This window comes from Camelus dromedarius, chromosome 1, assembly GCF_036321535.1.
Source record: "Camelus dromedarius isolate mCamDro1 chromosome 1, mCamDro1.pat, whole genome shotgun sequence".
Classification (NCBI taxonomy): domain Eukaryota; kingdom Metazoa; phylum Chordata; class Mammalia; order Artiodactyla; family Camelidae; genus Camelus; species Camelus dromedarius.
In genome coordinates this window covers 69,563,773-69,635,861 of record NC_087436.1, presented here as the reverse complement: position 1 = coordinate 69,635,861, position 72,089 = coordinate 69,563,773, and the positions used below count along the sequence as shown (strand labels likewise).

Here is a 72,089-nt window from a genome sequence, read left to right as displayed (position 1 = left end):
TATTACTGAAGATATGTAAGACTTTCACATTTATTAAACTAACAGAAGACATATAATAAAGAAGCCCCATGTAGCTGCATTTAGGTTGTATAATAATGGATTTTACCAAAAATCACTTCACCTGTTTTAAATACTGAATTTTGGTAATGGTACAGGGTCTTGTGTAATTATATCTATCAAAATATACATTGATTTTCTGTACTCAGTAAACTTTGTTTTCGTTTTTCAAACTCAGTAACTTAGAAGATTTTAGAATTATGCCAATGAGAGACATAGGACACCTAGAATTTGGTGGACAAGAGGAGATTTTGAAAGGTTAGCAGCAGAAGACAGTGACTGGATTGTGTGGATTTTTAAGGGGTGTAATGCTACGGGAGGTCCTAGGTAACAAAGTTATTCAGTTCTTGGTGGGATTGGTGAAGTAATACCACCTATGTGGTCAGAGAAAGACTGGGTAAGTGCCTAATCTGAAATTTCACCATTTTGCTTAATTCCAAGCCTATAGTCATCATTTCTCCCTTTGCGTCTAAATTTCTCTATTTTTGTTCTAGAACTAAGGAGTAAGGGGCTTTTCAAGCATCAGATGTTTTTGGTTCTTGTTTATAAACCCCTGAAACCAGCTATGGCTATCTTAAGCAAAAGGTTACTGGAAAGGAGGATTCAGAATTAAAGAATTTAAAAGGCAGCTCTGAATGGTAGACAACAGAAGAACGAGGGCAGCTCGCAGGAGTAGTCTGAACCCTACACAGTGGCTGGGCAAAAATAGCTAAACTGGTCTTCCCTTTGAGGTTACTCAGTAAAGATTCACAATCCCAGGAAAGAGGGTCTGATTGTCCAGCTTGGATCATGTTGGCTTATAGCCAGAGCATGTAGAACTAGGATCTGGTTCACTGAGCTTCCATGCTGGAAAATCAGGTCTGTGCACATGCCCTCACCCTAAGACTACACACAACAGAGGAAAGAAAGCGCTCCAAAAGGAATTCAGAGAACTACTTAAAAGCAGAAATTCGAAGATTTGCACAATGTTAATCCTACTCAAACGTGGATGGAAATTTTCTTAATTAACTGTTCTAACAAATGAAATAATCAGTAGCTCCATAATCTGTCAGTCATTAATATTTAATGCATTGTAGCAAGTCAGGATGTACAGGCTATGGCTAGAATTATATTTGCCAGTAAAAGGGGTAACAAGCACATAAGAGAGTTTTGATGTAGCTAATATACATCTACGTATTATTTATAATCTGGTAATCATAGCACATTTTTCATTTACTTGTTTATTTTCTTGCTTTTCCATTAGAATGTGAACAAAATCTTTTTTATCTTAACCTTAGTGCCTAGCACCATGCTTAGGGATGTATGTGTCTGATACAGAAGTCAGTATAGCTCCCTAAATAGATAGGAACTGAGTAACAAGTTCTCTGAATTTTATTTTCTGAGTTCTACAATAATACTGTACATATAGTTAATTAACTTGAAACTCCAAGTGCCCTTCAATCATACCTGTTTTTATAACTTTCTGGCTTTTGTTCACATAAGAAACATTGGCCAGGAAGAGTCTGATTTGAAAAGAAAAAAAGAAAACTGTGGCTTCTTCTCAAATCAATGAAAATAAATCACTTAAACAGTGTTTATATACCACATTCACCATGGAAGGCCATGGAAAGTATTTTTATCCTTATAACTGTGAAAGTAGTTAGTGTTAAGATAGGGTTTTCTCCAAACTCCAAGGTTGATTCAGAAACTACAACATTTGGAGACTTGAAATTTTTGACACTAGAAGGGCCTTCTTTATTGGCAGTGAGGGTTATCCTACTTCAAAGATCCTGCATATAATAAATTATAAAAATCGAGTGACAATCAGTAGTTTTCCAACAGTTTTGAGACTGTTACATATATTTTTCCTTGTAGTACTCAATTAATAAATCTGAATCTGCATTTTGCAAAACTAAATACTACTTTGCAAAATGTTACCCGGTAAAGGGGAAAAAAAAATCCATGGTCAAATACATTTGGTAAGTGTTGGTTAAAGATCCTCAAAACCTTTTTTTTTTTTTTAACTCTGGGAGTTTTGAGAGCATTTAATTCGCTGATATATTTTATAACTTTCCAGGAGAAAGATTACAGAATGTAATATTGCAAATTCATTTTTGGTTAGGAACTCTTTCTTTTTAGACCTATCAATTTCATCTCCTTCAAAACGTTGGGAAATACTAGTACAAATAATTTGGAAGAGGTCTTGCTGGTACAACTCAGATTTTGTTTTTTAATTGTTTACTTCGATTATCAAATACTCTCACCTTCTGTTGCTTCAAGTTCCACACAATCTTCATCTTTTATAGTGACTTCATCTTATATAATGACATATAGTGGTATATGTGGTCCATTTCTAGGTCGACAAATGATTTTCCACTGGCTATTCTGAAGTACAATGATGAATCCCAGTAGAGGGGAAAAGTTTTCATTAACAAGCTGAAAGTTACCAAGGCAAAGTACTTTTTGGCCATGTTATAATACAAATGTGGTATAAACCACAGAGCAAGAGCTCTTACAATTTGTCAGTCATGATACAGAACTTCACCATTCCAGGATCTAGTGTAGACTACAGGCTATCTTATCGCATAGCTGAGAAAATTATAATTCTGATGGTAATAAAAATAAACCAGTAATTGTTCGATAGATGGCAATTACTATGCAGACTCAACTAATATATTATTTTCAAATGAATGAAACAAACACATGAATACAAGACCAGTTAAAATACTGAGAGCAAAACCTTTGAGAATAGAGATCAAAAAAAGTATTTATGATAAAATTAATAGCTTACAGAGATTTAATATTCCAGTACTTATATTGGGTCCCTTGAGTTGAGTATTCAGAATACTATTCTGGCTGTAATAGTATAATAGCTATGGAATTTTGTATAATATTATTACAGTAATAGAATTGTTCATGTAATATAGCAACAAAATCATGTTGCATAAGCAAAAGGAGTTGATGAGAGGTTACTAATGCACTTAGTAGAATATTCTTTAACTCTTAAAATAAATCTGGCAAAATCTGGCAAATATTGCAGAGATGATTCTAATCCTCTTTACAGAAGTGATATCCATAAACTCACACAATAAAAAACATTGTACATTGATGATACCTTCCCTAGAAAAAAACTCTGTGACCTACCAGAGGCACCTGGGTTGTCAAGACAAGTTTAAGAAATTTATATTTTCCACAAGTTGTGAGTTCATTAATTTAAAAAATGTGGAATTTAGTTAATAATTTTCCAATGTCTTGAAATTGGGAAAATCTTATGAAAACCAAAAGACCAAAAGCATAAGTGTCTAGGTTAACTGGCAAGCCTCTATTGCTTCCTTCGTCACGTAGAAAACAAAGAAAAAATATATATATTTATTTATTTATCTATCTCCTCTTTTAGAAATATGTTTTAGCAGTACCAGAATAGGTTTTTCTAATCTAGTCCAGACGTTTTCATTCAGTTGGTAGTTTGTGTGCTTTTTTTTTTTTTTTTATCAAAGCAGCAATGGCAGAAGCTTCATTAAAGTTTTGGATGGTGAGAAGCTGAAAACCATGTTGTTGACACATATCCTGGGGAGGGAAAGTAGAAAAGTTAATCCTGATTTTTTTGTATAAACATGTACATTATGCTGAATTAAAATAAAACAATTCCATCTCCAACTCTTAGTGTCATAAGTAAGTGGTTTGAAAGAACCAGAGCACAAGGGGGAGGACTAAAATTCTAAGCAAAATCATAGATTCATACCTGTACCTGATCCCAGTTCATTCTATGGTGAAAATAGGTAAAGCAAATGGGTAAGTAATATAATGAATCACAAGGGCACACAGAACCATTCTGAGGAAAACTAGAAGCCTTGATGAGAAGCCATAACAGAAAAACCAAAGATATTTTCATCTTAGATGTCTTCCTGAAAACCTATGGGAGAAAGGAGAGCATGTGGTCAGAGACAAAAAAAAATTAACTCAACATTGAAGTACACTAATTTAATGTAACTTTTTTTTAAAGTTAAGGCAGATTGTTTGGTTTGTTATTCCATTTTCTATCCAAGGCAGTTGGGGTAGCTAGTCAGTGGCAATGTGGGGAAGCAAAGGTCAGTCTGATCCTCAAGTCTACTAGGACAAAGATAGAACAGGTACTAATCCAAAAAGAGAATGTTGCCTTTGAGAGTCTAGACAATATACAGAATATTAAGTTCAAAAGTTGGAACTAAGGCAATGGGATAGGTGGGAAGTTACGTGGGATGCTGTGGATGGACAAGTTATTGTTCCAGGTTAGTTGTTCAGACACAATTGACACAACTCCATGTTCCACATGAGGCAGTGGAACTTTTGTATCTTGCTTCTTTTATCTTCCCAAATTTCCACTTGGTTGGTTACATGGTACGTGGTGCATTGTGTCCAAACATCTTACTATTACGCATTCACATAAGGAGTGAAACTGAAATTATCCTTCCAACCAAGTCTTACAATACTTTCCTTAACATAACCTGTGCTTCATTCAACTAGCTGACTGCTTTTTTTCAAACTTACCTTCAGTTTACTCACCTCTCTGCTTTGTGACTCTTTCCCAAATTACAAAATATATTTACCTTTATGTGAAAGAAACATAATGCAAAAAAAAAAAAAAATGAGATCTGGAATAAAACAGACCTCAGTTCAGCATCAAACTCCATATACTGGTATTGCCAGGCAGGACAGAAAAAGTTGTCTTTGATATAAAATAAGATGCAGATGTTTCTTCATTATTTTGTCATTCCTAAAAATGTGTTTAATTCTGTTCATTTTTTTCAATATCTTAGCAAAATATTGACTGGTAAAGTTTAGATTGAGAGGTGTTGAACAGTTCTACAAAACTGTATAAAAGAATGTGAAGGGTGAATAAAATGTTTACCTGCTAGTTGATTTTTGATTTCCATTGGGCACCTTGAGACAAAAACATGGGGGCCTAAAAAGTCCTTGACCTTTTTTGGCCAATAAATAAAATCTTGATAGTTAAAAAATATGAAACATGATTACCAAATAGTAATTTAGAGACTCAGATAATACAAAGGTTACTGTGCATTACACTGATATGCTGTACTTTATGGGTATTCTTATTTTAAGAAGTCAAGTTTATTTTTCTCTTTTTGATTTCTGCTTCCTCCAGTGGTTGAAAGTTAATGTTTGGATGTGAACAAGCTCAGAAGTACATTAATTGCTTTATGATCTCTAAACATGTCAAGTCCATGGATATTCTTTATAAAACGATGTGAATATCCACTTCTGAACTTGTTCACATCCAAACACTAACTTTCAAGCAAGCCAGAAAGAGAAAGAAAAGTACCATATGATATCATTCATATGTGGAATCTAAGAAAAAGACACAAATGAACTTATTTACAAAACAGAAACAGACTCACAGACATAGAGAACAGACTTATGGTTACCAGGGGAGGGAGGGATAAACTGAGAGTTCGAAACTTGCACCTCTTGGGGAGCGAAGGAAACGTTAGGTATCTTGACTGTGGTGGTGGTTTCATAGGTGTGTGTATCTATCAAAATCCATCAAATCGTACATCTGAAATACGTGGTTTACTGTACATAAATTATATCTCAATAAAGTTGTTTTAAAATGATGTAAGTTTTATTGAAAAAGGCTAAAATAAATAGTAGTGAAAATATGTTTTTGGCATAAAATTATGAATTTGAAGTAATTAGAAGGATTAAAATGACACAGTAAGAAAGTGAGATGTCACAGATAAAGTGCTTGGAAAATAAATACAATTTACTTCTTAGAAATGTTCTGAACTCATTGTCAATTATTTAAAGGTAGACTTAGAACAAGGAAATTCTTTGCTAGGCATATTTTAGTGACACACTTTCTCCACTGTCAGTATCTTTCTTCAGCCAAAATTACATGGATAAATGTGAAAAAGAACAAACTATTCTTTGAATCTATATCACCTATAACATAGATTAACCATATTTTAATCTAAAGGAGGACTGTAGTTACTTCACACTTGCCCTTTAAGCTTGGAATTTCATAACACTGAAGAGAAAAAGACTAGAAAAAGACCTAATCAAATTATGTAGCCTAAAAAAATTTTACACCACCTAATAGAATTAAAAGTTCTATTGCTGATCTGCTAATATCGACATAGCAGTTCTCACAGTTAAAAATATAACTTGACAAACTTGGTTAATACTTATCCTTCTCAGAATCTAAGGCTAAGCTAGGCTCAGGAAAAAACAAACATTTAATTCTTTAGTATTTGGAAAAGAAGTAGAGACAGAAAAAAATTATTATTATAACAGATAATGATAAAGATGATAATTATGACCTATTATGTGAATATGAGCATGGATCAGCTGTTGCAGATGAGATAAAAAAGAGACCTCCACTTCAAAAAGTTAATTCTAAAAGTGGTAGTTACATTTATATTATAAGACAAATATAGTTAACTATGGTTGAAATGTCTAATTAGCAACCCCAGATCACACCTCACCAGTAAATGGCTGACAAGGGACCAAAGCCGCTGTTGAGGACCCTAGGAATCTCAATTCGAAATCAGTTTCACCAGACTTTTGCTTTTTAGCTTAGTTTTTCCATCGTATAATGTATTTTTGTCCTGATCTTGTCGTGTGGCCCATGGGGTTCAAATTTATTCTTTCCCTTTGCTGTTCAGATAACAGTTGAACTGTGCCTTGGCCCCCCGAATTCAAATGATGATCCAAAACCTTCCTTGACGCCTTGAGCTTTCATCCTCAAATTCTCCTCCTGCAACTACCTGTTTGCAGATCAGATATTTGGTTTGGTGAGTAGCTAAATGGTGATGGCATTCCTGAATAAGCTTTCCTCTGCCTTTGAGCTAGAACCCAAAACTATGGGAGACGGGAGTAGAAGGAGAGGAAATTCAATATGTGAGAGGGCATGGGAGTTTAGAAGAAAAGAGTGTCAAGAGTAGGAGGCATAGTTCAAAATTTGTAGATACTGACAGGCATATGCAGAATAGATGAACAAGATTGTATTGTATAGCACAGGGGAATAGATACAAGGTCTTGTCGTAGCTCACAGCGAAAAAAAAATGTGACAATGAATATATGTAATCTCATGTATAACTGAAAATTTGTACTCTACATTGAAATTTGACACAACATTGTAAAATGACTATAACTCAATAAAAAATGTTAAAAAAAAAAAGTAGGAGTCATAGGGAAGAAGGAGAAGGAGGGAGATAGGGATGATGGGAAGATAAACGGAGCATCTGGCTTACTCGGCACACGTTATAATATCTGAGATGACCAACTGATGTCACAAAGGCTGAATACTTTATTTGGTCTGAAACATTTAAATAATTTATTTATAATTTGGTAATTCTAGCTTCTCTTAATAAATCAGATAACTTGATAGCACTGGGCTGTGTTCCCATAGGCAAGTGTTGAGTTATGAATACCTGCTTTATACATAGTATGGACTTTCATTTAACACGATTACCACCAAACCCTTTTAATTTACATCTGAACTGATCCATTCATTTCTTTTGCTATTAACTGCATGACTTCATAGGAATTTGTGTCTGGACAAAATCCATTTGCTGAAGTGCCATTTGTCCATTTATTCAACAATACTGGTGAATAATCTACTGTGTGCAAAATAGTATACTAGCTGATACAGATTATGCAAAGATACTTTACAATGTGCTCCTTGGCTTTAGGGAGACTAGAGTGTAGAAAGGGAGATAAATGAGCACAGTACCAGCTGTAATAAAAGCAGAAAATGATAAGCATTCCAAGAAATGTTATCATTCTATAGAATAGAGAGAATATAATTCCAGTTAAGATATCAAGGAAAGACTGATGGACAGGGTAGAGTCAGAACAAGAACCTGGTTGAGAGTTTGATGGGCATGTAGATATGTATTTATGGAATTATGTTCAGGAGGTGAATTTTATTATCTCTAATTAAAACTGTCCATATTAGGCATTAGATTCAAATTATCTAGATTTACATATGTATGTATATATTTGTATATAAATGTGTGTATATATGCATGTGTGTGTGTCATATTTATGACATATTTGTATGGTCTATAGAGACATAGAGATTATATTGATATTAATCACTTGTCCTTGTACATAAATTCCATCAAAATTTTTATTAGGAAAATGTTCAAGATTTTTAATAATTACATTGTACCATCTTCCATGCACCTAAAAAAACAGCATTAGACTTTTTAAATTTTAATAATAGTTAATGTTTATTGAATGATTATAAAGTTTTAAGAACTTTACATAAATTATGCCTTTTAATCTTTACAAACACCCTATGAAATTATATCTCATTTACACATATGGATTCTGAGTTTAAGAGCAGTTAAACAGTTTGCCTGTGGTAAGATGATAAGTGACAGAGCCAAGATCTGAACCCCGACAGGCAGCCTCAGAGCTGACACTACACTGATATACAATAATTATATTTGCAATGCAATTTATTTTATCGATGGGAAAAAGGAAACATTCAAGCACAGGATCATCACAACTTGACTAGCCAAAGACACACATACTTTTCTCATCTGATTTCTTGAGCATTCTTCCTAGAAATGAGTAACACTCCTGGCTCCCATCCTCACACACACACACACACACACACACACACACACACACACACACAGCCCCTGCTGAATTCTCTGGTGACTGTGCTGAAAAAACATAATAGAGTTTGAAATGTTCTGGGATTTATCCTGTCAAACGTTAAATTATTTACTTGCAATAAGAGGAATTACATCTTAATACAACATAATGATGTGGTAAATGAATGGGAATTTAAGAAGGAAAATTATCAATGAAAGCAAAACTGTAACCTTTATAATATTATTCTTAACAATGAATGTCACCAGTAACCAAGGGTCTAGGCCAAAGTGTCATCTTAGATGTGTCACTTTTCAGTAACCTCTACAATCAATTACATACAAGTTCCACCAAATCTACCCTTTTAGTCTCTCACAAGTCAACTTCCTCCCTCCTCCTCCCAATGTAATCTTCACACAATCTCCATCCTTCTCCATTTGCTGGAACAACCTGATTGGACTTGACTTTTCCACACTGCATCTTCAGAGATATTGCTAATCTTATATATGAAAATGTTGCTCCCCTGGCTAAAACTTTAAACTTTCCATAACCTCTACGTCTAGTTAAGTGCCTCTCCTCTGTATTCTAAGCCCCTACTTCCTATCTTATCACAACACTTAGCTCACCATATTGGTCATTTACTTATTTTTTCCAGGAATGTAAGTTCCTGAAAGGGAGGAAGTGTGCATTGCCTAACATAATTAGTGGCAAATAATTACTGACTGAATACATGAATGAGAGATACAAATTAAAGAATATAACATCTAAATATCACTTCAAATGCTTTAAAAGAGATAAGAAAATATGTATACTTTGACCCTAGATCAATTTGCCCCTGGGAAACACAAGTTTGTTTTCTATATCTGTGATTCTGTTTCTTTTTTGTAAATAAGTCCATTTGTTTCTCTCTCTCTCTCTTTTAGATTCTACATATAAGTGATATCATATTGTATTTGCCTTTCTCTCTCTGGCTCACTGCACTTAGTATGACAATCTTCAGTTCCATCCATGTTGCTGCAAGTGGCATTATTTTATTTTTTTTTTAGGCTGAGTAGTATTTCACTGTATATGTACCACATCTTCCTCGCATCATAAACTTAATCACTGAGGGCTCTGACCTCTTTCTCAAAATCCTCTTCTTGCTTCCAAGTTCTATCAAGAGATAGTTCAACGTTTTTACATGGTTCATCCAAAGTCCTAGGCATTGATTTTCTATGGTGGTCCTATTGGCATTATGAAAGGACTTTTAATTTAATTTAATTTAATTTTACTTGAGTCTGTTTCATTTATTTCAGGATATTGGGGATTCTTGACTTGCCCCTAAATACAAGTAGCAACCCCTCCCCATTCTTGTAAATAATCAAAACCAGTTCTACAAGTTACTTCCTGCTCCTCAAATGGGGAGAGTTAAGAGCTTCATCCAATCTAGTCAAGAGTCACTGCTTCAATCCACCCACCTCCTTGTTCCCATTTCAACTTCACTTCTACAGCCTATCTGTAAGGTTTACCTCAGTGTTGATTAATTACCTAGAATTCCTCCATTTCTAAAAAGCTAAATTTGAATATATTCAGTTTTTGTCTCAGTGTCCTAAGCTTCTATTAGCTATCTTATTTGGCTATTTCTACAACTATAGTTGTACTTTAAGGGACATCTGCTTCAAAAACACCAATATTTTTCCTTATTTCTATTAACTTCTTTCCAAATGACTTAGAATCCATGGTCCATTCAGCCATTCTATTGCCAACATTTTGAACTTCCTAGCTCCACTATCCTTTCAAGCCAAATTGTTAATATCCCAGTTCTCAATCTGCACTGTCCAAAAGAAGCCCCTAGCCACATGTGGTTATTTAAAAATTAAATTTTAAGTAAGTAAAATGAAGTGCTATTAAAAATGTAGTTCCTCTGTTGCTCTAGCCACATTTTTTTTTCTAAAGACACCTGTGTCATATGACCCACACAGGCTTGTCTCTTAAGCTTCGTATCTATCTATGAAATGTACACTCTACTTCTCTGCCTACACCGACTCATTCAAGAAGTAAGAATTATGTGTGTTCACCATTTGCCAACCACAGACTAGGTTCTGGAAACCCAAAGATGAATTAAAATCAGACCTAGTCTTGTCTTCACGAAACCTGAAGCTTGGTGAATCAGGAGACACTAGCGTAATTGCGCACACATATGCAAAAGTGTAACTTTGACAAATACAACAATGGAGAGGCACGCAGTGTGTGGGGGCCTGTGAAGGAGGTGTTTGATGTAGACAGGTCAGTAAAAGCTGTTTGCCCAAGAGCTGGTTTGGAAAGCCACAGTCAATGGAATGAGAAAGAGTTGAAATGGGTATTGGAGAAAATTTCTAGTGAAAAATAGAATGAATATTCAGAGCCTTTCAAAAGAGGATCAAGATGCAATTGCAGGACAAAAGGACCCAGTGTTTGTTGGAGTGGAGGAGAATGAATGGGGGGATGGGCAGGGGAAAGGTGATACGTGATACTGGAAAGGTAGAAGCCAGGTCATTTGGGGATTTGTAGGCCAATTAAGGATTTGGTCTTAATTCTGAGAACAAAAGGAAACTATTGAAAGGTTTTAAGTAGTAGGAATAGTGGGAGGTGACAAGATCAGATTTATGTACTAAAAAGCTCATGCTGGCTTCAGAGTGCAGAGCAGATTGCAGTAGGGGAAGAGAGAAAGAGGGGAGACCGGCTCAGAGCCTCTGAGGTCATACAAATAAGAGATGATAGTGTTTAAATAAGAGGGTTGGTGGCGACGAAAAAAACTGGACAGATTAAGAGACTTTAGAAAGGAATTTATGTATTGAGCTTTGTGATAATTTGGATATAGAGGGTAAGGGAAATAACACATGTGTGAATGTTAGTGCCTTTCACTGAGATGAAGAACCCTAAGGAGAAAGTCAGAAAACTCAGCTGCAGTACATCTAAAAGGAACACGTTACCTTCTGCCTGAGCCTAGCTCTTGTCTCCCTAGATCATTCCTTCGATGACTTAGTCCAGCTACCTGCATACCATCCTCAACTGCTCTATGTCTTTTCCCGGCAGCCAGTGTAGCATTAAATGTTTTTCAGTCCACTCACCAAATGTCCCATTTCTAGGTAAGCCACCATCAGCTTACTGGAACAGTCTAGCCACTTCACCCCCTCTCTGCCTCTGATGCTGTTCCTGTCCAACCTGTGCTTCACACTTCAGTCCAAGCGATCTCTCAAAAATTCAAAGCTAATCTTAATATCTGTCTTATTGAAACCCTTTTTTCCCTTGGCTTCTCATTGCTTATATGATCATAGTTAGTAACCTAAACTCACCACTAAATCCCTGCAAGATATGAGCATTGCTGACTCCTTTGGCCTCACCTCTCGCCACCTCCCTCCCCATCCTTTGCTCAAGGATAAAGCCCCAACAGACTTTGCTTGGCTTCAAGAATGCGTGAGGCTCTTATTCTTCCAGTCCTCTGCATGTGATTTCCTTCACCTGGAATGTTCTCATTTCGTACTGCTCCACTCCACCCTTCTCTTCCTGGGCTACCCCTGCCTCAGCACCTCTTCTCTACTGTTTGTTAGGTGATCCTGCTCTGAGGACTTCTGGACGGTGTTTAATTTTCATGTGATCTGCCTTGTATTTTCTCAGCACCATATTTTAGTTGCCTATTTATATTCTTGTCTTCCCTCTTGACTATGAATTCACTGAGGGCAAGGATAGACATTGTTGTGTAATCAGCAACTTGCAGTACTGGCAATATGCTTGGCCATAAATTGATCATTTTTAATTGATTTGAAATTGAATTAGCTATTCATCCCTAATCCCAGAGCCTTGACATAAACACAAAGGAACTAACAAGGACATACAGGTAGATAACAAATTTATTTGTGCATTTTGATGTCGAGTACCTAATGGTTTTAAATGTCTAGGACCTGATCCACTGATGGTAGAAATGTCTAGACAAATGAAGTTAGTTATGCTATTTTTCAACAAAGATAAAATAATTTATATGATAAACTCATGTATTCATTGTAGAACTTGTAACTAATGTATTTTGCTGTAATCTTTAAATGATCAACAGGTTCTCTTTCAGGAAATTTTTAAAAAATGTATTTGACATTATTTTAATCCAGGTACAGAGTCCTAACCTGCCTAACTAAAGAAAGATAATTTATTAAGGATCTATCTAGTTTTTCTCTTTTATTTTGCAGCGTCATCTGAGCATATTATGTAGCTCTTTGATGCCACCTAGTGATCAAAGGTGACATTTTTTCCTGAAAAGAAAGGGATTGAAATTAAAATGGATCTATTGTCTCTTCTCAAACCTATGGGGTAGAGAGGGAATTAAGTCTCCCCTGGTTGTTCGTGAGAGAGAGAGAGAGAAGAAGAAGAAGGAAGAGAGGGAGAAGGGGAGAAGTCAGAGGGGGAGTAGGGGAAAGGAGGCTAGGTGGTACTTTGTAATTGTCCCTAGTCCATTCATTAACATCCCTTTGCTACCACGAATCTTCCCCAGACACAAAATTCAAATATTTTCATTTGGAATGGTCAGAAAATACCTAACCTAGAAAGCAAAACTTTGAATTTCCTTAAGATTTGAAATACGTCTCACAAAGGTGTTTGGAGTTAAAATAAATCTTGAAGTCTAGTTTTCCTTTTAGCTTTCAAAGTTTCTTGTCTGCTCCTTCCTTTAAAAATCCTTAGGTTTTACCTCCTCCTACTGGAGCTGAAGAGAATATCACTTTTAACACCATCAGGAATTAAAAACATGAACAAACAGTCTTTCTTTGAATATTTAATACACCTCTCCTCTAAAACCATTGAACCTGATATTTGTTTTCTATAAAGTCACAAATTCCCTGATGAATTTTTAAAGTCTATAGTATTATTTAATGCATATTAAATTATTAAGTTTCTTAATGTGGTAGTATTCCAAAATCATTAAATAAATGTAATCAAAACAATGATGTTGATCTCTTTATAGTTATTATTGATTAAATCATATTTGTCAAGACTATCTCCATTTTATCCATTTTTAAAATTTTTTGGCAAAAAAGATGTCTCATCACTTAAATAACTTGTTCTAATTTCCCATATTGTATATATGTGTGATATTTTTATCTTAGTTTATCTCACTTGGGTTTTCCCAACTTTAATCTTTATTTCAAAGAAAAAACTTGTATGACTGCTTTTCTTTTCTGAGAATTCTTTCATTTTCTACTTTTTTTGTAATATTGAGTTCTGTATAATTTGAGTTTATTCTGAAATATTATTCTTTTTTCTAACTGTTAAGTTGAATTAACATCCCAGTATTTATTTTAGCAGTGTTTTAATTTTAGAATAGTTTTATATTTACAGAAAAATTGTAAAGTTAGTTGAATTTCCATGTATCTCACACTCAATTTTCTCTATTACATCTTACATTACGACAGTGCATTTTGTTACAATGAATTAATTAGTGTTGATATATTAATATTAACTAAAGTCCATACTTGATTCAGCTATCCTTAGTTCTTGCTTAATGTCCTTTTTTTGTTCCAAGATTCTCTGTAAGATACCATGAGAACATTCAGTTCTTATGTCTCCCAGGCTCCTCTTGGCTGTGACAGTTTTTCTTTTTTCATGACCTTCCTTAATTATTATTTTGAAAAATAACTGTCCAGTATTTTGTAGAATGTTCCTCAGTTGGGATTTGTCTGATGTTTGTCTCATCATTAGACTGGAGTCATGGGTTTTGGGGAGGAAGACCGCAGAGGCAGAGTGTCATTTCCGTTTCAGCATATCCAATTGTGTGTATCCCTGTTTATGTTAAATGTATTAAAAACGATATGTGCTTTGGTTCTCATGCCCTCCTGAGTTTCTGATTCAGTATGACTGGGGTGGACTAGCAACTTTCCAGGTGATGCTGATGCTGCTGGTCTGGGGACCACACTCTAAGAACCACCACTGCAAAGGAAGAGAATAGGAGAGGTGGGTAGTGACTGGCCCACGAAGGATGGTGACTTTTACTTTTTATCCAGTGTATCTCAACAAGCCTGACTTAAACAAACAAACAAGAGGGAATTTTAACACATTATTTAGAAAAGAATTAGCATGGATTTTGGGATGACCATTCTGGCTCTCACCTCCTAGGTGAAGGATGTTGGCTGCATTCCCTATCACCTTTGTGCTCCTGTTTCTTTATATGCAAAATGTAAATGATAATTTTGCTGACTTTATCATTTTCTGAGGATTACCATTGTACTTGGCACATAGTAACAGTCAATCTAGGTTAGATATTAATGTAATACAGTGGTACACTTTTATAAAAAGGAAAAAATTAGTTCTGGGAATTTCCTAGTAAACCCCCCAAACAGAATAAATTTGATTCCTTTTTTTCAAGGTCAACCAGGGTTAGTGAAATGACAGATCAGAGTATTAACAATGGCTCTATTGTTAATAGAATGAGATGTGAAAAAATGTAAATAAGATTCTATTTATAACTAAGTTGTGTTTATGGAATTGAATATGCCTGAAATTGCAAACGGTTTTACTTAAACCTGTTCTTTACTGAGCAATATAATGTTTATACATGATGTAAACATTCACAAATAACTTCAGCTGTGACATTGATGGAAAATATATCCTCTTTTTTTTCAGTGGAGGGACTGGGGATTGAACCCAGGACATCGTGCACACTAAGCATGTGCTCTACCACTGAGCTCTACCCTCCCCCCTGAAAACTGTATTCTGATCATGCCTCAAATGGATGGATATTATGGCCCAATTATTTCTTCTCCTTAAGTTATCAGCTAATATGATCTTTGGAATGAGTTAGACCAGCAAGTCTCAAATTTAACATGCTTCAGAATCATCTAGAGAGCTAATTAATATATAGATTATGGACTCCAATTTCAGAGTTTATGATTCAGGGGATTTGAGGTACTGTCCAACAATCTGTGTTTTTAAAATTTGTAGACGATATAGATGCTGCAGGTCTGGGGTATCACATTGTGAGACCCATATGGTTACAACTCTGTAGGAAGACTCTGTTAGAAACCCGCAGTGTCCTATAATCCTTTACTATTGAAGGGATGTCCTCTAAGGTATGGAGTCTTTGACTAAGATACTGTATTGAAAAGTTGTAAAGACTCATCTTTCTACTCACCTATTTCCCATCTCCCTCCGGGAGAAAAGCTGCAAGGTAACCATCCTGACCCTGTGTGATGCCATATATACGGTATGTGCTCCTCAGAGCTAAAGGTAACCACCTCTCTTGCCCAGGGCCTTCTCTCACCATTGCCCCAGTGAAAGCCCTTCATAAAAGGCTGCCAGAGACCCCATCTCCCTTCTCCCTGAACCTATAGTCACGTTACAAATTAGTGAGAGTGAGGCCTTTCTGCCTCCTCCCCCAGATTTCTCTATTCTACCCTGAAATTGGTGCCAGAGCCAAAAATTGGTGCCAGAGCCATTTCAAATGTCAAGCTGAACATTCAACTTTTTGTGTAAAAGCTGTAACACTCCCCTGAACCTCCCCACTGCCTGAGGTTATGCACAGACCACTTAGCTTTGTGCCTTTCTCCACTAGACATTGCAGCTTTGTTTTTCATTATACTAAGCCTAGTTGTACAAAGTTCTCTTTATGCCCTGGTCTGTTGTTGCCACTGCTCCTTTGTTTACACTGCTTCACTACCTGGGATGCTGTTTCCCCCTCATCCTACATTAATTGGTGAGAGTCTTGGACTCTGATACTTGACTCAGAGCTCATCTCCTGCGTAATTTCTAACTCGCCAGGTAGAAGTCATCTGACCTTGTGCATAGTTTGACCATAAATCTATACCACTGTGTTTTACTTACTTAATTACATGTCTGACTACCTATTCTGAAAGGAATGTGAACACAAGGTCTTAGCTGCAAGGTGGATTTCCTTCGGAAAATATTCACGTTTCTCCACATTTATAATCCTGCGACTCTGTGTATCTATACCGATTGACCTTTTACGCAACTTTGAGTATGTTGATGTTTTGTTTGTTAGGTCGTTAGATAAGTGGGGGCACCGGGCAGACAGGTGGAGGAGAGGGAGGATGGTCTGGAATATGGCATTATGTCTACCTCCAGCATAAAGGGACGTTACTTCTAAATAAATGCCAGCAAGAAACTGGTTAGAACCTGACATCCATGACTGTGTGGTAGCAGAAAGGACTTAACCAGACATGTCCCGATGTTCATCGTATTATAATTAACATTGCAGCTTAGCCTTCATCCCCGTGGGATTTTCTGTGTACACCATGGGTAAGGACATGTGCGAAGAGGCCAAACGTGACTAAGCATTCCAGGGACAAGAGCCGTCAATCAATCAAGAGACCACCTCTGATCAAGGATGTAAGAGAAAGGGGAGACAAAACCCGCAGCTTTTCCTCCCTTGGGTCAGCCTGCCTCCTGCTCTTAAGGGTGTACTTTTCTTTTCTTTTTAAATAAACCTTTAAAAATTTTTCTTTACACAACACACTGTCTCCCAACTGTAAACTTGTCTTTTGGGTATGACAAGGACCGGGGTCTTTACCTTTTGGATAACATTTATTTTTCCAGAAATGGCAAAATTGAGGCTGAGCTGGGAACTTTCCTTGACCTTACAGCCTGACCCCTTCAGCAGGCTGAATTCGAGAATCGCTGACTTGCCCTGTGCTGAGTCACTGCCGCTCTGAAGTTAATCTGCCCGAGGTAAAATTCCGACACATCATTCACCAGGGTTTTAGTTAAATTCTTCTCCCAGAACCAGTCTGTTGGTTATAATGTTGCACAATGCTCTCCACCCTTTACTCTGATGCCCACAGGGCTCTCTGCTCTGAATTTTCTCCTTGACTACTCATCTTCAATGCCCTACACCTGTGTCTGTGCTCATGCCACGGACTTATACGATTCTTCTACGCACATTGTTTTTTATTTCACTGTGGGGGAAAAAACATTTCTGTGAGATGCTACTGTGCTTATGTAGAGAGCAATTAATTTTCTACCTACTCAACATTAGAGGTAGTTTGACTGACCTCTGCTTTTGGATCTCACAGAGTCCACACCATGAATTGTAATTTCCCCTTCTGATTCAGATCTATGTCTTAATATGGAAAGAAAGGTTAAATTTACAGAAAACACTTATCAGCAAGTAGAACGAAGAAAGTCCTTGCAGATATCCTAGTTTGTTTCTAAATATATTTATGAAAGTTTCTTACTGAGATGTGGTAAAATTTGTTTTGTGTTTTTACTGCTTGTGACTATAATGGCTCTTTCAAAAGGTAACTATTATGTTCCTGTTTATCTTTTCATTTCCTGAGCATTGCATTCTTTCATGTTTATCTTTCCGGGATACTAATTTGAGTTTTCAAATATCTAGATATATATTCAGTTTAATCTTAACAATGTCTAACATTTCATGTCTTCTTGACCTTTGCACTAATCTCCCCCCAAATCTCTCTACTTTATCTTCTAAGTAGTTTATTCTACATTGCATATTTTATTTTAATCTAGTTTTATCTAATCACTAGAGAATTTTTAATGTCAATGATCATGTGATCCTTATCTAAAAATAGTAATTCTTTTTCAAAGCAGTCTAAAATGGCTGTAACATCCTAATGAACAATTATGGACATATGAATTATTCATCTTTTAAAGTTTTCTTGAGTTTTCTGCATAGACCACTTTCTTCAGGTGTTAATGCTTCTTTTTGTAATTTTGATGCCACTCTATCATGCTTTTGGATGTTTATATTAGACTATGATGCACTATATTGCATATCATTAGTCCATAAAGTCTATTGAACAGTATTCTGGTGGTAATGTTGTACAATTAACAGCTAGAGAGTGTGACATGCATCCACTGTGCTTTTCTATAGTGTGTGTAGCTAGCTTCTGTTTGTCAAAGTCAGTGCATTTGCCCCAGTGGTCCTAAGTTACCTGGGTGGCACTTCTCCATCTATAATATTTGTTCTAGAAATTTCTGTTGTCAGAACTCCCATTTTAGCTAGCTTCACTCCCAGTTTTTGCCTGGGAGAAAACTTCAATGTCAGAAGTGGAAAGTCAGAGCAGCTATTCTGCCTCCCACTGATTAAATGGACAGCTGCTCCCACAGGCACTTCCTTCTGCTGGCTTCTGCCAACTCTGGTCCCGAGGTAATTCTGTTCTACTGAGACAACTCAGTGTCTTTGAAGACTCTGCATCTTTAAAGACTCTTCCTCTCTTGGGTTCTGGACCAAGATGGTGGAGTAAGAAGACCCTGAGTTCACCTCCTCCCACAGACACATTAAAACTACAACTACAAAAAGAATCACTGTCTCTGAGAATGACCCAAAGACTAGCAAAACAGATTTTTTTAAAACTAAGGGTATAAAGAAGAGGCCACGTCAAGCCGTGTAGAAGGGGCAGAGATGTAGTTTAGTCAGAACTCACGCTGCCCCCAATGCCGGCGATATCCCAGCCCATGAAGGGGAGAGATAGCACAACCGTGAGGTCTCCCTTGAGGAAGAACTGCATCAGGAAAATGAGCCACCGTAATGTCTGGCTTTGAAAACCAACAGGACTTACACCTGGTAGAGCCAAAAGGGCTGTGGAAAACCAGGACTCCACTCTTGAAGGGTTTACACACAAACTCACTCACTCTGAGTCCCAGTGCAGAGGCACCAGCATGAAAAGTGCATGGGTCATACAAGAAGGAGATTCATTGAATAATTTTAGTGCATGGGCCCGATGGGAAGGGATCTGGTGGAATTTTCTCTGAGGATAGAAGAACTAGCAGGTATCATTTTTTAAAACTGTCCTTCCACCTAGTTGTTCTGGCACTTGAGTGTCATTTCTATGACTATCAACCCAGATAACACCATGTTCCCCAGCCCTGAGGACCCACACTGCCAACTCATCCACTCTGGCCAGTCCCTCCAGACTGGATTCTGCCCCACCCCACCTGGTGGCCCGCCCTGGCTGGCACAAATGCTCCTCCCCAAAGGCTCCTGCTCCAGAGGGCCAGGCCCACTCTACCTGGCAGGCAGCCTCAGCCAGCACCAGTAATTAGGAGATAAACCAAGATATAATTTCTTTTTGGAATTCTGTGGTGTCCCGTAGACCTAGTTAATTTTTTTTCCTTATGGTAAGGCACCTTAGATTCTGCAAAACAGTCCCTAATTGCACTCGCCCACAGTTTCCATCAAATACATGGAATGTTGTCTGTTCTCTTGCACCAGCAACACCACAGTGAATAATTTCTGTATAGGGGTCTTCCCCTTTCACTTGAATTCTAGGTGTCCTACCTGGCAGGAAGGTAAGTTCAGTAACTGCTCTCCTATCCGCAGTGGATCCAGTTATTAATCTGTGCAGTGGAAACCCCCAGCTTTGCAGTAGTTAACGTTTTACTCTAAATTGCATTCTGCTATAGGAAAAGGTTTCAGTCATGATTGTACCATTCTCTTTGTAAAACCCTGGGTCCTGCTTTTTGGGGAACAGCTCACAATGCCGAAAACACTGGCAGGGAGTGCAGCCAGTAGATCCTATGGCATCACAGGAGGAGCTGTCATCAGGGAGTGGCACCTGCTAAGGCACAAACCAAGACTATGGTTACAAATTGCTTATTGCCCAGTAGCCTGTGCTGTAGCACCTCACTGGCTGCTGGTTCTCCCTACAATGTGTCCGTGTCTTTGATGTGTTGAAGAAACCCAGTCTTTCTGAATTTTGAAATCCTGCATTCCAAATGTTTTTGATTGCTTTCTTGGTTGCTGTTATGTTAACTTGTTCTTTTATCCCCCATATATCCTGGAGACTGGAAGTTAGATCTAAAGGTTATATTAAATTCAAGCTGATTATTTTTTAAGACTACTTCATACAAAATTTTATATTTCACATTGCATCACATCAGAAGACAACTAATGTCTGGTTCTCTCACATTTGGTGATACCAATTGATCAGCAGGTTTGGGGGATGACAGACTATTCTGTTTACATAATGGTGCTGTTTTCCTCTGGAAAAAAAATCTTGGCGTTGACTTAGGTGGATTTGAGTAATATTGGTTTTTCTTATTCCATCATTCATACTGCATTTATTTTGAAAAATTTCCTGTAGAGACAAACATTCCCTCATGCACTGGGTCTTTAGAGACTCTGAAATCCAGCTTAAGACAGGATACATGAAAAGGACCAAAGGTGTTCTTTCTGAAGTGCTCAGAACAATTTGGTAGAAATTGAGATCAAAGGCTAGAAGAGGACATAAGAGATTATTTGACTTAGCTATCAGTTTTAAAACCATTAAGATTTAAAATCAAAGTCAAATTAATTCTGTCATCCTATACTGTTTATAACAAGTTACACATTTCAAGATAATGTGAACTTGGACTGAGTGCCAATCGGATAAGAGAAAAAGGAGGGTGTATAGGGGGTAATGGGAGGAGTTTGAACAATTAGAATCTTGGTATTTTCTGAACTAGCTTGAGATGACAACTAAGAAATCTTCTAATTTTCTTTTTTGGTAAACATTTTCTTCTTTACGGAGCATTCTTTCTCCATATTTCCACAAGTTTACATATCTATTTACATATATTTTGTGTCCTTATGAGGTCCCCAATTGTCTTAATTCCTCTGTTTCTTTTCCTTCTTTTGAAGTGTCCTAAGCGCAGAACATGTGGTTTCTCCACTTTTGCAATCTGTCTTCTCCAGTAATTACTCACAGATATTTACTACTAAATTAAGTAAAATCTCCTGAGTCAAGCCAAAAAGGCCATTCACAATAAACAATCAATTATCTCGCAAACTTTATCTCCTACTCAGTATTTAGTAGTTTGTATTCTATGACACTCTACTGATAATTGCTTTAGGACAATGCCCTTGATTTTTTAACTTCCTTTGAGAATATTTGGTCCTGTCCAAAATGTCCATAAAGCATTTTAGTCCATAAGCATTTGGTCCATAAGACATTTGGTCCATGCCAAAAGGTCCTTGAAATTTGCTTCTATCCAAGACATCTATGACCATATTTGGTCCATGCCACATGGTTTTGGACAAACCCAAATGTCTGCTAACCTTTAATTTCTGCATTTGTTCATACTGCTGTCTTTGGCTGTTATTACCTTTCCATTCTCCTTGCCTGCTAAAATTCTACACATCTTTCAAGGTCATTTCAAGTTTATTATTTCACAGTAGCTTTTTCATGTCTTATTCTTATGACTCCCAGAGCCCTGTTTCATATTTCCTTTCTTATTTTATGTTCTTTCATATAGCAAAATATTTATAGAGTTCACAGATGTATTCATTCATTCATACATTTTTCAATTATAGAATAAAATACAATGCTAGGGGAAGTGAAGTTTGAATGTATCATGGATTCTTTGTTGAACATGGAATGGCTTATAAAATATTCTTTAAGCATTCTTTTCAAAACTCTAAATAAAATAGACCCCATAAGCAATCAGGCTACAAACTATTAGCTAAGTTATTTTGTTTTCCTTTTGATGTATTATGGTGCCTGACACAACCATGTAAAACTTTGCAGGGAGAAGAATGATCATGGCACTTTCCCCTGCTCTACGAGGATATCCAAGAGACGATGATAATCCCTAAAATGAAAGAAAAGAGACAGGAACCTGCAGAGGATTTTCAAAAAGGAATACTAGCAACTAAATGCAATTTGTACGACTTTGTGAAGCAGTGGATTCTGAAGCTGGAGCTAATAGAAAATTATTAGGGAAGTGGTAGCTCTTCAATGAATGGAGTCACTAGTTTGATGATAAACACAAGAGAAAAAACGTTTTAGGAATTAAAACATATATTACACATTAAAATTTAATCACATGTCTAAAGGATTCAAATTTCTACAGACACAGGCTGGCAGATCAAGTCTTCCAATGGAAATTGAAACCAGTTGCATGCATTATGCATTATGCTGCCTCATCGTATATTGAACATTGAAGCTGTCTTCTTCTAAGAGTCCTCAAGCAGAACCAAGCTTTTCATATTTTTCCTGTGACTGGGTGGATTCTGTTAACCTGTAAAATTTGTGCCAGGGAAGTTTCCCTGGTGGTTAATGAGGGGTGAGGCAATAGATATGAAAAGTAGGTTCTGATCCACCACTCCACCTGCTGAGCAATTCAATAATCGTTCTTGTAAAAGTGGTTTGCTAACAGACACCATGTAGTTTTTAGGCTGTTTTTGCCCATGGCATTTCTTAGTTCACTATGGGAATAGAGTAAAAATGAATGCAATTATTTATTGTAGGATATACAGCCTGATATTATTACAGGAATTCCACTATAGGAAGTCTTAGATAAATGCTTTTAGTTTAATATTCAGATCATCTCAAATTAGATTATTAACCATCTGCAAACTCAGAAAATAACCTCATTTCAACATATTTGCCTTCAGAACTATCTGGAATTTTTGCTGTACAGCTTACAAACTGTGACTTGGGTGTCTTGTGTCTCTTATGATATAAATCCTCTGGGCCAGGTAATTTTATTATTCCCACTTTATGGATATGGTCATCTAAGCTTAGAGAGGCCTGGTGAACAATTGCTATTAGGATTACATGAGATAATCAATGCCTGGCCCATAGTAAGTGTTTGCTCAATTTTGCTGTTATTAAAATTATCTGTGCCATGTTGCACTATTTTATGCATATAAATTGTGGCATATTTTATCTGGCTTACTCTTCATCTACCTCAGCATGATATTTGATAATAGTGAAAAAGGGTATGTTATAGAAATGCATATTTATTTCTACTAATGAAAAATTTATAAGTTAGAAATATAACCAAATGTATATTGGCTTATTGTAAAATACTTATACAAGCATTCTTTGGAGATACTGCAGATTTGGTTCTATACCATCCCCAAAAGACAAAGACCACAATAAAATGAATCACAATAATTTTTTGTTTTCCCATTGCATATGAAAGTTATGTTTATGCCAAACTGTTGTCTATTAAGTGTGCAGTAGCATTATGTCTAGAAAAATAATGCATATGCCATAATTAAAAAATACTTTATTGCTAAAATATGCCCAAACAACGACAATAGTAGAACATCACCAATCACATTTCACCATAACAAAGACAGTTGACCCTTGAACAACACAGGGCTTAGGGGCGTTGACTCTCCATGCAGTTGAAAATCTAAGTGTAGCTTCACAGTTGGTCCTCAGTATCTGTGGTTCTCCATCCGTGGATTCAACCAATCTTGGATAATGTAGTTCCGTAGCATGAATTTACTGAGAAACATCAGCATATAAATGGGCCCTCTCAGTTCAAACCCATGTTGTTCAAGGGTCAACTGTATAATAATAATGAAAAAGTTTGAAATATTGCAAGAATTACCAAAATGTGACACAGAGACACAAATTGAGCAAATGCTGTTGGAAAAATCACATTAGTAGATTTGCTTAATGCAGCCTTACCACAAACTTTCAATTTGTAAAAAATACAATATCTGCAAAGCACAACAAAGTGAAGCATGATGAAAATGAGATAATGCCCTTATTAGTTTGTGAGTTTATCTAAAGACATTTGCTCAGGGTTGAGTAATGAGTAACTTGTCAGAGAATATCAGAGTCTCTGTGTGAATATACTAGCTGAAGACTATATCACAATGGGAAAAATTACAAATTACATCAACTCTAAAAAACTGATTTCTGAAAACACAACAAAACACAATAAAAAGTGTATATGTATTACATATAGACGTTACATATGTTTCCTAATCACAATAAATATGGTTGCTAGCAAACAAATGCTTTGATACAGTGTTGTCTTAATTCAAACAACATCCAGCACATACAGTCCCCATATTGACTCCAAAACACCTACATGTAATTCCAGTGTTTATCAGTTTTATTTGGAGGATATGACAAGATTTTTTCAAAGCATTATTTTGCTAACAGAATTGTCTTAATTTGGGGGGATATAATATCAATATTCTTTAAGTAAACATGAGCCAAAAATGCACACATTCTAACATATATTGTATAGTATTATTTATTACATATGTAATATAATGTATAATAATATATAATCAATATAGGGACTGTATATGTATATAGAAAAAATATATATAGAGAGAGAGGCATTCAAGAAATTTGAGTTTTGAAAATCAAAATGGCTTTCACTAGGAAAGCATGAACCAAGAAGAAGCTATTTTGTGGAGCATTCCTGTCTACACAGTATATTTTAAAGCAAGTTGTGTTCCCAATATGTGTTATCATTTGTATAATTTTTTTGAATCTAAAAAGTACTTAAGAATTTCATTTCAAAATCCTCTTTACTCTCACCTTAAAAATGTTGACTTTTATAGTTAAAACTTTTTACTATTGTTACAGAATTTTAATACTCTTACATTTATGGTAATATACAAATACAGGCAAAGTCTTTACTGTGACTTGAGGTTATCTTTAATTTCTATTGGTGACAGTTATTTATATTGCTAAAGCTATTTTGACCTGTTGCTACTTTCCTAATAAAGAACAGTGCTAAATTTAATCTAGAGGTCAAAAAAGTAAATAGTTTGTTTTTTCCTCATTTGGGTTCACAGACTCCCTAAATTCTATTCACAGACCCCAGGTTAAGAACTTCTGAAGAAATGTTTCCTTTTATTACCGCAAAGGAACAGAACAAGGGGAGTCATGTTTCATCATTTCATCTTGGGTTATAGCACATTGGCCTGAAAGTCACATGGCCCCTCTTCTCTCCAAAGTGGCCAAGAAATGCAGTCTTCTAAATGTCCAGGAAGAGAAGAAACACCAGATATTAGGAAGTACGTGTATAGTCCATGTAATCTCTCACTCAGAATACCCAGACAGTTCCCTCTGTTCAATAGCTCCCCTAGGCTTTTAGCATCTTTACCTACAAATATGCAAAATAAGTTGTTAAAAATAGTTGTATTAAATAAAAGTCAATGACAAATCATTCAGTTCTTTATTTTCTAATTAAATTAATGTTTAATACCTAATAAAGTTAGACACCTAGGTAGACGTTATAGGAAAAATTTTATTCCTGTAATCTTTTACTCAATTATTTTGAGTAATTATTTACTCAAAATATTAACATGTGAAATATATAAGCATCAAAATAAATATCATTTATGATTTGATTCAAAAGTATTTATTGGTTGACTATTATGTGCTAAGCAGTTACCAAGGAAACTGCTATGAATAATAAATACTCTGCTTTCATGAAGCCTACATTTTATTCTGGTGGAAGGAAAGAGAAAACCGAACAGAACAAATATTCTTACAAATGTGTAATATGCCATGTGGAGATAAATCCTGTGAATAACCATAATGAAGAGTAAAGGGCTAAAGTTTAGGCAAAATTGCTATATTTGATATAAATTGATCTAGAAATACCTATGAAAGTGATACTTGAGCAAAAATACTGAATGAAAGCTATACTTCATGAAGAACTGAATAAACCATTTATAGAGTGTAGAGTGTTATCTCTATGCTGGAATCTCTCCTAAAAATCAAACGTTCACTATGCATCTCCATGTAGATGTCTAATTGACCTCTCAGAATGAGTGAGTCCAAAAGTGAACTCCTATCTTCCCTTTCCTGAAGCTTGTATCTCAACTGAATGAATTCCAAATAAAAATTCTTTGATTTGCTCAGCCCCCAAACCTCAGAATCATCCTTTACTCTCCTCTCTCACTTACCATACCCAAATCCTCTCAGCTCGATGGCTACTTCTTACCAATCCCATCACTTCCATTTTCAACCAAATCAGCTTGTTCCATTGCAAAAACTCCTGCCAACTAATGAATGTCCCTCACCCTCTGACTCTACCAGGCTTAGGTCATTAGCCACTGGGGTTCCTGACCTGTTACACAACCTGAAAGGAGTTCTGGGTGGAGATCAGGAATGAGGCACTCCAGGCTCTGGGAAAACTGCCAGAAGAGACCATCAGATAGTTAGATATTTTCAGGAGAAAGTTTTATGAACCCAAATTCTTGCATCTTCTCATACCTTGAAAAGCACTAAAGTAATTACCAGAGACATTTTCTTCTTGTGACTAGCAGCGTCCTTCTATGGAGATGTGTGTACACAATTCACCAAAATCACGTATACACTGACCTCCCTCCACCTCTCTGGAGCAGTTTCCTCAGGGTTATCCAACAGGCTGTCTCCCAGGCTACAGTCCTCAGAAAGCCCCAAATAAAACTGAACTCACAGCTCTTGCATTGTGTGTGTATTCTTTTCAGTGGACACTACCAACTATTCTTTCTGCTTCAATTCTTGCCCCCACTTCCTACCTCACCCTTATTTTCAATGTAGTCTCCAGGGTAGATCTTTTAAAATAGAACCCAGATTGCTCAGTCCTCTGCTCAGATCTCTGTGATGAGTTCTCCCAGAAAAATGGAAGATGTTACAGAGGGCTGCAAACCCCTCTGTAATCCATAATCCCCATCTCCCTTACCTCACCTCCTCCTGCTTGTCCCCTTTTCTCCTCCAGCCGTACTAATCTCCTTGCTATTCCCCCAATACACTGGGCACATCCTTGCCTTGGCATGTTTGTCCATGCTGTGCCTTCTTTCTGGAATGCTCCTCCCCAAAACATCTTCATGGCTCGCTCACTTTCTCATTCAGATCTCTGTTCAAATGCTACCTACACAGAAAGTACTTTCCTGGCACCATATATAAAATAAACTACTCCCCACCTTAACATCTTGCTTTACTTTTTAGACATTAATGCTAGTTACTATTCAATATTCTAAATGTTTCACTTATTTATTTTGTCTATTGTCTGCTTCATCTCAACAGATTGTGGGAATTTAGGTCTGCTTTTATCTCCTGCTGTACTTTGGTGCCTACCAGGCCCTCAGTAGATATGTGTAAAACAAATAAAGTAAAAATAATGTCTTTCACTCTCCGTTCTGAAAATGATGGGATTTAAAATAACACCTGGGAAACAGCCACCTTCAGCCCTGGCACAAAACTGTACCTCTCAGTGAAACTGAGTATCGGTGCTGTGGTAAGTTTTTAATGCCTGTATTTGCTCATATTATCTGAAAGTAAATATAAAATTTCTGGAGCAGAGTTCAGAGATATTATTGCTTACAATGATAACCTTACTAGTTCCCTTTTGCCCAATTCTTTCACCTTCTGAAGAAATGTGATCACTGGACAGACATCTGCAAGAACAAAGGCAGTTTTTGTATTACAGGTGTGAAACCCTAAGACATAAATATGAGTTTATTTACATGCTGCCCTCCTCTGGTCCAGAGAGAGAAAGGGAGTTAATTCCCTTAATTTAAACAAATTACAATTGGAAAATGAAGGAGTGTTTCAAGGGTCGCATCCTTTGGAACGTAAATAAATGTCTCCAGGAGGGAAATATCTCCTGTGCCTCCAGTTTTACAAGCCCAGGAAAATTTCCTGGATTCCATATTTTATTCCTCTTTGCAATGTTAACACACACTTCCCAGGGAGTAAATCTCAGTCGTCTTTTAACTGCCAAGGCTTGTTTGTTAACCTAGGTCCCAGATTTCTTTGTTCAGAAAGGCTTAACCTTACAAAAATATAAAAACATGTTCTCTACGGTCTTGCCATCTGGTTATCTTTTTAATCTCTACTCTTTTCTTCTACTGAGCATTTTTATTCTTTCTTCCCAACAAGTTGTTTTTAACTTCCCAAGTAATACACTAATACACACACACACATACACACAATCCTACACCATCACATTTTAGAAATTCAGACAATTACATGAAGCAAAGTCACTCTTTGGTACGGCCCAATTTCACATCTTTTTTTCAGAGATCTTTCCAAATCAATTTGCAGCATTTTGCCTGTATGTATACACATACTAAGATATGTATACATATATTAAGAAATATAGAATTATATTTGTGAATTTAACATTAAGGAGATCATATTCTCTGAACTGTTTTTTCCTGAGTTTTTGTCACTCAAGAATGTCTTAGAGATAATTTCATATCAATATATGCACATTATTATTTTTAAGTTATAGAGTGGTTAGATGTCTTATATCTGCTCTTCTCTCTAATTAGAATATTTCTTCCCTTCCATTTTGCCCTTTTGAGAAAGCTGACTTTTCCTTTAAAGCCTAGCTCAAATATTATCTCTTGTATGAAGCCTTCGCTCATCATTTGAGCTATGTTAATATCTGTTCTAATAGTCTGCCAGGCTGGGAGGAAAAGAGGAGTAACCTCTGGATTAAAGGAACTGAACCATGTGTAGGGTTGGTCCTCCTGGAGGGGTGCTCATTAATTAAACTACAAGATTCAGCAGAGCATGACAAATTGGAGTGTAATTGTGGGCAGTATTCATTCCTATGGGAGAAAAGGGTGTTAGTGGTAATATTTATGAATCAGTGGGTAGGAGGGGGAAGGTTGGGATTTGAGGTTCTAGATCTTTTCCTTTTTTGAAATAAGATTTTCCCCATTAACTGGAGTGGCCAAGGACAGCATCTGATCCTAAAGGAGATAGAATTGGGACACATGTCAGGATCTCTTCCAATGTGTCTGAAGTTTAGCACAGAATTCCATTCCCACTGTAGTGACCGTGGAAGGAGTGGTTTCATGTGGATTAGCACACTTGTGAAATTAATGGAAAGGGATATAATAACACAGTGAACTTTCTTGAGGAACAATCTTAACATAAGAAAAATAACTTAAAATTCTTCTCTTCTACCAAGCTCCAACAGCTTTGGTTCAAGAACTGTTGGGAATGACGCTGCAGACAAAAACTTGTCTGAAATTGATCAGGGATGGGGAAAGTGCAGGCACTTAACTCTTCCTCTCAGTACTTCCTTTGTAGTTTACCACTATCTTTAATGACACTTTCTGTTAATTACGATAGTGTGAGCTCCTTGAAGATCAGATTTGCCTGTGATCAAAGTATGTATGTTCAGTGACGAATATTATGTCTGGCACTTAGTTGATGTAAAGAAATTGTTTCTCAAATTAATTCTTATATGATTAACTATTTGAATTGCTTCAAAAAATGGGACTTAAAAATTCACTCACTCTTACAGAGCTTCAGAAAATAACAGAAAATTAATGGAACTATCTTTAAACTTTCTGATCATCTTTGATTTTTGCTGCACTCCAAGCCAGAAATCCAAATATGAAATAATGTCAGACAGTAAACCTAGCTGCAGATCTTGATATGAGCCACTAGAGAGAAACGTGATCCTGTACTGATATTAGCACAAGATTCTTTCCTTGACGAAACTTCAGTCAGGCTCCTCTGAGCCCTCTGCTCAACTAGGCCTGCTCTTGGGCTCTATCTTAATGCTTGTAGAGCCTAGTTTTGGCAAGAATCCTACTAAGTTAGTTTAGCCCGAATAGTGCATGCTCAATATCTAATCACCCTCAATATAGGACCAAACTACTCTATTTAGGTAATATCTGATCACCATGACCTACCTTCAGCAAAAATCTTGTTAGGTCAGTTTAGCAAAGAACAACACCTCTCACTCTTACTAATTTTCCATTTATTGACACCATGACCCCTCCAATTTGCCCCTCGACTGTAAATCCCCACCTCTCCTTGCTGTATTCAGAGCTGAGCCAAATCACTCTCCCCTATGCACAACTCCTCTGCAATAATTCCTATACAAATTGCAGTAATCCTGAATAAAGTCTGCTTAGCATCTTTAAGAAGTGTCATGAATATTTTTTTAACACTAGCATAATCTAAAGCTTCAGAAAATTCTGGCGTTGGTCGGGTGGTGTACAGTTGTCTACAGTACATTATTTTACTTCTTTATATAGAAATATACTTTATAAATAAAAAACTCAAATAATTAAAGGATATAGCTTTTACCCTCAAAGAGCTGATGTTTATATAATGAATAAGTGAAATTTTCTTTTTATATTGATATTGCATCAATTTTGCTCAAACCCTTCCCAGATAATGAGACTTAAGTAAGAAACTTAAATATCTAAAGTTTGAAAGGACTTATATTTATTTATTTATATACCTTCTTTTTCTACAATATATTTGAGGTTACTCTAAAATAAATAAATAAATACATACGTACATACATACACAAACCACAATAGAAGGAAAATTTATTAAATGAGTGATTATTTCTAGGAAGTATATTTGATACTTAATTTTTGTTTCATCTATTAAAATATTTTGGTTGTCTTTTTTTTTTTTTTTTTGGATAATGGCTATGTATGTCTTTTTTAATTAAAATGTAAATATGGGGAAAATACTTAAGACATTTGGTGTCAACTTGTTTGCTTGAGCTGAGATTGGCCAAATCTGATAGTGAAGAAGTGAAAAGAAGAAAGCAGGAAGAGTACTTACTAGTGACCACATAGTAACCGGCATCAAAACTCTACCTTCTGAAGGTGAAAGGCTCACTATGAAATGCAACTCCACGTAAGAGCTTGCAGTTAATCACGGAATCACCTAATAGAAGAAGTATGAAGAAAATCAACTACTCACAAAACCAGCAATAACAGCAAGGACGACAAGAATAGCAACAAAGATGAAATACCCTTCCCCATAAAGCTGGATTCATGGAGGCTTGTATCAAAAAAAAAAAAAAAAATCATGAAACCTACAGAAGGATGCAGACTAAGACTTGAGTAGTTGAAAGTCTATGATTTTGCACAGACACAAAAGTGATGAAAAATACAGGGTTTGTTTTAGATTTTAATTAGACATGCTGATTCGAAAGAAGGTCACATAGAAAAGTCAATAAGAATAGCGCACTTAAGCTCCTGCAAGGTGGCCTCTCCTCCAGCTCTCACTGGGTTCTAGCAACACCCTTTTTCCTCGGCTCTTCAGGCCAAGAGTGAGGATACCTTCCTTCTGAAGCCAGTCTCTGGGTGCCTCATTATTCCTTATTAGTTCAGTTCCCTTAATCTTGCCTGCATCTTTGAAATCCTGTTAAACTCGATTTAGTCAAATCCTCTTGAGTAGAAATATATTCTTGCTTGGCTACAATTCAGTGTTTTGAGTGATTATGTTGTAAAACAAAACTTGCCAGCCCAAAATGTGTCTCTTTGGATTGAGGGTTATTTTGGACTGATTGCTTTTAAGAATCAAAAGATTCTGGATGTCTTTCTTTTTACCTCTCCCTTAACTGCTTAAAAGATTTTAGATAAAAGGCCTGGTCCAGGAGGAGCCCTCTCACCACAGATAACCTACAAAGAACTTGGGCTACTGTACAGGGAAACTCAGCAGGGCCTGGAGACCAAAGTCCACTCTGGGTCCCACTGTCTCTGTGTGACACTGCAAACATTTGTTTACCAAATATTTGCTTTTCAAACTCCATGTAAAGTGCCTTCCTCCCCTTTGACGTCCACAACTCTACCCCCTTCTCTTTCTCTCAGATGGCATATAAGCCACAATTGCCCAACCTGTCCTTGGGCCTCATGGTCTTACAGAACCCCCATACATATGTAGTTAAATTTGGTTTTTCTTCTGTTAATATCTCACATCATTTAAATCTTAGCTTAGTCAGAAGAATCTAGAAGGGTAGAGGAAAATGCTTTCCTTCCCCAATAATTATAAATTGACTTTTGACATTAGACATTTTTCAAATGAGAAAGAAACATGCATTGATGAGTTTATGATGGATGAGAACAAATCAAACTATTGAGGGAATATTTAGATTTAGTAATAATTGAATATGTCTTGATTTCCATGTAAGTTAATTAATTTCTGAAGTAGTACAGGATGTAACTTACACTGGTGTCATCAATAAAATCCACTCCTTACGTGGATGCACGGATCATCCAGACAATCTCTCCTTTTCATTTAATCTTATTCTGATCCAATTTTCAATGTTCCCCTTTTAAAAATAAAAAGAGAATAAATAATTGAAGAAGTTTATGTTACGGAAATATACAGCTTCTGAAACTAGACACACAGTTCCCATGAGTGTAATCTCGGATCCTAAGGATAGGGGCGTACAGAAAGGCACTTGAGACCAAAGGGAAAAGCTGCCAAGGATTTACCTTCTTCTCACACCTGCCTTTTTCTTCTCTCCCTGTGTGGCTTCCTCTACTCCTCAATTTGCAATGCAAATAGAATTTGCTGTTCTGGTGCCCTAATGGACTTTTTTTTTTTCTTTTGAGAGACCCCACTCAAAATCCTGTAGAACCTCTAGGTTCTAAGCCTGTAGAGTTCAGAACATCACTTTCAGCTGGCAATGTATCCTGAAAGAGGTTTATTATTTCCAGAAATTGTGATAATCTTTTTGAATATATGATTTCATAGAATGTTCCAGAAATCCTATGAAGAATTTATTTATAAAAACCTCATGTATAGATAAAGTTCAGGAGGCTTGAATAAATTGCTCCAAGTCACAATGATTAAGTGACAGAACTTGTATTTAAATTCAGGTGTGCCCCAAGTTGGAGGTCTAAGCCACTCCATCAAACTCCTGTATGGTGGCTTGGCTCAGTGAAATTATTCTATGAGAAGACAAAATAAATCCATCTAATTACATAGCTCTTTGATTGCTTGCCTTAATCCAAAAGATAAGCTTTTGATAAACGGAGAACTCAAAGTTGCTATCTCTGGCAAGCTAAATTTGATTTATTCTTCCCTACTTGAACCAGATGTGGCAGCAAGCATGGGGCAGAGGAAGCAGTATGTTCTAACAAGCCAGGAAAGAGAACCAAGAGCTCTTCCTGTTCCCTCGCATCTCTGCACCCACTCGTTTGTTCAGCCAACGTCCATTTCACACATATTAAAATCACGTGTGATATTTTGCAGTTTACAAAGATTTTAGTATTTGCCCCATTTCATATAGTAAGAGGAGATAAGTGTTATTATCTTTTCTGCTAAGAAACACTATTTAAAATAATTCCCCTGCATTGCTCAGTTCATAACAAGTAGACCAGGCAGCCTCACTACCAGGTCTGTTCTCAGTCGTTACTGTGTGTTGCTAGGGAGGGCACCATGAACTTAAAGGGAACGATAACTACATTTGATTTCTCATCTCCATGTATTTACAATTATGTGATGTGGCCGATAATACTGAACCTTACCTGTTGTCTTCCGGAAAAGGGCTTACTCCTAAGCAACACCCTTCCTTCTTCATACAACTGGGGTAAGAATCACAGATGCCCCCTTTACTGGTGACACAGACCCTCCAAATTTTGATTCTTTGCCTCGTAAATGATTAGCTGAACAAAGTGCTTGTTGACTAACCTTTGTTTCTCTCCTTTCCCTGGGACCCTGAACTTTGTTCTATCTGAATTGATAAACAATTGTTTTGGTTTTTTTCTTATTGCAGTAACATTGGTTTATAGCATTATGTAAGTCTTATGTGCACAATGTTATGTTTCTACTTCTGGATACCCTACAGCATGCTCATCCCTCAAAATTTAGTTTCCATCCATCACCATACAATTGATTCCCTCTCACCCATTTTGCTCTCTCCCCTGCCCCTTCCCCTTTGATAACCATCACTCTGTTCTCTGTATCTATGTGTTTGCTTTTTTGGTTTGGCTTGTTCATTTATTTTTTTATTTTTTGTATTCCACATATGAATTAAATCATACAGTATTTATTCTTCTCCCTCTGACTTATTTCACTTGGCAGAATATCCTTCAGGTCCATCTATGTTGTTGGAAATGGCAACATTTCATCTTTTTTATGGCTGAGTAGTGACAACCCCTTTTTAACAGCCCATCCTGAGAACAGGCTGGCCTCAGGGTGAAACATCCTCTGATCTATCCCACCACATCACACTGCATCCCACTTCTCCACTCATGATTCTTTCCAGCCTTGCTGACTTCTCTGCACAAAAGAAAAGCCCTTTCCCCTAACTGTCCCACCCCTAGCTTTACTGAGGTATAACTGACAAACAAAAATTGTATATATTTAAGTCGTGCAATGTGATGATTTGATATAAAGATACATTGTGAAATGATTACCTAATTAACACATCTAATTAACAAACTAATTAACATGTCTATATCTCATACAGTTAACTTTGTGTGTGTAGTGAGAATACCGAAGAGCTACTCATCTACTATCTTAGCAAATTGCAAGTGTACAATATAGTCTTATTAACTATAGTCACCATGCTGTACATTAGATCTCCAGAAATTATTGATCTTATAACTGGAAGTGTGTACCCTTTGACCAACATTTCCTCATTTCCCCTACCCCCTACCCGCCCAGGTCTACTCTCTGCTTCTACGAGTTTGACTTTAGATTCCATATATAAGTGTGAGATCTTACAATATATATCTTATGTATATCTAACACTTAAGAAGCTTGCAGATCTATCACTCAGAACATTTTCTCTATTGTAATGGTTCTTGCAACCCCCTGACATCCTGCAATAATTCATTCAAATAAAATTTCTTCCAAGTTCAGATGTATTTGCTTGTTTGCTTGTTTTTAGAGATTAAATCTGACAGTCTAGAAGGGACATTCTCTATATCACTGCCAGAGTAAATGTTCATTTGAAACAGTAATTCAGTATTGGATATTTCCATGTTCTTAGTTTTAGGTATTGTCTAATTCTCTGCATAATATCAACCTTAATTTCTAAAGCCTTTTACAGCTCTCTTCATTTTTAATTACATATGCCTTATGTCCTAGATAAAACAAGACAATTTTGTTGTACTATAAAATCATATTGTTTTCTTAAATCTGTGCAAATGCTCATAACTCTTAGATTACTTTTGTGTCCTCTCTAATATTTTTTTAAATGCAATGTACCTCCCTTATATTAATCTGTATCACATCTATCATGGCATATGTTAATTTGACCATTATTTATTTCATCGGATTGATTCATTTGGACTTTATTTTCCTGGACTTCTTCATTTTTAGTTGGCATTTATTAAAAGAACAGACAACTGAAAAACATCAGTGACCTATAATAAGAAAACTTAATTTTTGCTCATGCCACTTGAGAGCTACAACTCAGTTGTGGTGTAGCTGAGCTCTACTGAACTTCATTTGTCTTCTGATTCAAGGACTGAAGATGAAGCAGGAGGTATTATCTGGTACATTATGTTCTCACGGTGGAGGATAACAACAAGAGTGACAGCCAAAGCACACAAAGGCATTCCAAACTTTTGCTCAGACATGGCCTGTGTCATGTCTGCTCATGTTCTATTGGACAAAGGAATTACATCATGGTAAGCTGTAAGGTTACTGGAGTAGAGAACCACACTTCACCTTCAGGTAACAAGGGCAGTGCACTTGTTTCCCAGCAGCCATAGCAAAGTCCCACAAACTTAAACTTAAAACAACAGAAATGTATTCTCTCATAGTTCTGGAGGCTTGAAGTCCAAAATCAAGATGTCAGCAGGGCCATGCTTCCTTTGAGACTGTGGATGGAAGCCTTCTTTACTTCTTCCTAGCTTTGATGATGTCTGTCACTCCTTGGTGTGTTCCTTGGATTGTAGGGGCGTAACTCCAATCTCTACCTCCATCTTCACAAGGAGTTTTTCCTTTTCTTTACATTGTCATCTTATAAGGGCATCATTATGTTGGATAAAGCATCCACTATACTACAGTAAGATCTTCTCTTAACTAATTACACCTGCAATGGCCTTATTTCCAAACTAGGTCACATTCTGAGGCACCAGCGGCTAAGACTTTAACATATATTTTAAGAGGACACAATTCAACTTATAACAAGCAGAAAGGGGACACATTATCATAAACAAATTGTAAATCCAACACCATTTTTCTTCCTTTCTCTCTGTCCATAACTTTTCAAGAATGTAGACTATAAAAGTTCCCTCAGAAGTTAAGGGAGGAGAGGAATTGGAGCAAGATTCAAGATGGAATTTTTTCTTAGGAGATGGCTGAAGTGGTAGAAAGTGGACTGACTACAGAGTGGAGATCAGAGCAGAAACCCACAGTCACAGTGGACCGGCACAGGGGCAAGGTACTTCTGCGGTCTCAGAGCTTCTGGAGCTGCCCAGCTCACCGGTCCCCTGGTGTAACTGACTCTAACAGGGATTCCTGGGGGCATTTTGGACATGGATGTCACACCTGAGTATGCACAGAGGCAGAAGCCCTTAGGGTAGGTTAGAATAATTCTGTTGATGTCTTACCTCTTTTAGAATTGAAAAGAGATAATCTATGTAAAGGACTTAGCATAGTTTCTGGAATGCAATAAGCCCTCATGAAACAGATAATTTTAGCAGTTTTACAAATCAGGTGAGAGACTGTTTCTTATGACAAAACCTACCTTATATCCCAGGTTTCTCGCTTTTTTTTTCACATCTTAATCTTTATCTGAGTACCTTAAGTTCCTCTTATATAGAAGTCAGACTTGTTTTTTTTTTTTTTTTCTGTGTCTCTGGGAATTAGTCCTGCTCCTAAGTATGAGCTCCAGGCTTGTAGCAACACCTCTATCATCTGCTTGGCTCTTTCTGACCCTGTCTGTCTGCCAGATGTCAGTGACCCTATCGGTCTGCCAAATATCTGACTGACCCTTATAATACCACAAATTCCCCTGTGCTCCAGTTCCTGGCTCCTAACACCCACCTGTCTATTACCTACTAATCCATGTTCCCTCAGTTCCATTGTCCAGGCACTTTCTATCTGTTCTATGATTTTTTTTTAATCAAAAAATCTAATTCAAGTCTAAATCATTTTAAAGATGAAGAATATGACTTCTGGAAAGGGTCCATGATTAGCTCAAGTTCTCTCACTCTCTCTTTACCATGAAACTTCTTTTTGTAGTTGGTTTCCAATATCAAAGGTGTGTCCTTCCACCTGCTGACCGTGTCTCGGGACACAGTTGTAGGACATGCTTTCATAGGATGAACGTGAAGATCACAAATAATGACATACAAACTGAGTGGCACATAGAGGGTATTCAGTACATTTCACTGTGTAACTCCTGCTGTCATTGCTGCTGCTGCTGCAGACGTGTGAGTCAAGAAAGAGCCCAGTTATAACATACAGGTTAACACTGGGCCAGTAATAAGGCTGACTTACTACAAAGTAAGTACACTACTAATATTTTTTAAAATAAATTTTAATTTGCCAAGGATCGGGAGTAGAATGCTCAGGAAGGGATGACATGAGGAAACTTGAACCTGCACTTTGGTATCTTTGAGAATTAGACCCATTGAGGAGGAAAGGAATCAAAACAATACAAGGAACATACGATTTCACAATCTTCCTGGCAGCTGATACCTGCTTAAACTCAAGGGAAAGAATCCCAACAAAATAAATAAACCCACAAAAAATAGGACTATAATGTGAAGATTTCAGAAGTATTTACAAAATTATCATCACTGTTTTTTAATATATATCAATACTAGACTAATTTTGTGATGACCCATGTAGTAAAAGTATGAATTAGAGTCTATTTTATATGTAGTTTATTACTTTCAAATGTACAAGTTTGTTAAAAATCATTGGATAAGGCTAATTTAGAATTAACAGTGCAATTTATAAGCCAACAACTACTGCTGTGGGCTTTAAAGCTAACTCTATCAATTGGATAGCAGGTATATAGCTGATAGGAAGAAAAATCAAAAGGTAAACTAGTAAATTTGACATTGAAAAAACCTGAATTCAAAAAGATTTTTTCTTACTAAGCTTAAACAAAGATGCTGAGCTTTGTAAATCATTTTTAAAAATTCCTGATGTTCGAAGTAGCAGTCATTACAAAGTAACTATGTGCTCAAGTGACTGTTAACTGAAAAGTTAGTGATTATCTTTCTTTTCTGATGTGACTCTCAAGGACTTTTCATGAATGAGAAAAGACTGTAGTCACTTTACTTTTTCAGGCTCACAGAATATTAAAAAGTGAAGTTACACAGATGCATTAAAGTGTTATCAGATTCCTGGTTTCAGCTCTGATATATAAAGAGCATGTAAATAGTCACTCACATCCTTACAAGAAAAACTGAGCTGGAAATCAGCAATGCTTCTTAGGTCCATCAGAAAGATGAGATCGCAGCCAAACCGCAGTCCCCAGCACCAGGGAGACGGGAGAATACATAGAATGAGACCCAATGAGAGTGGAAGCTGGTGGAGCCAGTAGCTGGTAGGAAAAATTACACGGTAACTGATGAAATGTTGGAAGCTGAGTGTGGATTAGTTAAAGAGTTAAAAACTCATGAGCGCCCAGTTAGAGAAAATCCCCGTGCTTTTATGAGTTTTATCTCCAAGAGCGTCATCAGATTATGACGGTGAAGAAAAAATGGTGAAAAATTCCCTGGGTTCAGGCTGGTGGAGGGGAAAAATAATCACTTAAAAATAAACCTATATTCAATACCTTGTAATAATCTATAATGAAAAAGAATATGAAAATGAATATATGTATGTATGTGTGACTGAAACATAATGCTGTACACCAGAAACTGACACATTATAAACTGACTGTACTTCAATTAAAAACAAAACAAAACAAAACAAAAAAACCTAGATTGTTCTTCACAATAGGGGCCTAGTCACTAAGAAGAAACATTTTACTAGAAACTCATCTGACGTCAGGGAAGGGAAGTACCCAACTATAGCCCCCTTTGGCCTTTGTGTCTCATAAAAGGGGAGGAAAAAAACAATAGAGGAGAACAAAGTGTGGGCACTAGAGGAAATTGAAGTCTGCGACACTACAGCAAACATTAAACACAGCCTAACTCTTAGTCAGGTAATGTCCCAAACTCTGACAATACCAAATGCTAGTGAGGAGAAACAGGAAGTCTCATTCATTGCTGGTGGGAAGGCAAAATGGTACAGCGACTGTGACACTTCTTACAAAGCTAAAACACAGTCTTCACCATTCTATCTGGCAGTCACACTCCTAAGTATTTCCCAAATGAGGTGCAGTCTTATGTCCACACAAAAACCTGCACATGAATGTTAACAGCAGCTTTATTAATAATTGTGAAAACTGGAAGCAGCCAAGATGTCCTTCAATAGGTGAATGGATAAGCAAATTCTGGTACCTTCAGACAACAGGATATCATTCAGCAATAAAAATAAACGAGCTGTCAAACCACCAAAAGACATGGAGGGAATTTGAATGTATGCCTTTAAGTCAAAGAAGGCGATCTGAAAAGGCTATTTATACTATCTGACTCCAACCATATGGCACTCTGGAAACGACAAAACTATAGATTTAGTAAAGAGATCGGTGATTGTCAGGAGTTCACAGGAGGGGAGGTGAAGTGAACAAGTGGATCACAAGGGATATTTAGAGGGGTGAAACTCTTCCATAAGATGCTATAATGGTGGATGCATGAGCTTAAGCATTTGTCAACACTCATAGAAATGTACAAGGCAAAAAATATGAACCTTAATCTAAACTATGAACTTTATTTAATACAAACATATCAATACTGGTTCTTCAGTTATAACAAATACACCATACTAATGCAAGATGATAATAAATAGGGGAAAACAAACAGGGGAGAAGAGTTATATCAGACCTCTCTGTACTATTTGCTCATTATTTTGTGAACCCAAAACTGTTCTGAAAAATAAAGTCTACTACTAATAGTAACAATAAAAAAACCACACTGTCACACTGCCACTTATTTTTTCACTAAGTATTGAAATCTCGTCATTTATAAGACAGATGCTAGGACCTTCAGACTGGATCTATAAGAAGTAAGTGTGTGATACAGAAGGAAAAGGAAAAGCCCAATGGTCACAAATAAGGAAAAAAACATTGTCTTGGAAATATTTTGTCACATAGGCATACCAGTGCCACATTTGTTTCCAGTGTTTTTGTTTGTTTCTTTGTTTGTCTTCAGTTTTGGAGGGAGGAAGTAATCAGGTTTTTATTTACTTATTCTTTTTTCTTTACAGAGGTACTGGGGATTGAATCCAGGACCTCATGCATGCTAGGTATGCAGTCTACTGCTGAGCTATACCCTCCCCCTGTTTCCAGTGTTTTGGAGTACAACAGTGGTATGCTATCAGATCTGCTTAACATTTGAGAATCAAGATAAACATTTTTAAAAATAGTCACTTATCTGGAATTTTTTTTTTCCTAGATCAAGTGTACAAAGGAGGAAAGGTCAGAACATGGACTCAACCATTTTCTAACTTGTTCTGTGCTCATTGTTCATAGGGAAGGATGATGGTTAAAGTGGCCATTTTGCCTATTGCTTCATTTCTATCAGCAAGTGAATTCTTACCCTTTGAAAGATGATTTTTTAGGCTAAATGTATTTTTCACTTTTGTGGCTGTCAGCATCATGTGATTTAGAAGCATTTGTAACATCATGGCAGCCAGTTGCTTACATGTGAAAGACGAGAGATGGTCTTGTAATAGGATAGGACAAATCTGACTCCATATTAGATCTGTTCCTTTGACTCTAACCCTGTGCTCTGTTTTCTGTGCTTAATCATGCTGGCTCTGCACCTTTTACAAAAGAATGCTGTCTATAGCCTGAAATATACAGGATAGCCCATTCTCAAGGCTCTGACCTTTAAGGTTATAACACTTTTCCATCCATATAAAGATAAAAAGTTGCAGAACAGAGAATAACATTTGTTAGAGGTTTACAGGGACACCATGACCTGACCTAGATGGACAGCTGCAAGAACAAGGGATTTCAACACCAAGAAGTTTGTAACAACCAACCACACCCAATGCCCTTTTTAGTATAAACTTCTACTAGAATTTTAGTCTAAATTCTGACTTGGGTAAGATGGTTCTCTAGGACATTAGTCCCCCATCTTCTCAATCTGTTGGCTTTCTGAATAAAGTCATTATTCCTTGCCTGAACAATTCATCTCCTGATTTAATGACCTGGTGTGTAGCAAGCAGAACAAGTTTGGACTCAGTAATTGCCTGAAGGTTAAATATTTCAGATTAGCCTATGCTTGTATTTTGACTTTTTGGATGAAAGAATATTTTTGATAAACAATAAAGGAAACCTCACAGATCCTTATCATTAAATAATAATAATTTAAAATTTAAGCTAAACTATACAACAGCGTTAAAATTTGTGATCCATATTAAAATTGTATATTTAACGATTCAGTCTTTTTAACACACACTTTATTTAACTAAAATAAATATAAAAATAAAATGACCAACTACATAAAACCAAATAATATAAAATCTAAAAAATAAGCCCCTGGTTAAGCTTGCTCTACCTTGATTTTCTTTCATGAAAATCACCACTTCTCAGAAATCATCCAACTGTTCTTTTTTACTTTGGGTAGGGCTGGATATTAATGCATTCTGTGATTGAAAACTATAGTTCTTTTAACTTTTTTTTTTCTTGAACATATCAACCACTTTCATGCAGTTAATATGTATTCAGTTCCCAGCCTGCCACTTGTCACACAGTGAGCTAATTACAGAACAGCACCTTGTTTTAAATCTATACACAGTCTAATGAGGAAGCAGTAAAACTGAATCACAGCACTAAGGAATAAAGGGTTTCAAAGGTCACTTGGAGAAATAGTCAGTCTTGTAAGAGTCGGGAAAGGCCTTTCAAAGAAAGTGCAATCAAATTAGAATTGAGAGACAAAGGAGAACTAATCAGGTTATGAACTACCTGGGTTGGAGGTATTGATGAGGTGGGTAGGGTGGGAGCAAAGGAGAATTTCCTCAGCTGAAGACAGGGTAGGGACAGAAACAAGAAAGGAAAAAAAAAATGGTGAAAATTCATTAGTTCCGCAAATCCTCAGCTTTTTTTTAAAATAAAAGTCTAGTTGATATACAATATTATATAAGTTACAGATATACAGTGACTCATAATTTTAAGGATTATATTCCATTTATAGTTATTGTAAAATATTGGCCATATTCCCTGTATAAATATATCCTTGTAGCTTATTTTATACCTAGTAGTTTGTACCTCTTAATCCTCTACCCTTATCTTGCCCCTCCCCCATCCCCTTTCCCCACTGGTAACCACTAGTTTGTTCTCTAGATATGTGAGTCTGCTTTTTTGTTATATTCCCTAGTTTGTTGTAATTTTTAGATTCCACATATAAGTGATATCATACAGTATTTGTCTTTCTCTGTCTGACTTATTTCACTTAGCGCAATGCACTCTGTGTTCATTTTTCTCATTCTCTTGTCTAAATTCCAATGGTACCAATGGTTAATTGTACCTGAAAATTCCACACTATACAGTTAAGCACATGCTTGGGAATGTTGCCGAAAAATCAGCCCCTGTCCCCGACGAGCCAAATAACTCAGAGACAAGGTCTTAGAGCATAGAAAAAAAGAGACAGCTTTATTGCTTTGCCGGGCAAAGGGGACTCACAGAAGGCTAGTGCCTTCAAAGCTGTGAACCCGTCACAATCAATAAGAGTCTCTGGTGGAACTTTCTCCTAAATCTTGATGAGTCAGTTTGGTGTCATGGGACCATCTGGTAGCCTGGAAGGTTATCAGCCTGTGACCTTCTTTATCTGGTCAGACTCATCTGATGCTATGGGGGAACTCTGAAGGGTCTGGTCATTCTCCTGAGGTTATCATTCGGTGACTGTTTTTCTGAAGAATAATTCCAAAGCCAAACATGACTAAAATTTTTAGTTGTCAGAGCAAAGTAAAAACAGCCAAGTCAACAACCTTAGCTTTAACAATGGGCCTGGGGCTGGGAGCAGTGTCCAGTCAGTCATGTTTGTGGACCATTTTAAAAGCAAGCAGTAAGCACATAGCCAAGAATTTGTTGGCCTAAGTGCAGCCATTTTATTATTTCTCCTTTAGGAGCAGAGAGAAGTGAGATTTTTATAATAATAATCCAAAGGTGAGGGATGTTTATATTCTTTCCTTAGCTGTTACCTGGCTTTGATTTTTCAGGAATTTAACAGTTAAAGGCAAACATTTTAAACAGAAGATATTTTCCAAGTGACTTGTCAGGAACAAGCAAGTATTGTAAAGCCGTCTTTGACAGGTCTCCTGTAAACTAAGCTAGGACTCCTGAGCCAGGGTCCTTGCTGCCCTCCTGTTGCTCCTCTGTCATTTTCTTCTCTCCTCTTACTCCCCTAGTGAGTTATTCTTTTGAAAATCAACCCTATGCATTACACTCCTCATCAATGAAGGAGTAAGAGACTGGCTCATCCCAGCCCTCTTATGTCTCGCTCCATCTTACTTGCATTTTTTCCCCTTATCTTTGCGTTCACTTCCTCTCCCTCCTTCTCCTCAACATACTGATGGCTATTGGCAAACTTAGAAATTTGATCATTAACCAAGAATGACAAATAGCAGGAGGATTTCTACAGCACTATATTGATAAACATGACGTGGTGGGTCTAGCTGCATCTGCAGGTATCAATCCATATTTGTGTTACTCTGGTGCACCATGAACTCCAGAAAGCCAAGCCCCACGAAGTAATCTCCGCCTCCTTCTCTGGCATTCAGAATAAAAGCTCACCAGAAACATTACAAATGCACAGTAGTTCTCATCCTTTTTCTTGCAGCTTGAAACCTGAGTGAGGATCTGAAGGAAACTGAATTGGATCACCCAGCGTCTTTCACAGGATCACCTGGACAGGTTGTATCCTTATTATCATTGCTGACATGAATATTTAGATTTTAGATACAGGAAATATAGAATGTAAATTATATATTACAAAGCTGTAAAGAGAGAATAAAGTTTTTAATCAATATTTTAGTTACTTAATAATGTGAAGTATGTAAAGCCTTTTAAAATCACTTGTTTATCATTAAAAATAATATCTTGCATTTGTATCATGCTTTGCTGTTTAAAGGGTTTTAACATAAAACTACAGTATCTTAGATACTTTGTAATTTCTGCACGTTGGACATGCTCTCCATTTTACTGATAAGAAAACAAAGCAAGCAGAGTAGAAACAGAGTGTGGACTGATTTCTGATTACGTCTGTGAAATATGTTAGAAGCAGTGGATTACTATCAGAGCCCTGCACATATTACTGTTACTTTTAAGTGAGAGACACCAGACAAATAAGAGCAGAACTCCAAGTCCTTGGTAAGTCGCTGGCAGGTAGACCACCTGCAGAGTCGCACACATCTTGTCTAGGAGTCCTCAGTGGAAACTGGAAAATCCAGAGAGATTTGCTCTAACAATCAAGTAATTGAACTTATTGATGGTTTTTGAGCATCTGCTTTGTGACACAGTGCTGGGGTTCCAGATAGAACAATGTATGAATGGATTTTCTCCACTTTCAGCCAGTCTGCTCAAATCCAGGTCAGTGCAAGAAGATGAGGCCTCAGTGAGCCCTTCGCCTGGTGTCCAGCACTTCACACTGCGCCTGGGGGCAAGTCAAGCACTCCCACAGGGAGTGCTTGCTGGGTGAAAGGCAGACAGGGGAGTGGAGAAGGGGAGGATGGAGAAAGCGAGAAAGAAAAAGGGGGAAGAGAGAACTAACCAGGAGGAAGAAAAGAAGAAAAAAAATTTCTCCCTTTAATTGAATTTATGAATTACAGGTTTAATCATTTTTGTTGGCATTCTGAAAACAATAACCTACACACTCAGTTAGGAAGTGAAACTGACAGTTGTTAACTGAAATATGTCTTTGAGAAAGAAGAAAGCAGCTGGAGGTGAATCTATCCATTGGGATATGAGATAATTAACTAAAAGAAGTTAAACAAACAAAAAAAGACTTTATTATTTGCCACCTAGTTTAAATCTGGGGTTAAAATTGACCATGAAGAGTCAGCCATAAGTCAGCCAACTGTTTAATAATGAATCAGCTACTGCCGGTTGACTATAAGGCAATTCTTACAAACTTGGCAGAACACCAAGCTGTTCATGTGAATAAACGAATCAACAGGCAGGGCAAGGGTTGCTTCTCATACACGTTTTTGTCTGCAGATTGTATGAACAATAAGCTTCTGTGCAAACCATAAAAAAAGTTAAAGACTACTAGCAATATAAGATGGGAAAAACTCCTGACACCTTCAATCTGAAAATCAATAATAAGTTACTAGCTATACATGAGTCAGGAGAAAATCCTCTTGATGGGCAAAACTGATCAAAGTGATTAAAATAACCAAAAACATATGGAACATGAAAACATGAAAAATTATAAAATATCTATGAAATACAGATTTTAAAAATATGTATTCAATTATGAAAGATTATAACAAATAATTTCCAGTACTGATGATGCAGTGAGAAAATAGGCAATTTCAGATACTGTGCAAACTTTTACTGTAACTCTTTTAGTGATTTGTTAAAAGCAGTAACCAGTATGTTACACGTATATACCTTTTATTTTGGCAAATTCATTGTCACTGCAAAGGTAAGTGTGAAAAGATATGACATTTGTTGCAGTACTAGTTACACTGGAAAAAACAGAAAAACAGGAATTCCCAACAATAAAGAAGTATATTGTCTCTCTTATATCCATAGTATAGATTGCTATGTGTCGTTTATAAAAACAAAAATAGAATTTATGTATCAACACTAAATATATTCACGTCATATAGATTGGTATAAAATATAATACAAATGAAACTGTATACATAAGCATATAGATTTTACATATATTTAAGTATTTGGAAGCATAAATGCAACACTATTAGGAATGGTCATTTCTTGAGAATGGAATACTCTCTTTGAGCACTTTCATTTTCTCTATATTGCTTAAATTTTTCAACAATCATTTGTTTAAAATGAGTATATTTATACATACATGCTTACATGAATGCATGAATGTATGCATATTTATCATTCCTTGTGTAAGACGAGCATGGGTCCATCCTTAAGAAGTCTCCTTCAGGACAAACTTAACCTAATTGATAATGATGTTCGCTTTTTGATAGAATCTTATGACATATAAGTGAGATTTTAAAATAAAACTTTTCAGGTCTAGCACTAAGTGTCTATTGAATAACAACCATTTCCTTTCCTCTGGTGTAGAAAGAGGAGATAGGCCTTTTCACAAGAAGTCCAGTTGGAGGGCTATTTTCATGTTCAGTCAATAGTAGCTGAACTTCCAAACTAGGCCAGTGATCATAAAGTTAGAAGAGAGAATAAAGTGATGGAGATGGAATCAATGGGACTGAGTGAGGGAGAGTTGCAACATCTGGAAGTTTTCACCTCTAATGTGCAGCTTGAAGTATAGTGCAGAAAACACTATAGAAGTTTTCAGTGTAAGTCAATGGTCTAATTACTTGATTTGTAAGAGATATCTGTGTAAGACTTTATCATCAAATATTTCATCCTTTGTGTTAATGCATTTGTTAGAGTATCTACTAATTTAATTTCTTCTTTATAGTGCATTTCTCATGCCTTGGGATTCTTTGCATTAAAGGAAACTCATTTGGTGGCTAAAAGAACTATTGCCCCCAAGACACTCCTATTATTCTACAAACTTTCTGGAAAAGACAGTAAAAGCCAAAGCAGCCACAAATGCACGAGTGTGTAACAACTCATCAGGCAGCATTCTGGGCAAGGGTGGATACAAGAGTGATCCAGTAAGGCAGCTATCAAAGAGGGACAGCATTTGTCGAGATGTTGTATCACAAATTCAGAATGAGGAAAGTCTGGGGGCCGGGGGGAGGAGGCAGTGAAAGAAGTTGAAAACCAATAAAGGAAAGTTTGCTTAATTAAAAATTCTAAGACTAACCCTGAACATGAAATGAGTTGCCATAGGACCAGGAGATGAATTATCAATGATAATCACCTTGTTCAACCTTATAATTTTCATACAGGTCACTTGGTGGGAGTGTCTACTTCTTTACCGATTAAGTGAGAGAGAAAAAAACAGGTAATGCTAGGGGTCACAGAGGAAGCTTCTGTACCCTCAAGAATCTGTGTCTTAGACGTATCCATTACACTGTCATGAATTTCACCTTCTTTCTAATATACTCACCAAGCACTTGAATTTTATCATTAAATGAAACATACCCAGGAACTAAAGAAGCTCTGACTTTGATATCTGGCAATAGCTATCCAATGGCACTATCAATCTTTATTGTTATTTAATGTATACAGAATTAATTGAAGTGATTCTTTGCCAAAATATTGCTGCATTTCCTGAATCTCTTAGTCTTTTTATATGCCCCACCAGTTTTGACAGAGAAATCAAAGGCTCTGTTGTTTACAATGATCATGGAATTTTTTATGTACAAATATTATACATAAGTATGCTAATATAAATGTATCACATTTTGTACATATTTTTAAGACATTTTACTTAATTATGCTTTATACTTCTTATTCTTCTGTATATTATAATGATCTCAATAATAAGGTTAGAAACTCTTAAAGTACCAACACTATGTTTTTGTGTTTGTTTTTTTTTTTGTCAGGGAGGGAGGTAATTAGATTTATCTATTTATTTATTTAGTTAGTTAATGAAGTACTGGGGATTGAACCCAAGACCTTGTGCATGCTAGGCATGCACCATGCACTTTACTGCTGAGCTATACCCACTCCCCCAAGACTATGTTACATACTTCTCCAGTATGTCTTTACCCGACATGCTCAACAGCTAAGGAATCCCAGAAACCCCAGAGAAGCTCAGTGTACAGGGCTGTTATTAATGCTAAAACATTATAAAGTACATATGAAGTGGACAACTTTCCTTTCTTCTTTCAGTGTGCCATTTTATGATGAATTCTTCCAAACCTGCCTATGCAGATTACTTTGGCAGACTCCGTGGAATGCCACTGTATAAAGAATTTATCCAAAATTGGCATAATGTGGAGACATTTGAGGCAAGACCTGACGACCTTGTCATTGTTACTTATCCCAAATCTGGTAAGTCTCTTCATTATGTCAAAGTTGTTCCCTTTTTCACCTAGAAATGACAGATGCACCTTGGCTGTCAAATATTAAGCTGTTCACTTCTCCTGCACTCACTCGATATAATAAGTGAGGCCAGATGTAACAGTTTTGATATAGACATAGAAAACGTGGAGCATTACAGATCTACTTTAAGACCACAGTCCGTACCTACAACCTGAGCAGCACGTTGACAAATGGGCATTGCTGGCCACTTTAGAAAATTATATAGTATAGATGGATGAATACAGACCATAACTAAAATTTAAAACTATTCACTGTATTTACCCTATGTCATTATTATCATTGTTGTATAAACAAAATATAAGCCATTGTCACAGATTAAAAAAAAAAACACTTTTTCAGCTAACCAGATCCTCTTTTTTTTAAGTTTATCTCTAAACTCTATTTTGAAGCAACATCCTTTCCCCTTGAAATTAGATCAACTATTCGTCATAGTTCCATAGTCTTACAATCACAGGCCTTTAAAATTCGAAAGATCTGGCCCTGACTTCTCTGTATGGTTGTTCCAATTAACACTTGAATATGTCAAACACTAATGTATGTCTTTGACTACTCTGACTCTAAAGTGTTCCTCCACTTTTCTTCCGTGTCTGAATTAATGCCAGCACAAAACCAGTCATCTGAAGAGGACACCTGAGAACTACTCCAGAGTCAGTTTCCCTTCTTCTTCACCCCGTGTACTCAGTCAGTCTGGAGGTTCTGCACACTCAGTCTCTTGGATAATGCCCTACAGTCAGACTCTCACAGGTCTCTTGTCCTTCTTACTGAGCCCTCACTCTGTTGTTTTATTTATTCTGCCACTAGAGGGATTCTTCAAAAACAGAACCTTGATAATCTTGCTTTCTTGCTTAATGGATGTCAACACCATTTAAAACCCTATAGAAAACAACTAGAACTCCAGTATGAACTGCAAGCCTTTTTTTGCTTGGCGTCTGCTTGCCTCTGAGGCCTCATCTCCACCCATCCCTTTAGGTAGGCTCTGATTAGGCTTTATAATCTGTATCCAAGTCTTTTCCTCATCACTTTACTATTTGTGAGTATCTGACTGTTAAATCAAAAAAAAAAAAAAAAAAGAGTGCTTCTGGTAGAACCATTCCCTACCTTACAAAACTGGTGAGTTTATACCAATAATTTGTTAAGATTATGCTCAATTATCATGATCTCTTGAGGGCATTTCTTGTGGAAACAGCACAGCAGCAACACACAAAGTCCCTCCTTTGTGGTCCTTTAAATCCATGTGCCCCTGTGTTACAACACCTTAAGGAAAAAGAAGTGCTGTCATTATGGAGCATTGTTTCTGACTCTTCAGAAGGTCTTTGACCATTGTAGGACAAGGACAAGATTTATTCTCTTCAATATACTCTGAACTAGGACTCAACCTGAGGCATAAGAAGCTATCCAGAAAATTTGTGGTTGAAAGCATGCTTGAGTGTGTCATCTGTTTATCAAAGCTCCTTACTTTTCAGATGTAAAATTTTAGATCCAAAACTGTTTCCAGCTTGCACAATTCATCATGGACAAATTCAGACTTCTAGCACAGGTGTATCTTACTATAATGTTCATCCTTATTTTTTGAGGCTACATTTGGATCTTATAAGATTAAATAAAGTAAATATTTCTTGAGTCCTCTGACTATTCTGACACCTTTCAAGTAATACTGCATTGATAATTTCTTACTTTATCCAACTATAAATCCATCATTTCTTGCATCATCAGCCACACATGGTCAGTGGGAGACTCAGATTTGTTTAATTTTTTGCAGGCACAACATGGATTAGTGAAATTGTATGCATGATTTATACCGAAGGTGATGTGGAAAAGTGCAAGAAAGATGCCATTTTTAATCGAGTTCCTTACCTGGAAAGCAAAACCGAAAATGTGATCGATGGTAATGCTCAGTTAATTTTAAAAGCTATATACATATATTTTAATGTGTGGATGTAAATGGTGCAAGAAAAAGGCTGCAAGCAAAAGTGAGACAATTAGTATTATGTCTTCTACATAGGAAAGAGTGTAAACTGAAATTTAAATCTTGATCGAGTTTATGGTATAGTTCTCACATTCGTTCAGCAGAACCTAGTAATATGTGAGCATTTCTGTCTCTATGGGATACTTAAAACACTAGGAAAATAGCCATAAATTTTTCAAGGATATATGCAAAAAGATATCTATCACAGATTCTTTTAATGTCATATAACATTAGAAACAGTATAAATATTAACCAACAAAAGAAGTTAAAAGTAGTATAATAACACTATGAGATCATTAAACATGTTATGATGTCATGTGTTTTTTGACATTGCAATGTCAGTATAATATATTGAGAAAAATGTAATTGGAAGATAGGAAAAATTTCCTCTGTGTGTATGGCATTTGGATGGCTGTGAGGCTGGGCATATAGGTATATTTATATGAAAGGCTGCTTACCAAAATGTTAATAACGATTTTTCAAAGTGCTGAAATTTTATTTGATCTATTTTTTTCTCTATAATTTTCTTTAGCTAAACTTCTGTCACAGTGAGTATGTGTTATTATTATGACCACAATAAAGAATATATAGTTACTTCTATGTTTTAAAATCTACAAAAATCCATATAAACATTTGTAATTTTCAAAGTTGTCTAACTTTTGTTTTTTTGTTTTTGTATAAATTAGGAGTACAGCAATTAAAACAGATGGCATCTCCCAGAATAGTGAAGTCTCATCTGCCACTTGAGCTTCTTCCAGCCTCATTTTGGGAAAAGAACTGTAAGGTAAACAGAGTCAAGTGTTCCCAGAACTTCATCTAATTCAAAGAAATTTTAGAATGATGAAGTTAGGTAACATCTTAACTGTGTCTTTTTAAAAATATATAATAAATTTAAAATTTTTTAAAATTTTTATTGAGGGGAGGTAATTAGGTAGGTTTGTTTGTTTGTTTTGCTTATAATGGAGGTACTGGGGATTGAAACCAGGTACCAGTGCATGCTGAACATGAGATCTACCACTGAGCTACACCCTTCCCTCCAACTGTGTCTCATACACACTTGTGTATTTACTCCTTCACTAGTGGGGGGGTGTGTAGTTCAAGTAGTAGAGTGCCTGCTTAGCATGCATAGGTCGTGGGTTCAATCCCTACTACTTCCTCTAAGAATAAATAAGTGAGTAAATCTAATTACCTTTCCCCACCAAAAAAAAAAAAAAAAAAAAAAAAAAAATTCCTTCACTGAATCTATAGGCATTTTAAAAATGTGGATCATAGTCAGTATTGTCTAGATTTTAGTTCCAACTCCAGAGGTGATTCTCTCTAAGCTTCAGTTTCCTTATCTGTAAAAGAATAATAATAGAATTCCTCATAGACTTATTTAGAGATTAACTGAAATAATGCTTGTAAAGTGCTTAACATAGCACCTAGCATATTATAAATAATATATGGTAGATACTTTTGTATTTGTTATTAGTGATTGTATTGAATATACTCTTTTTTGCAAACTATTATGCTTGGCATTGTGAAGCATGCAAATGAACTAGACAAGGATAAATAAAGAAAGCTAATACAATAATTATTTACTGAGTGTGTATCATATGCTGGCAATATAACAATTGACAAGGCACATGCAATTCTTGTCTTCATGGACACACATGGACCACAAGGGGAAAGGGACAAATAAATAGACAATACCGGAGGTGCCATAAGTCACAGAAGAGAAGAATTCTAGCCCAGGGATTGAGGGCAGGGAAAACATCCAGGAACAAGTAACATCTCAGCTGATGTAGAAAGGATGCGTGGGAGTGGTCTATACATTCCCAGAGGCAACCCCAGGTGGGATGTGGAGCCAGTTCAATTCAGCTGGAAGGCTGAGTGCCCATATTGGCTGGCAAAGTGAAGGAAGATAAGCTGGGTTCAATTACAACAGATACTGAGGCCAAGTTAGGAAGTTTGGGCTCTACTTGGACGATAATGAGGAGTTACAGATATATTGAGCTACTGGTTGTTACGATCAGTTTTGCTTTTTCGAAAGAATGATACATGTAATCCTAGAGTACAGGCAAAACATTGTCTTGGAGGACTGAAGTTGTTCCTTAAGAACTTATTAGCTTTATTAGGACACAATGTGACTCACCCTAAATATATGAGATACTAAGGTACTGTATGTAGTCCCTACTGACAAAAAAGGGAATCAGTTAGAGACATGAAACATTTCCATTTTGTACTCTGATGAAACATGGCATAGAAGACATTTTCTGGAGATCTCCTTTGCAAAATTTTGAAGATGTCAATGTTTTTTGTTTGTTTGCTCTTATCATAAGCAATCCTAGAAAGACAACATACATCTTGCTGAAATCATTCCACACATAAAGACTCTCTCTTTAATTAATACTATTTATGTATCTTCCAGAAAATGTGTCATTCCCATTTTTTTCAAGAGATTTGGCCAAGTTACATTGTTTTCCCTTTGGAGAATGTGATGTAGTCTTGATGTTATCTCTTTACTTCTTAAGTGAAAATAGATAATATACCTTTATAATAGCCTCAGTCTTCATAAAACTGCTTATTATCTCAGAGATCATCAAAGAGTAAGAGACAGTTGGATAGATTCACATCCTGAGTATTTCCAGGGTGTTTTACTGGGGGACAAGAAGACAGATGGATAGAGACTATTAGTAAAATTGTGTTTGGAGTGTTGGACTAGAAACTTTAAGTGATAAAAATGAAGAAAGTGAAAAAAAAAAAGGAATAGGTTAACAGATAAAAGAAACAATTGAGGCCAATAAACTTGAGGCCCTGAATTTTATTGCAGATGAGGTATATTCCTGATAAGAAAGAAAAGAGAAACAGAACTTGGGAAAAAAAACATGGTGTTCAAGGATAAGGCTTCAGAATCTTTAGGGTTCTGACAATTTCAAAGTTTGGTTAAAGAAGTGGCTAGCTAAAGTAACATAGAGGTAGTGATCAATGACCACAAAAACCTATAGAATTGGAAAGGTCAAGCACACAGACACTAAAATTATACAACATGATTGAAAGGTTTGGAATGGAGAGTAATACTATGAGGCAGGTGTTCAAATCTTCAATTAAAGCAAGGGAGTGAAGACAAGCTTAAACATGGCTTCCACTGGGAGAAGTGTGAATACAGGATCAGGGGTTTTTCAAGTGTACGATTTTTAAATAGATTATGATCCCAAGTGAATTGTGGGCAAACTAGAAATTTAGACTTGGGAGAGCTGCCGGAGAAGACTTAGATTTTCGTTGAAGGCAGGAAGAGCACGTGCAGTGAAAGGACCTTTCAAAAAGGAGATAAGATAAACTAATGGAAGTTTAGGAGAAGAAGGAGGCTTCTGCTTCCTCCCACCCCTCATTTTGGAGAATAAAAAGCTTCTTGGAGTACCCAGAGCCAAGCTTTAAATATGGATAGTATTTTGAGATGCAGAGAATATTCAAGACAGAGAGAATAGCATGAATAAAGGAAAAGGCTGAAAACAACGAAGTAAATTTGTGGATGTAACAACCAAGAGTTTCTTTCAACTAACAGGCAAAAAGGACGGGGGAGAGTTGTAAATAATTTGGAAAAGTTTGATATGGCTAATGATAGCTTTGATAAGAAAAGAAAGTTCACTTTTTTTTTTTTTCCTGTAGTAGTTGGAGCTTTCTATAGTGGGACCATAGCAATGAAAACCATACTTCTTAGAATATACAAAAAGGTTTCTTTAAAATTGTTTTAAAATGTAGAACCCTGAGTAAGACAAGTTAGTGAGCCTAATCATACCCAGTGAAGAGCGGCGAGTCAAAGCAGCCTCTCCCGATAGCACTGCTCAGGTGCCCGAGGACAGAAGACCATGGAGATATGCAGTTTACTTTTGTAGATCTTGTCCTGCACCATTGAACATCAGACCTAGAAAAGACCATAGAGATCTGACCCAACTCATTTGTTTAGCAGATAGAAAATTCAGGTCCAAAATGATGGGTGCTTTGCACAAGATGGTAGAGCCAAGTGCCAGAACTAACATCTAAGACCACCGCTTCCTGGTTACTGACTTTCCCTCTCTATATAAAATGGAAACTCAACAACCTGTGAATGAAGATTATACTTTTTCACTAGTATCAATGTGCATTTAAAAAGACTTCATAAACATATTTTTTTCTTCAAGTGATAGGACTTTTTAAAAAAGTTATTATGCAGAATGATGAAGACCAGAGGACTTTACTGTTGACTGAATGATTTACCAAATCATTTACTCTCATTGATTTATTCTTAACAATGTATTCTGACTCAGCTTCAGTTCAGTTTCTTCACCTTTAATTGGGGATAATAATCTGTTTTGCCCAATTTATATCAAGAATATTTGAGAAACTCAAATGAAGTAGTATGTGAAAATGCCATAAAAATGAAAAGTCAGAAATAACATTGAACAGTAATACAAAAGATACTGTCACTTCAGATTGTTGAAGGAGTTTCTTCTTTATAATTTTACATATTTTATACATTTTCTACAATAAATTGTGTTACATTTATAGTTGAAAACATAAACATTTCTGTTTTAAATCTTGATCAGTCTATGTTTGAAAAATATTAGGTGATTTAATATATGATTTCATTCCCTTAGATCATCTACGTTTGCCGGAATGCCAAGGATGTGGTTGTTTCTTACTATTTCTTCTTTCTGATGGTAACTGTTAATCCAGATCCTGGTTCTTTTCAAGATTTTGTGGAGAAATTCATGGATGGAGAAGGTAAGAATGGTTTCTTTTCTCTGAATTCTTTCAAGGTAAATTATACAAGTGGCATCTCTGACCAAAAATTTTTGTTGCCTGTTCTGGTCTGTTATTTTCCTTGATTTATAATGAAAATCTAGAAGTTCTAGAAGCCCTTGAACTTCAGAGCAAGCAGAGTTTCCGAAGGTAAATTGCAGAATCTGGACACTCCATTTCAATGCCTACAAATAAGTATACAGACGTGTGTGTCCAGTCCTCCTTCTCTTCTCTTTTCATTAGAGAATTATTTCACAGTGTGTTATCACAACTCCACTGAAGAAGAGGGAAAAGGATAAAGGAGAGAGGGTTCATTTGTTTCTAAGAAAAATTTCAGATACCACATGGGCCAAAATTCACAAAGAAGTCTGAATATCTACCAAGTGCTTACTCATTATACCCACGGTACAGTCTGACTAATTCAACTAGATTTCTCAGAACAGTAGAAGAATGACTTGAGCAGAAATTCTGAGAAATTTTGCCTTTTTATTTAACTCCAGACTAAAGCAACTGAGTATTCAGATTTGAGAAAGAAAGGCTTTGGGAGAGTCTTGTATTAACTGAAGATGGCTATTCTGATCCTGTAGTAATAATTGTAAGGAAAACGGATAATAATGCCATTTTTATATTGACAAGATTTAATGGCAACTCAATAAAGGTGTAGTTATATGTGCTTTATGCTTGTTGTTATGTTTTGGAAAATGTTATGCTAAAGCATCAGCAATAAAATATATGCTTCAAGATCATCAAAACCTGCCTTATAAGGCAGAGAAAGATAACACCGTACCTCTGCAAGTGGATGAATAAGAACATTATAAAAATCATTATATGACTTTTTTCTGTAAAGAAACAAATATAACAAGGCAGAAACATTCCCACCTACAGATACAGAGAACAAACTAGCTTTTACTACAGGGGAGAGGGATGGGGGAAGGGGCAAAATAGATGAAGGGGATTAAGAGGTACAAACTACTAGTCATAAAATAAATCACAGGGAGCCACACAGAGAATATAGTCAATATTTTATAATAACTTTATGTTGTGTAATCTATTAAAATATTGGATTGCTATGTCATATATCTGAAACTACTATAGTATTTTCAGTCAACTGTACTTAAATAAATAAATGCATTGTCAAGAGGGTCAAAGATAGAAGAGGCATGAACTGATTTAATGAGAAGCAGACTACCTTGACTCAAACATCATTATGTTATCATGTCAGCTTGTTACTGGGAGAAACACTTGGTATTATGTGAGAGAAGATTAGGGAAGCAAAAGGAAGAAACATCATTTGGCATTACTACATCACCTCCAAACACTTCTAAGTTATTCTAAGAATGACAGTAAGGGTCCCAAAGAGAACATACCTTACCATTTAAACTGTAAATAGAGTAATAAAAAAATCATACAGTTGCTAGCTTCAGTTGCAAAGCTAGTTTGTATATGGTAAATTTATGACCTGGGCTGAATTCTGATCATAACTACATGGATAGTTCCACTAACTCAACTCCTTTCACTAATAATCTGGTTTTACAAATACAGACACACACACACACACACACACACACACACACACACCAGTTTCAAAAATGCTGTCATATGCTCTGAATCAAATGGATGGGAGACTTCCTTCACTTTTCCTCTGAGTCATAATACACATCATAATAATGAAAGTCAAGGATATATTTCTGTGTATAGATTATTCAACATACTTTGCCTCGTTGCTCTGGAGAAATTTTCCTAAGATGTGCAGCTGATCTCTAGTTTTCATTCCATGATCATTTGTTTATATTTCTTTGTTGCTACTGTTGTTTGAACATTCATTTTCAAGTTGTATAGAGATGATACTATGTCCTCACATTGTTTTTGTCTCTAATTTTAGTTCCTTACGGTTCCTGGTATAAACACACAAAAGCTTGGTGGGAAAAGAGAAAGAATCCACAAGTGCTATTTCTTTTCTATGAAGACATGCAGGAGGTAAGAAACTTAAAACTTATGGCAACTTAGTAATTCTCTAAATGTTAACATATGACAACACTGAAGACACAAAATTTGGCCTTTAAATAAATGATGCAGCCAACTCCAAAAGTTACAATAACTCAGATACTTTAGCAAAGATTTGAAGCTAGTAAGTAAAAACCTTCTGTAAATGAATGCATTCAAACCCACGTCTCAAGAAATTACCAGAGATAAAACTTGTCATAAGACAAAACAACAACAACAACAACAACAACAACAACAACAACAACAACAACACACACACACACACAGAGGGAATCGCAATGGGCAAGAAGAGTCAACTGGTTTCCAAATCTATAGATGCTGGCATTATCAGACAAGGACCATAAAATAACTATCCTTCAGATGTTTAAAGAAATAAAAGAAGAAATTAAAAATTTTACAGAGAGACAAGAGATTGCTAAAATTGACAAATCAGATTTGAAAAAAGGCAATAGAATTTTGAAAATAATTTTTGAAAATTAAAATTAGAAAATTAAAAGATGATTTAAATAACAGATAGGACATGGCTAAATAGTGAATTAGTAATGTGGAAGATGAGGCTGAGTAAATTACATAGAATGTACCACAGTAAGATAAATAGAATATTTTTAGAGAGTAATGTATATATAGGATAGAGAAATGAGGTCCCACATATATCAACTCAAACTTCCAGAAGGAGAGAGTAAAGAGAATTATGGCACAGCAATACTGAAAATTTCTCCCAATTTCTTCATAATCTAGTTTTTTTCCTACCTTTGTCAGTAATCACAGTAATTCAAATATATAAAATAGATAAACAAGTTTATACTGTATAGCACAGGGAAATATATTCGATATCTTGTAGTAGCTCAGGGTGAAAAAGAATATGTAAATGCACATATGTATATTCATGTATGACTGAAGAATTGTGCTGTATACCAGAAATTGATATAACATTGTAAATTCACTATAACTTAATAATAAATAAATAAATAAATTAATTAATTAATTAATAGTAAATAACCAGGGGAATGGGGAATTACTATGAGATGCCATTTCACATCCACCAGGCTGACAACAATTAAAAAGTCTGACAATGATATATACTAGCCACGATGTGGATTAATGAGAAGTAACAATTCTGATAAGAATATAAAAAGATATAAAAACCATGGAAACAACTTGCCATTACCTAGGAAGGGCAAACATGCATGTAACTTAAGATCCAGAAATTCCACTTGTAGATATATGCTCTTGAGAAATACTGGCTTGTGTGTATTAGGTTTCATATACAACAATCTTCAAGGCAGCATTCTCCATGACCATAAAAATTGAAAACAACCCAAATACACTTATACTTAAGAATCAGTGCATGATATAAATTATTATTCTACTATTAAATATTATATTGCAGTGAAAAGGAGTAAACTTCAACTGTGCACATCAACTGTGTAAAACCAAACCTTATGTTGTCTAGGAACACATACATGAGCTTCAAGTCTACAGAGTAAAGCACAGGATTGATTAGATCAGTTAAGGATAGTAAGTTAATTTTTGTTGTTGTTTGTGGAAATGGGAATGGAGAGTGAAAAGAATACACTTGGAAACTTGCAAATGGAAGAACTCAACAAATTATGACTGCTCTATTGCATGCACTGGGTAATAGGTAATGAGTGCTATATTCATGTATATTCTTTAAAGCACATATGAGTACATATCAAATAATTTTTTGAAGGTAGAAAAAATACTGGGTCTCTTTACTAAGAGATGAAAAATGTCTTATCTTCTCTCATTCTTTATTAGCACCAAGAAAGCAGTTGATATCCATGTCTTGTTCACATCTTTGCACAATTATTAAAATTCTTGTGGCAGTAATTCTAGAGTTGTCTTGATGGGGACATATTTACAATAAAATTATAAATATTAGAAACAGAATTATTATTCCTTTAGAGAATTTAACAAAGAACAAATTTGAATGAGAAACAGCCATAGTCTATAGTTTACTATAACATCTAAACCTGTGTTCTTAACTAGGATATTGAAAACAGTAAATTTAAAAGGCACACAAACAAAATTTTATTAGTTAATCCAACCATTTCACCCTCCCAAATTGTCCATGTCCATTTACTGCCTATTTTGGTCAATAATGGTCATGTTTAAGTTTCTCCTCTATTTGAATTAATAAGGAGCAGAAGTATAAATAAATAAACTTTCTCTTATTTCTGCAATGTATCAAGTAGAAAGAGAAAAAAACATTAACCTTGTGTGTAGAGACACTATCTTTTTCTTATGGAAAACAGACAAGTAAATAAAAATATATGAGAATAAAGATATGGCACAATAGATTTATATGGGAATTTAGGGGGCAAAAATTGGGTTATCTAACTCAAATTGGAGCTGTCAAGGAAATCATCCCAAAGGAAGTGATACTTAAGCTGAAGTTTGATAGCAACTGTAACTGGTAGGACAGAGAATTAGAGGGAACTATACATTCTGTGTGGAGGGAACTACACATTGCAATAGCATTATAGTTGGTATTGAGAATAGTTGCGTTGAATGATTAAGCTGAGTAATTGGGTACCCTATAGAAGTGACAATTGATGGGAATGTTTGTAGCTATGGTTCATAAACATCTGATGTTCCATGTTGAATATTTGACTATTTACACCTTTTCTTAATCATTCAGGTTCCTTTGCTTCTTGCTAGTTACATCAATAAATTAAAAGAAAAATGAAAGCTGTCTGCATATTTTCAACCCAAAACTTGATCTGTCACAGGGGACTATAGTCTTTGAGAATATATATTTATATTCATAGATAGTATTTACTGAGTATGTACTACTATGCACGGAGGACTAAAATAAATGTTTTATAAATATCATCCCATTTAGTGTTCTAACAATATTTGAAAGTTCTTTTTTGTCCATTTTATGAATGAGGGAAACCATGCTTAGAGAAGTTCAAAAATACCACTTCTGCAAGAAAACTTTTCCTCACTAGAAACCTAATTAAAATATCAGCAGGGGGGCAGGGGAAGGTTTTCTTTCTGTGTTCTTTTTTATCCACATAGTAATATATTCACTTTTAGTAATTGAGTGTTCAAATTTTTTTTTCTTCCTAGAATATCAGGAAAGAGGTGCTGAAAGTGGTAAAATTTCTGGGAAGGAAAATATCAGAGGAGCTTTTGGCCAAGATTGTAAGACATACTACATTCCAAGAGATGAAGAACAACCCATCTACCAATTACACAACACTGCCGGAGGAGGTCATGAACCATAAAGTGTCTCCCTTCATGAGAAAGGGTGAGATGGTCCCATTACTTGCCTCCACTGCTACAGGAAGTCACAAGTTGAAATCGTTACAGGCAAACATCTATGAAAGTCTGTTCTTGCCTGTCGATCCAGCTTGTTTTCTTCAGAGCTGATTCTCATGTGAACACTCGATTGAGTTACCAGTTCTGCAGAAGCATATGATACTAGCACTACTACTAATACCACTAATAAGTTACTGTTACTTGTTGAATATTTAGTATATGCAGCAAATTATGTTAAGAAAGAACAGCAGCCACCCCAGCCTTAGCACTAGCAAGGGTACCACACTCTACTAGCTAGTATTTATTAAGTCTTTGTGCCTTGCTGCTGCATCATGCACATGATATAAATTGTAAATTCTGATTTTTAAAAAAATTTTAATATAAGACTTAAGAGGAACTTCTATTATTATCTCATGTTGAGATGAGGAAACAAGCTCAGAACAATTAGTCAGCTTTTCCTCAACTAAGTGGTGGACATGTTTTTCAAGACTAAATGGCAAATGCCCAAACTTATCAACCTGTACACATTAAATGTGTATAGTTTTCTGTATATTAATCATACCTCAATAAGGCTGTTTTAAAAAAGACTAAGTTTCAAAGCACTTAGTGACAAATACAGCTCCGTTTAGCAAAAATATCAAAATACAATGAGGTGACATCTTTTGGGAAGAGGCGTGGTCTGATCAGGTCAAGTCAGTTTATAAATCCAAAGGCATGTAGGATATATAGAGGATGAGGACATCCAATTTTACTGATATATGAAGCAAAAACAGAATAAATTTCATTTTCTTTGACAAATTGCTGTTGAGGTAGGAATTTTTTTTAATAATTGAAGTAATAAAACTGCCACTGGGTGAAAACAGGGTAACCCTGAAAAGAGTTCACATGCAGATTAAATTTAAATTATTTACACCTCAGACTACATCAGCTTCTTTTTCCATAATGTCTCCGTATATTTTTGAGATAAAACAATGAGTTTAAAATAACTGCCATGCTTATAAAGGGTTCCACACTGCTATGCCCTCAGACCCTACCTGATTTTCAAGACACACATTTGCTTTCCTCTGCTTTTTTTTAATTACAATTTTTTTTTCAATTGAAGTATAGTCAGTTACAATGTGTCAATTTCTGGTGTACAGCATGATGTCCCAGTCATGCATATACATACATTTGTTTTCATATTCTTTTTCGTTAAAGGTTATTACAAGATATTGATATCTTCTGCTTTTTGATTTTTTCACTAGGAAAATTTAGAGCTCCTTGAGCTAAGGGATCAAGTGAACCACTGACTAATTTAAAATTCAAGATGAGGGAAGAGGGTATAGCTCAAGCTCTGGAGCACATGCTTAGCCTGCACAAGATTCTGTGTTCAATCCTCAGCATCTCCTCTATTATTAATTAATTAATTAATTAATTAATTAATTAAACAATACAAGGTGACTTCTGTCAGGGGAGGGTTGGATATGATAGAAAGCAAAATAGAAGGGCCTGCTAAACATTTAACAACATAGGTGGGAAACGCTGAGGAGCGTCTCTCACTGCCGGTAGCAGCAGAAATGGAGAGGATGAAATGAATATGAAGAAAGTCTGAATGTGATTAAATAATTAGATATTATGGTTGAGGGTCATCTTCGAAGTTTACACATGGATACTTGGTGTGGCCATTAACCAGGTTAGGGAAAAGTACACAAATAAAATGCAATTTGGTAAGGAAGAAAATTAACTTACTTTTGAACTAGTTGAATTTGAGATACTCATATGGAATCCAAGTGGCCACATCAGGGAAGCAGTTGGATATGAAGAAGTGAGTCTGGATATTAATGTTATCAGCATGAAAGCGAATTTAGTATCTCTGGAGTGGGTAAAATGTGGATGTCATCTTAGGGGCACCAACATTTCAGAGGAATTGGAGAAGAAATGTTAAGTGAAATGTTATAAGAGGGAAGAATCAAATAAGAAATTGGCTGTATTTTTTAAATAATCATAACAAATCCTTCTTTGCACTCTTGAATATATAGTATTTATAGTGTATATTTTATTTCTATAAGTGAGGATTACAAGAAAATAAAATTTAATTAGGTGTTAAAGAAAGCAGTAAATATTAGAAAATTTCATTATTCTGGCTGGAATACATAATATTTACTGTTTCATCTCTTTTGCTACAGGGGTGGCAGGAGACTGGAAGAATCACTTTACAGTAGCCCTGAATGAGAAATTTGACATGCACTACAAGCAGCAAATGAAGGGGTCCACATTAAAACCACGAAATGAGATTTGAAAAGAGTTTTCTTAACATATCTGAGATTAAAGTTTTCTTCTCATCATTCCTCCTCTTTTATTTTAAATTGGTAGAGAATGAGTCATGTGAAGGAGGATGGTCAGGTTCACATGACTATTGAGATCTCCATATAAAAATGCAAGCAAGATTTTTTTCCCAGCTGTTATCTTTTTAATTTTTTTTCTTTTTGACAAGTATCACATGAATCTGTAACCTATACGAATTATGTAGGAGCACACAAATCATCCAAGTTGTTAGTCTCTTTAAAAATAACCAAGCATTCTAAAGTCTTTAATTTTACGGTTTATGTTTTTCCATTTATTAGTCCACTTAGTCTATGCATATACACGTATATACATAAATGCATATATATTAATAAGTGCACATGGACTTTGAAAACTTTGGCAGAAAGAAGTTAAAAAATAAAAATACATAGGGCTTAACTAGACCTATTATTTCCTCCCTATTTTCTTTCACTTTCTGCAGAATGGCTTAATTTGGAATTTACCTTAGTTTAACGTAAATTTGTGGCATGACAGTACTGTTTTCCAGATGTCTATAAGTAATCCCAATGAGTGTTATTTATGCTTGAATGTCTTCAGCCAGTTTAAAATATTTATGCTTTAGCATTTCTTCTGTCCAATGTGCAATGTAATGAATGTAACCTCTGTAAACTAAAGTCTTAAAGAATGTGATATTTACCAGAAAAATAAAATAAAAACAAAAGAAAAGAAGAAGAATTACTGCTTTTTATTTAAATAATGCTGTTTTGGCTTCTGTCTCCTATTTTCCTGTACTCTACTGATCATTATTTTCTATAGTATGTTTATTGTAGTAGTTAGTTCTTCCTTTCTCTACATCAGAGGACACATAAGATGATAAAAAATTCACTATGAGTGTTTAGTAGAATATGACATCCTTAATTCCTAAACTCAAATGTCAAATCTAGGGAGAAATTGACATATGTTTTCTTACTCTTTGGAGAAAAGTCTAGGGAATTCTTAGCCCCCTGTTCAATGATTATGATTTTTCAGAATCAAAGCTATTTTTTTAGTATAACATCATTATGAATTATACAAAAATTGGAGAGTCTTATAAACTATTAAGATTTTCTTGGGACTGGGGTGGTAATTAGAATCTCAATCTCTAAAGGAAATAATTGCTATTTATTCCTTAAAAGCCCATTTTGTCATTTTTTTAATTTAACATTATAGTGTATAATACTTTTTAAAATGTTATACTTTGTAAAACTCATAGCTGATGTTGCCCACATATAACTAAACAAGAGTAAACCCATGTATCTCTCTGACTTTAATGTTTAGTGAACCAAAGTATTCCAAAGTAGGCTGATTGACATTTAAACCAATCCCATTTCTCCACAACTTGTCCAGAAATTTCTGTAACTTCCTTGGAGGAGGAAGGGGGCTGAGATCTAGCTTAAAATTCAGATAGAAACCACAAGCCCTCTGAGATATCTTGGCATCTTCCCTGAGCTGGGTTTAAAGTCTGTGTGTGACAGAGTGAGAACCTTGGGGAGCATCATGTGGTGGGGTACACAGGGGTCGCTGCTATAGCTTTGATTCTGTGCTTCCAGGAAAGCTAAAGATTTCTGGTTACCTTGGTGTTTAAGGTTTCCCAATGCTTCAATCTCTAGAAAAATGCCTTCAGGCCAACTGCTAGATACTAAGAAATATAATGCTTGTTGACTGACTGATTGATGCCATGAAAAGACTAGGAAGTACTCAGTAAACATTTGTTTATGATGGTTGCAATTGCACATAATTTGAACCATACAAGAGAGTTCCTTTATATGACTAAAATACCTGAGAATCCAGTTTGGTCAACAACAACAAAATAGATCTGGATTATAACTCAGCATATAAAATAAACATTCATGAATCCATGCTGATATAAATATTGATATAAATGGTATAAACTGACATGAATGATTGAATAAATAAGCGGGGGAGAATATAAAAGTATCACATACAGAAGAATTCCAACTGATTATGTATAACTCCATTCCATCCCTTAAGTGTGGGATTCACAGAGTGACTTCCTTCTAAAGAGTGTAAAAGTGAGGAATAGGGTGGGGAGGGAAGTGTAACTTTACAGTGGAGAAACCTGGCACGCAGGACCTCAGCCAGCGACTCAAAGTTAACTCAAAGTTAATGTCTTCAGTGATAAGTTAATGTTGATAGTAAACACCTTTGATGTACAATGGAAATGGCTCTTTATCTCCCTGACCTTTCTCCCAAAAAACTCTGTAACCATTGCATAACCATGGAAAAAACGTCAAATAAACCTAAACAGAAGGACAGTATGAAAAATACCTGATCAGCACTCCTCAGTTTTGTCAAGGTCATCGAGAATGGAAAAGTCTAAGAAATTATCATAGTCAGGAGGAGTCTGGAGAGGCATGACTCCTATGTGTGACGTAGTACCCTGGATGGGATCCTGGGACAGGAAAGGAATTAGGTAAAAACTCATATAATTCTGATAAGGTATAGACTTTAGTTAATAATAATGCATCAACACTGGTTCATTAACATGTAACAAATGTCCCGTGGTGTAAGAGGTTAATGGGGAAAATGGATGCTGAGCATACATCAATTCTTTGGAATATTCCTGCAACTATTGTTTTTCAGCAAAGGGCCAGATAGTAAATATTTCCAATTTTGCAGACAATATCATCACTGTTGCAAATATTCAACTCTTTATTTGTAGCTTAAAAGCAGCCATAGACAACACACAAACACATGAGTGTGTCACTTTGTTAAAATACAATTTTATTTATAAAGCAAGTGGAAATGTAGATTTGGCCCAAGGGGTGTCATTTGCCAGCCCATCGTCTAGATAATAATTTTTCCTTCTTCTATTTTTAGAAATGTAGAAATGTCTTCCATTTTTCAAAAGTCTAGGAATGCACCAAAAGGTATATTTTATCCAGAACTTAGTTGCCTTTTTGTTGATTGTCTAGACAGAATATCTAAATAACCATGTTGCTAAGAGCAAGTGTCATAGCTTTTATCGTGTCTCCTCCTGGAGATGAATGTTGGAAGGTAAAATCTTCATCTAGAGTTAATCTGTACCAGAAATTAAACTATTACATTTTTGAATATAAGTACTGAATTTAGAATGGGTGCTGTAGGGATTTGTTATTTCCTTTAATCACAAATAAATGGAAAATAGCTTCTCCACCGTCACCGAGAAATGTGTATCTCTTCCCTTAAAATCTGAATTTTCTCTTACTATGGATGAACAGTCCTTGGGATCCAAGTAATGCCAACCTCTCTACTTGTGCACTAGATTCTTCAACTGTCATCTATTCTAGAAATTGATATCTCTACTGTATCCTTACTGCTTTCTCTTCCTGTATGATCAGATCTCATCAGAAAATATGTCGTAGTATCTTGCAACTTTAAACAAAATAAACCTTTTCATTGAATCTCCTGAGGTATTCCTACCTTTTCCCTGTTTTTTACGTTAGAAGTCATTCAAGGATTATATAGTATTAGTATCCAGGTTTTCACTTTACTCTTCCCCTATTGTAACCTTTCTGGATTAGTGTCATTAAATTATTTCACTAAATATTTCAAATATGAAAGTACATATCTATTCACACATGCATATATGTATTAGGCACCTGTGGTATGAAGAATAAGAACAAAGGAACATCGCTGTACCACCACCAGCCTAAGAAATGGATCATCCACACCAGTGAAGTCCCTGAGTGTTTCTTCCCAATCCCATGTCTTTACATCTCCTTCCCATAGATAACCTAACCACTATACTGAATTTTGTATTTATCATTCTTTTATAGGATTCATATAAAGGATTTTCTTTATAGATTAATATACATGCACATTACAGTCTATTGCTTAGATTGGCATATTTTGATCATGTGTAAAGACAGTCATACTCAATGTGTTATTTCGTGACTTGCTTTTATCTTGACTCAAAGTTGTGTCACCAAAATTCACTTATGTTGATATTTGAGTCTACAGAACATTTATTTGCACTACATGTATAGAACTCTCTTGGTTTATCCATTTTAATGTTGATAGATGTTAGTGCAGCAGAAAATTTTCTTCATAAGCAATATTACTAGTATTCACATACACGTGTTCTGAAGAAAATGCCCAAGAGTTTTTCTACAAACAAATCAAATTACTGAGTTGTCAGGTCTGTGCATTTTCAGTTTTCTTGGTGTTGCTTTATTTTTTCACATCGATGTTAACACCTATTATAGTCATTTTCTCTATATTTCTGTTACTTCTGGATTTTGGAACAGTATTTTATAATTTTTTTTCATTAGTTCACCAAAGTAAAATAAGCCCATAGGAAGCAGAAGAAAAGAAATGATTAAAAATTTAAATCATAAATAAATGAAACTGAATACAAGAAAACAATAAAGAAAATTAATAAAACCAAAGGCTACTTCTTTAAAAAAAAAATCAATAAAGTTGACAATCCTCTAGCAAGCATGACAAGGATGAAAAGATAAAGGATGGACTCACCAATATCAGGAATGAAAACAGGAGATGTTAGCATAAATTGTGTAGCCAATAAAAGGATAGTAAGAAAGCACTATAGACAATTTAATGCACATAAATTTGACAACTTAAGAAAAATGAACCAATTAGTTAAAAACTATAAATTATTATACCAGATGAAATATGTAAACTGACTAGTCCTCTAAACATTAAATTTAAAATTTTAATCAAAATACTCTTGAAAAGGAAATAGCCATTCCTAGATGGCTTCAGTGCAAAATTTTACCAAACATTGAAAGAAGAGTTAAGACCAATTTTATACAATCTCTTTTAAGATATAAAAAAAGAAAGAATACTTTCCAATTCATATTATAAAACCAGTAGCATTCTGATACTAAAGCCAGACAAAGATACTACAAAGAAGAAACCACAGGCCCATATCCCTCAGGAACTTAGACACAAGAATTCTCAACAAAAGTATTAGCAAACTGAATCTAGTAATATATTAAAAAAAAAAACTCATACTATGACTGAATGGAATATATTTATTATATATGTAATATGTATGGAAATATTTTATTTATTTTTACATACAAATATGTAATTTATATATATGTAAGGCAGTTTCAACATTTGAAAACCAATCTATATAGATTGTGATATTAATAAGCTAAAGAAGAATTATCATATGATCGTATCAATTGATGTTGGAAAAGTATTTGACAAAATTCACTGATAAAACTTCTCAGCCGTTTGGGAATATAGGACAACTACATCAACATGACACAAGGACCTATAAAAAGTCTACAGCTAACATTACACTTAATTGTGAAAGACTGAATCCTTTCATCTTAAAATCAGGAAGGAGGGGAAAATACCTGTTCTCACCATTCTTATTAAACCTAGTAGTAGAAGTTCTGGTCACTGCAATAAAGCAAAAATTAATTAATTAATTAATCAATCAATTAGTTAAATAAACAATACATAAACAAACAAACAAATCAATGGCACACAGACTGTAGAGATTGTGAAGGAGGAAATAAAACTGTCATGTCATGAGTATACTCAGGAACTCTCTGGACGTTCCTTCACGGCAAAGAAATGAGGTTGTCTGTCAATAACTGGAATGGAACTGAGGCTTCCTATCAATAGCCATACAAGTCAAGGTCTCAGAATTAAATTCTCCAGTCCTAAAGCCTCCATCCTCTCGTCTTCCAGTGATTGGAACCCCAACCAACAATTGACCATGAGCCAGAACCACCTTGCTGCATCATTTCCATATAACTGTGTAAGATAAAAATTGTTTGTTGCTTTAAGCTACTATATTTTAGTGTATGTAATTTGTTACATTATAACATATAACTAATTCAATATAGAACTGGATATTGCAGATAGTAAGTGTATCTCTCCAGAGAATACTAATCAGTTACAAAGAGAGAAATGGTGACATTAAGACGTACAAACCTATCAGACTCCATTTAGATTAGTCAGTCAAAGATAATATTTATTTTGTCTCTCTCCAATCCAAATACTATTAAACTCCATGAAGGCAGGAACTTTGTTTTATTCACAGATGAATCTATATATAAAACATAAAAAGATTCACAGACATAGAAAACAAACTTATAGTTACCAAAGGGGAAAAGGGTAGGGGGAGGAATAAATTAGGAGTTTGCGATCAACAGATACAAACTACTATATATAAAATAGATAAACAAAAGGTCCTATTGTATAGCATAGGGAACTATATTCAATATAGTCCTATTGTAATAAGCTCTAACGAAAAAGAACATGAAAAAATAATGTATATAACTGAATCACTTTGCTATACAACATAAACTAATATAACGTTGTAAATTAACTACACTTAAATAAAAAAGCAACAAACAAAAATAAAATAAAATCTGTTCATAAGTTTGCCAATCAAAAATGATGATATCTAACAGACAGTTCTTCTTGGTTTCCACTAGTGATTAAAATTTTTAAAGGTTAAAAATTGTAATACATGTATAATTAGGAAAGCCATTGAAAATATAAGAAAAGCATTTCAATATGTAAGAATGGTAAGATATATGTTGTCTGCAAAAAAGGATGTAAAAAGTGGAGATAGTCTTCTTAAGAGAAAAAGAGTAATTTTTGTCCCAGAGTTTGTTATTCCTAAATGGGAAAGAAAAAAGGGACAAACTAAATATTAGTTTCCCCCAAATTCAGTAACACGACCGCAATTCCCTTGTTTTCACTATATGACATATTTTCGTTGGCTACAGCTGGTTATCCTACTGCCTGAATCCCTACTTTTCAATTTTTCTAGTACATAAATCTCCAATTGCTTGCAAGAGGAGAAATAGGGGCAGAAATGGGCACAACCTAAGGATCATTTTCTGGTCCCAAATCTGGAGCGCAAACTAGGAATGTTTTTCCAACTCATCTGAAAAGTATCTAATTGCCTCCAGTGGTTTTTGCCTTCCTGTAGTTCTGTAGCAGCTTGATATCTGGGCTGTATCTTGGTTTCTTCCTTGAAGCACACTACAGAACAAATCTTCATCTAGATTTTTCTATGGGATTCAAAGAAAATATTTGTTTAGGATGTTCATGGAGGATAATAACATAAAACATTTACATCTTCACATTTTGTTGAATGAGAGATTTCAATGTCAAATGTCATTATTGTGCAGGTTGATAAACTCATAGATTTAAAAACTTTGCCCTTTATCGGCATTGTGATTTCAGGACCTAGAGACCAAAAAGAACCAAGTGACAAAAAATATTTTGGTCATGTGGAAAATGCCAGGAGTCCTCAAACCAGTTTTTTTTTTTTCCTCTTTTGAAATGTGTTTTTATCAGTCACCACTATAACCAAGTGGCTTAGAAAGGTGATATAAGAAAGGTGATATAAGAAAGGTGACCTGCATTTAGATGGAACAGGCATTACTTAACATGCAGAATATGCTCCAGTATTTCTTGGGTGCGTTTCCCCTCCCCTTTGCTCTCACACAGGGAGCACGCTCTGGTCTGCCGAACTTACCCAAGCAGTTCTAGAAGTAAGGATAAATCATGTTTCAGTGAAGTATTCTGACAGAATTACTGAAGTGGAAAGGCCATCTGCATTTTGATTGTCCTTGTTGTTGATATCAGACACAAAAGTGAAAGCAAAACTAATGTGCCTTCATCTACTATACATAATTATTTGAGAAAAGTTAATTTCAGTTACTAAGCTTCATAGATTTCCATGGACTCTTTGTTTCATTTCATTTACCACCACAAGAGACAGCAAAAAACCTCCCCTTAAGTCTTTACCACTTAAAACACCGACAGGCTTTGTACAGTTTAGTCACCAACCTCACACAGCTCCGAAGACTTCATTTTTGCCTTCCTAATGCAAAGGACAGATTATCTTGTTTGACTGAAGCAACATAGAGAGTGAAACTTCCATTAACCAATGCAGTAGAAACACAGCCTGGACCTCCAGTTTTTCAAGACAGGCACCAGGTAAGTGATTTATCAAATCTGTCTTCACAGTACCTGTATTTTGTGTAAAACAATTGAAAACTTAGAGAATGAGAAATGGAAAATTCTAGTATGGATGTTTTGCCACAAAATGGGAAATATTTGGGAATTCTTAGGTCCAGGTTTCCTATCATCAATTCACAGGGTTATTTTTTGTATTTAAAATTGTGTTTAGGTACTCTACTCCACTAATTTTACATATATAATGTTACAAAAAATGTTAAAGTCTATTAGTCTTCCACCTTCTCAATGTTTGTATTTAATTCAAAAGGAATATTCTTGCATGGTCTGTGGCTAAATTGAGTTCTTAAAAAAATCTGTGTCTGGGAATATGAAAATCAGAGCTAGTCAAAGGTAGTTTTCACAAGTCTGTTTTTTTGTGTACTTCTGAAGATTCCTGAAGACCATGTATTGTATAATGCTAGATAAACGCATTTTCCATTGATGACTGCTTTATTTCCTTTTTCAAAAATATTTTGACTATATGGCATATTTTTCACTATAACATATATGCAATCTTTATTATTAAATCAGAGAACAACTACAGTAATGGGTTCTTCAAATTTCCGGAAATTAATTACTTCCTAAAGAGTTTTGAAACAAGATTTGAGCTATTTTTTTTTTCCCACATATACTCTCCTATTGTCATCTTAATCATAACCACTTCAGTATGGTGTATACATCCCTTAGTTTTTTCCCTTGAACTTATTACCAAAGCTATTTTCCAAGAACACCACATAAGTACAAAAAGTCCTAATAAAGGAAGAGACACATATCATTCTTTATTATAGCAATAAAAAAGTGTGTCTAGAAACAAATGAAAAAGGCTCAACACATTTTAAAATGAAATATTTTAAATTAAATAGAATTCTAGGAAGTCAGATTAATCTATTTAAACTAATGCCTGAGATCAGTCAATACAAACTTTTTTTCAATGGATAAATGTTTCACAATTACTATTTTAAAAAAAACATCTAAATATTTTCCTCAGATACAAGAACAATTGTGTATCTGAAATTTATAAACCAGTGTTCTGAAAATGTTCCAAAACCAGATTTTTATTTTTAATGCTATACAGATTTGTTAGCTATCAAAGTGTATAAAGCTTTACTGGCCTTTAATATCACTACATACCCAACTTAAAGTGAGGTTAATATAGTTGAAGCCTTATACTATCATATGATATCTAGACTTCCAGATCTACTAAAAGAAGTACTTGTGTGATTTAAAAAACAAAAACAAAAACAAAAAAAACCCAGTTCATTTTAGGTCACACGACTTATTAGTATTTCATGATGGCCCAGCATATTTACAGGACGTTCTTCAACATCAATTTGATTCTTTGTTCTCCCTGGAATGTTAGCAAATGCATACCTTTCTTCACTGCATTTAAGAGCAACTTTCTCTTGGGGTCTGAAACTTGATACAAATAACCATGAAAGTCTTTGAAAGTGATTTGAAAAGTTGTTAGGAAGTAGCTTTCAAACGCCTTTAAAAATCTGCAGGATACTTTCACAGACTGTGGCCAGGCAGCA

General features: G+C 35.6%; 1 protein-coding gene across 1 annotated transcript; it reads left to right on the top strand.

Moving 5' to 3' along the window:
• The first annotated feature begins 43,894 nt into the window (after positions 1-43,894).
• LOC105090956 (sulfotransferase 1E1) lies at positions 43,895-63,291 on the top strand. Its single transcript, XM_010982366.3, has 9 exons — positions 43,895-44,006; positions 47,153-47,208; positions 48,042-48,203; positions 50,014-50,139; positions 50,907-51,004; positions 54,837-54,963; positions 56,864-56,958; positions 60,082-60,262; positions 62,439-63,291. Exons 3-9 carry the CDS (start codon positions 48,053-48,055, stop codon positions 62,549-62,551), a joined length of 891 nt encoding a protein of 296 aa, XP_010980668.1. The 5' UTR covers positions 43,895-44,006; positions 47,153-47,208; positions 48,042-48,052; the 3' UTR covers positions 62,552-63,291.
• Positions 63,292-72,089: the final 8,798 nt, after the last annotated feature.

Coding starts and splice junctions, on each gene's coding strand:
- LOC105090956 (XM_010982366.3), top strand. CDS start 48,053: ATGATGAATTCTTCCAAACCTGCCTATGCAGATTACTTTGGCAGACTC. Junction 51,005..54,836: donor TTTGGGAAAAGAACTGTAAG/GTAAACAGAGTC, acceptor TCATTCCCTTAG/ATCATCTACGTTTGCCGGAA. Junction 54,964..56,863: donor GAAATTCATGGATGGAGAAG/GTAAGAATGGTT, acceptor CTCTAATTTTAG/TTCCTTACGGTTCCTGGTAT.